General features: G+C 34.3%; 1 protein-coding gene and 2 long non-coding RNA genes across 3 annotated transcripts; all 3 read right to left on the bottom strand.

Moving 5' to 3' along the window:
- Positions 1-4,129: 4,129 nt before the first annotated feature.
- Positions 4,130-6,820, bottom strand: LOC136811917 (uncharacterized). Its single transcript, XR_010847300.1, has 3 exons — positions 6,666-6,820; positions 5,258-6,225; positions 4,130-4,926 (listed from the first exon to the last, which is right to left on the bottom strand). It is a non-coding gene; the product is annotated as an uncharacterized lncRNA (long non-coding RNA).
- A 1,778-nt stretch (positions 6,821-8,598) lies between these two features.
- Positions 8,599-11,290, bottom strand: LOC136811908 (uncharacterized). Its single transcript, XR_010847296.1, has 4 exons — positions 11,070-11,290; positions 9,868-9,966; positions 9,421-9,601; positions 8,599-8,622 (listed from the first exon to the last, which is right to left on the bottom strand). It is a non-coding gene; the product is annotated as an uncharacterized lncRNA (long non-coding RNA).
- A 19,990-nt stretch (positions 11,291-31,280) lies between these two features.
- LOC136811898 (uncharacterized) lies at positions 31,281-47,353 on the bottom strand. The gene is made up of 10 exons (XM_067068524.1): positions 46,918-47,353; positions 45,106-45,764; positions 39,135-39,260; positions 38,396-38,541; positions 36,506-36,601; positions 34,950-35,136; positions 33,858-34,206; positions 33,022-33,214; positions 31,961-32,113; positions 31,281-31,694 (listed from the first exon to the last, which is right to left on the bottom strand). Exons 1-10 carry the CDS (start codon positions 47,187-47,189, stop codon positions 31,437-31,439), a joined length of 2,439 nt encoding a protein of 812 aa, XP_066924625.1. The 5' UTR covers positions 47,190-47,353; the 3' UTR covers positions 31,281-31,436.
- Positions 47,354-72,089: the final 24,736 nt, after the last annotated feature.

Here is a 72,089-nt window from a genome sequence, read left to right as displayed (position 1 = left end):
ATTTATACACAGACTGGATGCAAATTATATTTTTCTGGCCTTGCCAAAATTTTGGCTTTGACTGAATAGCAGTCAGTTTTTACGTACCTCATTGGCCTTGCAGACAACTGACAAATGGTTTCTGTAATTTGACTAAGTCTACCAAAATACAGTTCCTGTTGAAATGTTATAAATATGAACTACGTTTTGCTAAGTTTTTGATGCAAATTGTGTTTTTCTGGAGTTTGCGCTTTGTGACTAAAAGTACAGTTTCTATGTATATTTGATGGATATCTTTATTCGAGTCTTTATTTTGGTTCTGACGTTTTGGTAATTTTCTTATTTATTATTTCTAGATAAGATATGGATATTGTCTACATCCAACAGAAAAAATGTATCATAACTGACTGGAATGAAATTAACAAAAAGTTTAATTACACTATGTTTCTCTTTTATTTTATAGTAATGAACTATAGCTTAATTGTTTGATGTCATAGAAACAGTGCTACAATGCTAAAGAGAAGTATACTTTGAGATGAGCTTCTCGTGAGGGGGGGGGGGGGGGGGGAGGGGGGGGGGTTGGGGAGCTCTCGGCTTGTTTAAAAAAATTTTAAATCAAGTTATCAAATGTTTCACATTTTGTACATTATTCAACATTTTTAGTCTACTCTGTTTCAGTACATCTCTTACATCTGTTAACCCACTTATTAAAGCTAACTAGCTAAGCTCTATTGGCTGACCTTCCAGCCTCGGCTGGTTTATTCACAGTCACTTGCCTTCGTACGGTTTATGTAAATATACAAGCAAAATTGAAGTTAGTTTGTTGTGAAAGTTGATAAAATGTCCTGTTTTTCCAAGACCATGAGATTGTATCTCTCATTCAGTTAGTCACACTAGCGTCCCGCCGAAATGCGCGTATCAAAGATTAATGATGCGAAAGCGCTATATCGTTTACCTGACTTTCAAGCAAAAAAATGCACTGCAAAACTTCTAAAGAGATTAATGAAAAATAACCCGGCGCTTTTCAATGAAATTAAAATTCTCAAAAACTATGAAAAATTGCCTAAAATTATCCGGTAAGTCTGATCACGATATCACGCAATTCTTTGTCTTTAATCCCAATCACAAAAGTCAGCAAAAAGTTTGGATAATCACGCATCCCTTTGAAAAAGTCCAAATCACGCATCACGGCTCCAAAATCTTTCAAATCACGATTACGTTTTGAGATCTGATAACGCAATCACGAAAAAAAATTTCGAAATCACGTAATCACGCTAAGAAAATCCCTATCACACCATCACACGAAAACCGCTCGGTTGGCCTCCTTAAGGGCTCTGACCATAGTCAGGAAATTGATTTTAGTATTTGAACATAAAAGTTATGTTTTAGGTTCTTTAACACTTTTAACATAGAATTGCCTTTAACCTTTTTGTTTCGAAGTTTTTTCAAACTATCTGCAAAGAATTGAACTGTTTTAGATTTTTCGGAAAAACTCTCTAAATTAATGCATCAAAAGTTATGGCTGCTTTTCTACGGAAAATTGGGATGGAAAATTGGTCAAAAAGCACTATTTTCAAGATTTTGAAGCAAATAAGCTTTTAGCAAAACATTCCGAAAAAGTAATTTTAGTTCGATAAAAGATACACCATTTACCGCAAAAAAAATTTTTTTTCTTGCCGAAACTGTAGAGAAACTGTTAGAGTTAAAGAGTCATTCAAGTTGTAAAAGTCCCATTTCTAGAGACTCCCTGTAATCATGAAACAATTCCTTATTATAATTTTCTCTCCCCTTTCATTTACAGGATTCAGAGGCAGGATTTACGGCGTTATTAGTATTTGGTGTGATTTTCTTCGTCATTGGTATCATCTTAACCGTCATCACTATCGTCATCAAACGCAAGAAAGACTCTTTATTTCCTGGACTCAAATGAAACCATTTAGTTATTTTTAGAACTTATCTTTTATGCTTTCCATAAATTTGTATTTTACATTCAGAAAAAGCTTAATATCCCTACATTAAAGTGTGAAAAATAAAGTTTTTCGAGAATTTGACCATTTTTTGCCTTCTTATCGACGATTTTTTAAAGAAAATGTACGGAAAGGTCGATTTCTAGCCAGAGCCTACAATAAAGGTGATAATATTTGAGAAAGAAGGTAAATTCCTCAGGAAGTTTTGAAACCACAATCGATTTGTAAGTACTCTAAAGTAGGTTCGAAAGGTTGAGTTTTAACTCTGAGTTTTGACGCTAGAGACCTTAGGATCTGAGGATACAAAAGTTCAAAAATAGTCCAATAAGGCTCATAGTATAGCCTAGAAGTTGGCCAACCCATCCCAAATTGAAATATTATATTAACTTAAAGAGACAGCCCAAAATCGACTTTCTTGTCGGAAAACGTTAAAATAACCGGAATTCTCAATATATTTTGACCATGATTGTACTCAAATTTGGCAAATTTACTCTGCAGTTCCAATTCCGGGCTTCACAAGACCAATTAATTGCATATAAGTCTGTCTGAATTCGCACGATAGTATTATCGATTCATTTTTCAAGATTTTATACCTATCCGTATTTAACATTGTATGGTAGTTATTTACATTCATAGATTTAAGTTTAGTAAATATAAAAAATTGACCGAAATTTTTTTCCTTGATAAGCTTTACCAGTTGTGAGTAGAAGACGAATTTGTTTTGAATAATATGACTGGTCGAAATATCTCAGCTTTAAGTAAGTAAAAAGGAACCTAACTTAAGGAAACAAAACAGAAAACAGACAACAAAAAATGTAAAAGGCAAACACCAATTCTTGAACTTAAACAAACTTAAAATGCTACAAAACCATAAAGAACCGAAATAAGACAACGCATACAGTAAATTAAACTTTAGTAAAACGCACCTCTCACACACAAGACACTCACTCACATCTCTCAGTGTTGAACTGATTTCTGTGTACAAAAATTTTCCCTAGATGAATTACAAATGACATGAAAAACGCAATTTTGGGAATACAAATCCAGCTGGCACACGATGTTGTTTTAACGTTCATCTAACTTCATATCGACGTTGTGAACATTAGATTAATCAGAGATTTGGGAAAAGAGGATAAGAAATGCGCTATTCATCTATTTGAAGTTAGGCTGTAGAATCTTTTGTTTCTATTGAGATGTCTGCGGCCGATCGATTGTTTTTATTCTGGACCAATCAGAGCGCTTGATTCGTTATGCGCACAAGACTAGAAGTACAAACAAAAAATGGCAGCCGTGATTGATATCGAAAGTGAAATAATTTTTTTTTTAAATCGCGGATTTTGATATTTTTTATAAGCACTTTTCACTTTGAACGCACTGTTTCTCAAGTCGTCGTTGTGCTTGAAGGGGAGAATTTACCAGCTTTGACCAAAATATTTTCTTTATAGAATGATCGAATCAATTTATACATACTGTGGCTAAAAGAATTGAAATTCACATTATAAAACCAAAAATGATAAGCTTGTAAAACTAGGATAATTTTTGGTTATTTCTTGGACTAGAGTTTCTAAGAAACAATATCATGGAGGCCTCTTCAGCCGGGTAGTGATGTTGGGTATTAGAACAAATTGAAAACAGGACAAAAATAGAGCTCAAAAGAAAGAAAGAAAAAAAGAAGCGATGATAATTCATGATATCAATGCTAGAAGATCACAAATATCATGAAATCTTTCTTTTAAGAGCTTTATATGAACTCGAAACAATAAAGCATAAAATAATCCAAAAACATTATTGAAAAAATACAATAGTTATACAAAACAGCTCCATCTAGGGATTTCCCTTGATATAATGAAATATCTATCTAGCAAATAAAACAGTATAATAAAAGTGCATAAGAATTAAAAATTAAAAATATCCTTCTCTTAGTAGAAAACATTTATGCAACTCTTTTAATTTTTAAATGCTGCTAAAAATGGTTTGAAATTTTTCTAAAATGTAAAAAAGATTAAACCCAAAAGGGTTTTTTATGATTCACCTTCATTTATAACACCTGGGAAAATAAAGATGTATTGCATGAAAAAAAATCAATATCACTCATGACTTTCCATTGAAATAAAATTGAGAAGACTACTGTATAAAAAAAAACTAAAACCTTCCAACTGATTTTTAATTAGTACATTGATTCGGATTGTATAACTTGAAAGCTGGACTAGAAAATTATATCATTGCTCCATAGAGGACTAAATTCAACAGATGTGTAACTCATTGCTAAAAAATAAAATACAATTACATTTGGAAAAAATAATTGGAAAAATAATATCAGCCTGTGCTCAGAAAAACTTGTTACATAACAACAAGTGAAAATATGTGTTCAAGTAGAATTGTAGAATTTAAATAGAAGCACTTTTGGGGTCTCCTAGTTTGTTTACATTTGGTAATTTTGGCCCACATGTTTCCTGGCTCTGATGACTTGTTTGGACCATCTTTCCAGGGACAACCTGGATACAAAACAAACATCCAAATAAATACAGATTCGATAAAAATTCTCCAGACTGATCAAATTTATATAATACGTATATATGGAAATCCACTTTTTCCAGAGAACATTTTCCAAGTATATGTCCAATTTCAAAGGATATGTAGGCGGTGCTCAACCAGGTTCAACTGTTCATAACCACGGTTGTCCAGAAAACATTTACAAAATATTAACATCCTCTGCATATATTTATATTATTCCATTCTGTTTTGGTCAAGCTAAATAATGCACGTAATATAGTTTCTGCAGGTTTAATTTCATTTTTTAGCAGACTTTGCCATGCCTTAACGTGACGGTCAAAATGCAAAAATGTTGAGCCATCCTGAGTCAATCTTTGCTTCGTTGCACCAGTGCTTGGATGGCCCATACTTAACTTTCTGTGGAATGGTTTTTCTGGGTAGTGTTGTTATAAACAGTATTTCATAGAGAAAATGACGATAACTAGCCCTGAAAATATATAAAATTAAAATCTACTGTAAAACTAGAGGGCTTTTTTGTTTTTGTATAAGCAATAATCTGTATGAATTACCCTAACACAGACTGTAAAGTCCACCGATGAAATTATGTTTTGGCTGCAAAGTTGTCCAAGCCTTGTGAGTCAATCCACTGACCGGTCAAAATCACGGCCCATTAAGTCAGACTTTATAAATATCACATGTCGAAGTTATTTGAACTTTACAATGTTTTTGTTAGCCGAAACTTTAAATTTCCAACCCAAAAGTCAATGTTTTCCCTAGATAAAGCTAAAAGTACCACAGAGGAAATCAAGTATACTTACTGAATCTCAAGTCCATTACCATGGAGGAAGTTTTTCTAAGATTACACTATTTTTTTTCATCTAAAAGTTGAAAAAAAACAACAAAATTATCAATCGATTTTGCCCATCTTAAATCAAAATGCCGAGACGTTTTAGAGAGTGCCCAGGAAAACTAAGGCATAGGTGGGCACAATCAACCTTCCTACTACCCATAAAAATTATGTCTGCAACACAAAAAATTCATTCAGAGCAATACAAGCCAGAAAGAAATTGGTCCCAATTTTTCAAAATTTCAAGCATGCCTCATGTCCGCCATCTTTACTCCCAGAATATAGAATGATTTTCCTCGATTTTCTCAGGGGAAACCCCCAGAAGATCAAAGATTCACACCCCAGTCTCTGTTTCACAAAGAACTCACTGGAAAGCTTTATTCAAGGACTTTTTTCTTGAACATTGGTTAACCTGTACGTAACGCCATTTTGTTTCGGCTTTCCTTCTTGCTCAACTATTCTACAGCCTTGCTTCTTCAAAGGGTGCCGAATTCAAAGGGAAAGAATAGGAAAACAGCGAGCGGCAGCGGCGTTTCTTATCCTCTTTTCCCAAATCTCTGGATTAATGTTGAAACAACGTCGTGTGCCAGCTGGGAAAGACACTCAAAACAAAGGGACCACTAAACAAAAGAGGACTCAAGAGACACATGTAAACTAAAAGACTATACAAGGAATGCTCATCAGAACACATAAAAACATAAACAACACAGCCAATTAAATGTTCATTGCAATGAGCAATTTTCTCCATGCAACACCGGTATTATGATTGTTTTCCAAGAGACCTGGTTGCTACACAACAATGATATCCATCGCATGCTCCAATGCTTCGTCCACATTTGTAATCATGCCAGCCCTGTCTACAGCATATTCCATCCTTTCCACAGAATCCTGTAAAACACTCGCCACCTTTCCCGTTGCACGGATCCCAACAATCTTTACCTATGAAAAAAAAACTCTTAAAATTAAATTTAACGCTTCAACATTAACGAAAACATATAATTAGTACTTGAGCAATAAAATGAACATCTCTCGTTGGTTTGGATGTTGGCTTGTTTTGAATTTCGAGGTTAATATCTTTTTCGCGCATTCTTTTCGATCATACAAAGTCCGTGTTAGAGTGGTCAATGATGAAATTAAATCATTGAAGTGGAAGAGAATTGTGATTACCCATCGATGTTGATCACGTGACCAAAATAAAATGAAAATTGTCCTTTTTGTCCGTCTTCCCTGTCCAGAATGACATTCAATTGACATTGCTTAAGTATTTTCAATAACCCATGACTACCGGTGTACTGTTACTTGGACCAAGTGGTAGTGGCTTTAATTTATAAAAATCTTAGAACGTAACATATTTCTTCCGATATAATGGTTAATCTTACCGTGATTTAAAACTTCTTGTCTTTGAGTAGTACAACAATGATACCCGTTACAAGCGGCAGCCATTCCTTGACACCCAGGGTCAAACCATCCTTTACGACAGCAACGACCATTGACACCACAAAATGCATGACATTGACCTCCTTTCCCACCGCAACTCTCCCAACAATCTCTTCCTAAAATAAAAATAAAAGTATTCTTAAAGTCTTAACTAAACACAAGCACGACGCACTGGGCACGGCAGCTACGACGGTTGACGTACCAAATTTTCACAAAAGATCCCGAAATTTTCATCTTCGTCGGTAAAATCGCTTAAATTTCCTCATTTGCCGTACCAGATTTAAAAAGCTTCCGTCGTACCTGGAACAATATGACTCCTTAAATTCATAATCCTTCTGGAGATTTTTTCAGTGTTTGAAAATTCATTAACATAAATTTAGGTCACATTTTATAAACAATTGTTTCTTATTTTTTTAACCCAAGTTGGTCTGTGATACAGTAGCGGCGGTTATTGGATTGTAAAGAAATTAGTTTCCAAGTTAAATACCTATATTCTTTACAAGGGCCGGTTCAGTACAGCAATGCTTGTTATAACATGGAAAAGCAGCATTTTGACTTCCGGGCCACCCCTCACGACTGCAGACACTATTTTTACCACAAAAAGCACTTGGCAATTGCCAACATTCTTGGCCTTCGTTTCGTAATTCTAAAGAAATTGAAGAAGAAATTAACCTCAATGAGCTGATAACTAAAGTCTGTAAAATCTGAGACAAAAACAGGCTGTAACTGTTGATAAAATTCGAATTAGATAGCGGTTTACAGTTTGTTGAAAAGATAAACAGGAGTGGAATATTATTAAAAAGAAAAGATCGAAAATGAAGAAGAAAAGAATCGACTTCTTCAACAACTGTGCTATAATTATCATTTAAACAGTCTTTGACAATCATCAACGTGAAAAAACGTTTCAAAAGAAATTATTTAATCGAAATGATTTAGCCCAAAGTTTATCAACGATTGACTTCCAAACCAGGGAAAAGTTTTAGGCTGTATTTTTGGACTGAATAAACATTTTTTGAATATTTTTTCGCATTTATGACCTCCTAATAAAAGAGTATATTATATGAACATGAAGAAAACCTCTATTTAATTCGAATTCTAGAAAGGTTCTAGAAACGGACTTTATCAAATTTCCTCTAACCCATTGAATCATTAATGGAGAATTATTACCCAAGGTCCCCTTCAAGGATTTAAGGTCCTAGAGAAAAAGTTAAGAGCAGTCGAGCCTTAAGTTGCATTTCTTACTCAAAGAATATTATTTGGCCCCTATTAATCAAAGTACTCTCGAGAATGTAACAAACCTTGTGGAAAGCCAATAACGAAACGTTCCCAAGTTCCAAGATGTTGTCGATTTGCATTCAGATCCCCATTAGATTCGGCAACAAGATAATATCCATGGTGTGATCTCAATGCTATTTGTTTATACGAAACTTTGATCAGTCTGAAAATCTCCCAAGTTCCTCGATGAGGGCGATTAGCATTGGCGCGTCCATCAGACTCGGCTACCAAATATTTATTATGTGGAACAGACTTCAAAGCGATTCGATGGCCATTATAAAGTTCGACTCGAAATTCCTCCCAAGGACCAGCAGGTACTTTGTTCGCATTTGCATGACCGTTTGCTTCGGCGTTTACATATCTACCATGGTGAGATTTCAGTGAAATGATTTTGCCATTCAATGCTTGCGCTAAAAGCTGACTGTCTGTAAAAAAGATAATGTAAGGTTTAGCCTACTAAATATCGGGTCTATAAATAAACGGAGTTCAGATCAGTACAATGATGAAATCTAGAAATTACAGCAATTCTTTTATTGGGATCCACTTGTAGTGTGTTAAAAAATATAATTTTGGAATTTTTTTAATGCGTAAATCACTTACCCTTTATGGTCGAAGCAGGAAAAACTAAAACAGAAAACATACCAGGATAAGTAGAAATGATTATAAAGAAAAACGTAAGGGTCTAATACTAAGCAAAGCTGCTTTTAAATCTAAATGGCAAGGGTTGAGCTACTGATAGCGGGTAAATTCTTTTCACAATTATTTGAAGTTTTGAAAGGCATCCTCGTGTTAAAAAATTGGAGGGAGCTCCTCATACCCACTTGAAAAATCAATCAAGAAAAATAGTCACTGAGAGATTGGTGTTAAAATTTCCGAATAAACATTTATTGGGCTTTCCCAGAAAAACTTGTATGAGATGAAGGTGCCAACATTCTTCTAAGTATGCAACATCATTGAATGTTGGGAAGCTAAAGACATCCTTAAGTATGGTTTGAATATGAAAATGTTTCCGTGAAATTTCATTTTCATTTTTCAAATTATTTGGCACACTACCATAGAACTCTTTAAAAAATGACCCCTTGACCATAGATTTCTAAAGCCCAAAGGTCTAGATATCGTGCATTTATTGAAAAGTGTTCTTAGGTTGGTAGGAAATCCTACCTAAGTCACGTGACATTACAATGGAATTTCAGCGCTTGACCAATCAGAAGCTTTGCGGGTTCCGAAAACAATAGCAGCAATATCTTTTGCGATATTCACTTTTTTTTGCTTGGAAGAGCTTAAAACACGCCATCTAGTCCTTTGGGCTTTATAAATCTATGCCCTTGACTTGCACAATTTCTTTTGACCGACTAACTACCCTGGGTATCCAGTCCTTTTGATAAGTCTATCAATTTCTTTACTTAAAAAACCCATTCTTACCACCATTGTCAGCTAAGTTGCCTTGAATCCAGCTTCTTAAAGAACATAATACATTTGCATAAACTCCTGGATATGTGTGATCTGCACAGCTTCTACCCCAACTGAGTACACCAGCCAAATAAAATTGGTTTCCACCATTCGAATCTTTCAAATTAGCGACAAGTGGACCACCGCTATCTCCCTACAAAACCATAATAATTTCGTAAGTAAAACTGGTATCTTACAATAGGATAAAGTCCCTTGTAGATTATGTTTAAGTCCCTTGTCACAATGCGTCAATTTCAATCATTTTTTCTCGTAGGGAAATACAGAAAGATAGCGCTAGCATTTTTTGTGCGACAATGGCAAAAATTTCAAAATTTTTTATATCAGCACTCAAATCAACCGTGACAGTCACGATAATAAGGCTCTGAGAGCGTAACAAAAGAAAACTTAACGAAATCTTACTTGACATGAGTCTTTCCCCGGAGCAGCAGCACATAACATTGAATTGTCAATACGATTATTATATTTCGTGTTGCATACACTATTACTAACAATGTCCACCTGAAAATAAAAAGACGATGTTTCAGAACTTGTATCAGAGTTAGCAAACTCTAAAAACAAGGGAGCCTTAAGGGCTTTTGATATTTGCAAGGAACATAATAAATGTTTCTCCCTGATGTTAGCTAACAAAATTTTGGCATGTTTTACATTTTTTGGGCCCATTTTAGACCATATATCCGTGAGTCTGAAATTTAAGAATCGCAATGGAACGATTTGATGACGACTTTTTAGTAAAAGGGAATTATGTTATGACCGGAAAAAAATACATATAAAGCTGAAATTTTGCACAGAGTTAAGGGAAGGTCTTGGGAACCTCCCATTAAAACCCCCCACCTTCAGCACCTTCGGCGAAGAAAACATTTTGAAAATAGTGCTTTTTAACCAAATTTTTCATCCCAATTTTTCTACAAAAACAGTCATAATTTTTAATGCATCAATTTAGAAAATTTCTCCAAAAAATTTAAGACTGTTAAATTCTTTGCGGACAGTTTGAAAAACTTTAAAAGAAAAAGGTTAATCACCCATTTTTAAGCAATTTTCGTTAAAGAACGTCTTTTTAAAGTTCGTAACGTCATTTTTGCAATTAAATTCTTATTGGAACACAACTTTCATGTTCAAATACCAATATCAATTTTTCGACTATGGTCAGAGTCCTTAAGGTTGACGAGTGATCTTTTTTTATATACAGTATTGGTCATATTACAAGTTGTTATGCCCGAGTTGCTCTAAATTGACATTGAAATCAATTTATAGGCACAGTAGAACCCCTACACAACACCATCACATAAACCCAGGGGGGGGGGTACTTAGGCAGATGGAGGGTACGGTATGTGCCGCCCTTAAGGGTACCTTTTTTGGACTTCCAAAGTCCCGCTAAGGGTCGAAAAATCAAAAAATTTCAACTTTTTACCCCCTGAAACATCGAAATTTGGTCAAAATTGGTCAAATTAGTCCCGCTAAGGGTCGTAAAATTCCCAAAATTTTCCTCTGTTTTCTCCTTTTTAGTCCCGGTAAGGGTCCAAAGTTCGAAAGTCGGGCGGCACCCCCCCCCGTCAGCTCGCAACCCTAGTACCCCCCCCCCCCCGGGCACATAAATAAGCTACCTCAGCTTTTTAGAGAATATTGGGTTGGCTTCCACCTGGTTGCGTTGTTCCCCAGCCAGAAATAACAACTTTAGTTCCTGCAGTTAGTTCTTTCTCCAGCAAGCACGCAGGACGAACATAGTCGTTGATTTGCACTTCTTGATCCAACTCAAACAAAGAAATATCGTTTGAGAGTGTACTGGAACTAAATCCACCGTGGTTAATCACTTTCTTCACTTTTCGAATCTAAATAAATATAGTGTAAACTCGAACTTTACACTATATTTCAAATGGATTTGGAAAGTCCAATTTTCAATTTGGGAAATATGTTGGAAATTTTATGTTTCAACATTTTTCGACGAACTTGAAATATGATATTTACTATATTTTCAAAATTTTTAAATTTGAACTTTACATTTAATGATAATGTATCGAAATAAGAGATTTCAACATATTTCGAAAGAGCTCGAAATATGGTGTTTACTATATTTTCTAAATTTGTAAATACGAACTTTACATTTAATGAAAATGTTTCGAAATATGATATTTCGACATTTTTCGAACAACTTGAAATACTATGTTTACTATATTTTCAAAGTCTGTAAAATATGAACTTTACAGCCTAATTTACATTGAATGAAAATGTCTCGAAATATGATATTTCGACACTTTTCGAACAGCTTGAAGTACGACGTTTAGAATGTTTTCTAAATTTGTAAATACGTTTTTGTATTTTGTTTAAAGTTCGTAATCAAGTGACTAATAAAAAGTAAGCTCATAAGAAAATATATGCATAACAGTCAAGAGCTATTGCAAACTAGGATAAATGCGAGTGTTTAGCCTAAATAGGATAAATTATCCTAACTAGGATAAAAGTTCTAGCCTATTTAGGATAAAAGCCTAACTAGGATAATTTATCCTAGTTTGCAATAGTCCTTGACTGCTTAAGAATTTAAAGGGGCAGTCCCTGACCACAGTGAATGTTTTTTTTTGCTTCGATAACACAAGATGAGATTTTCGCACTCGTTTAGCAAGGCACGGGATATCGAGTCAAAAATCTCAGAATCAAAATATTGCAAATGGCGGACAAAATTCTGCTAGAGCGTCTTCAAGAAAGAGTACATTTCTTTTGGAAATAACATATCATTACCTTTCGATATGGGATTGGATAATTATGTGAATCGAATCAGCAATATATATTGGACTTAGAGTATATTCCGATGGGATTGTCAAGATATTGCTGGATATACATTAGAGAGTCAAATTTGATGTAATGAGCTAGAATGATGCAAGGTTGGAAATCTCAATTTTTGTGTCTTATCTTTATTTCCTTTTATGAATCGATCTATCACTTATTATTTATAGTTAGCAATATTGAGAAAAAGCAAATCTAAAATGAAAGATAAATATATTTGGATAACTCAGACAACCTTTCGACAGTGGTTGTAGCTCAAAACCCAACATGGGTACGAGAGAAGGACAAATAATCACTTTGCCCTCTACCTGTTGAACGTATACGTATACCAAACCAACCAACGATTTTAGAGATATTTGCTTGACATGAAGAAAACGCTACATATCCCCGTAACTTTGGACATTAATAAATGATTGGCAAAATGGTATTAACATTACATTGTATTGAGATGTGAAACTGGTCCAAGTTGAAGAATTGATGAGAAGAATGGGCAGTACAAGAAATATTTGCTTTGGAATACAAACTCTTATATGGACAATACCTCTGGAACAAGTTAATGCTTGGTTCTTACATTCATGAGGTCAGAGCAGAGGTTTTGTGGATTTTATAAACTTTTGAAACTTGTGTGATTGTTTTGGTTGTTTTCCTGGCGAGATACTGTGAACTTGTATATGATAAACATTGCATTTTGGCTTGGATTATGTTTTTTGATGTTTTAACGGCGACATCATTTCTTGTTTGGATTGTTGTAATGTTATCTTTTAGTGTTCCAATGTAGATAGGTTATTTCAATTTTATTTTTTATCAATTAATTCGTGTTCATGTGGCTTTCAGCCTCGCACTCCATCACAGAGCCTATTTGAGATATTTTACTAACTAGCCCAGAGAAAAATTTTAAACCTTTATTATTTGAATGCATGCCTTTTTAAAACTCAAATATAAAAAAATTGAAAAATTTTAACTTGGTCATTAGTCAAAAAAGTCATTAAAATTAATTAGCCTCTGCGATGGAGTGCAAAGTTGAAAGCCACATGAATATGGTTCATCCTATAAGATGAAGTTCATTCTATGGTGGCCTATCTTGAAGTGAAGGTTGTTGAAAAAAATGTTTTTGGCATATTGATGTAACTGATAGACATTTTATACCGTGAGATCAGGTAACTTGCATCAGTGGAGGTAAACATGCATAGCCCTTAAATGAATGACCTGTCTGGTTATTAAAATACAACTACGCAGCTCCGCTCGCAGCTCTACTCTACCATTTTTGTTTTGAATTAACTTTGTATTTTAATGACCAACCAAGTCTTTCATTTGAGGGCTATGCATGTATGTTAGCCTCCACTGATGCAAGTTACCCGATCTCACGATAAGTATTTTCTTTTCTTAACTTTATATAATTTTAAAGAGAAGACAAGAGCCTTTATTGTTGGTGTTATTATTACAAAGCCCCTACTATATATTTTAACTCTGTCGAAGTCATAAAAATTTGAAACCCTAGTGAGAGCTTTTTAAAATAATTTTCATGATTTTCTTGATATTTTGAGAAACTACGTTTTATATTTTCAGTTTTGATTAGCTTTTATTTTTTTAATCACTCCTTTGATCATAAGAATTTTTTATTCTATAACAAAATCTTTCGTATTAAAAAGTGTTTCTTTTATGTATACATCTTTTTGTTCAGATTTTGTTATTTTTTTCACGTTTATTTACTTTAGTTTCATTTTCTTTGTATGTTATTTATTTACACAGCAGAAAACCGAAAATTCACATAATGTTCATATGGACTACATGAACAGTCCTTTACATTATCGGAACTAATTTTTGCGGTCCAAGTAACATTGCATTTACAAGCAATTAATATCAGCTGGGCTTAGCAGGTATGAAAATTTAGCAAGACTAAAACTTAATTTCTATGAGGTTATTACATTTTAGCTATTTGATTTATTTCAAGGTGCCATTTTGAAACGTTTTGGTGTGATTGGTCTAAGACAAGTTTATATTTTATATGTTTTCATTTTATTTTATCTTTTTAAAGAGAGTAGATATATATACTGTAATATATTTTAAAGTTGGTATTGCCTTGAAAAAGAAAAGTGTATTTTCATGAAATAGAATACTTTATTATTAGACCCTCCTTCTCTGTTTTCTAAACTCCATTGTATTTGTTTGTTATTTTTGGGGAGTCTTTTAAAATTGATTATAAATTAAAATTCCTTTCTGTGTATTTTTTGTAATATGGACTTTTTACAAGATTGTCATCTTACCAGATCTTAACACCTTTACAATTTCACGGGAAATATGATATTTCCATTCCCTGTAAATTTGGTAGATATGATATTTTAATTCTTTGTAAATTTGGTAGATATGATATTTCCATTCCATGTAAATATCCGGAATGTCATCTTACCACATTTACAATTTCATAGGAAATATGATATTTACATTCTCTGTAAATTTGGTAAATATGATATTTACATTCCCTGTAAATTTGGTAAATATGGACTTTTATCAAGATTGTAAATATGTGTAATGTCATCTTACCACATTTACAATTTCATTGGAAATATGATCTTTCAAATCGCTCGAAAACCCTTGAAATATAATATTTCCTATATATTTCCGACTTAGGAAATTTATAATTTGTCGCCCAGTGAATATGGAGACATTCAAAGACTATCATGATTTTAATCTATTAGCAGACGTCTTATTGTTGTGTGAGACACGTGTTTGAAATTTTATAAACTAGATCCGGCACACTTTATACAGCTCCAGGTCTGAGTTGGCAAGCAGCTCTCAAAATGTCAAACATATATTTAAAAATTATAACAGATATCGATCAATATCAAGAAATAGAGGGAGGTATTAGAGATGGCGTTTCTAACATTACAACACGACATGCATCCTCTAATAATCCGAACGAACCCGATTTTGATCCCACCAGACCAGATGAACATCTGGTGTACTGGGACGCGAATAATTTTTATGGTTATGCGATGTCCCAGTATCTTCCAACAGGTGGTTTTACATGGTTAACAGCTGGCGAAATCAAATCATTGATGTGATGGAGATAAAAGACGACGATGATGTCGGTTATATATTGGAAGTGGATTTAGGTAAGAATTTGTACGACTTTGTTTGAGTATGGTATGTCATAATTGTCAAATCTTCACTATTTTACCACCTTTTTTTACTTTTACTTTTCATAAAATTGGGTAGGTTTCTTTTGTTTTACCTGAAACTGGTTACTTATGCTTAATATTATATTTTCTCCCCACAGATTATCCAAAGGGTTTCCATAATGGCCATAACGATTACCCTCTAGCACCGGAATGGATTGCAGTTAAACCATCAATGCTGTCACCGATTCAAAAAATGTTACATCCGAACCATGAAAATATCAAAGATTCCCTACCGAAATTTGTTCCCAAATCTTAATGAGAAACGAAACTAGGCGATCCACTATCGTAATTTGAGGCAATATATCCAGCTAGGTATGCACTTAATAAAAATTCATAAAATTCTAAAATTTGATCAAGCTCCATGGCTTGCAAGTTACATAGAATTCAACACTAAACAACGTTCATTAGCTTCAAATGATTTTGAGAAGGATTTCTCTAATCTAATGAACAATAGTGTTTTGGTAAGACCATGGAGAACCTCAGGAACTGTAGAAAAGTCGATCTGGTGACCGATCCATCAAAATTTTAAAAACGTTCAGTGCAGCCAACATTCAATAATTTCAAAATATTCCACGAACATCTAGCTGCAGTTGAAAGAAGTGTAACGGAATTAACCTTAAACAGACCAATCTATGTTGGATTTTCGATCCTCGAAATTTCTAAAACCCTAATGTACGATTGGCATTATAATTATGTAAAGAAGATGTATCCTTGGGACCAATCCAAACTCCTGTTTACAGACACTGACCCGGGGGGGGGGGGGCAGCCAGGCAAATTGACCGACGAGTATGTGCGGCGGCTAAGGGTCTATTTTTCAAGATAGCAGAAATGCACTGTAAGGGTAGACTTTTTGTTAAATGCACTGTAAGGGTTGAAATTTTAGTAAATCAAGGAAAAATTAAGATTTTTTGCCCAAAAAGTCTGATTTTTTTGCTCTAAAAGGGTTGAAAATTTGAAGAGATGCACTGTATGGGTATGAATTTGACGGAATTTCGCCGATTGTTTGCTGCACTGTAAGGGTGCGATTTTAAAAGCCAATTCTTTCGCCGCACATACCGTAAGATGGCAAACCCAGTGCCCCCCCCCCCCTCCCCGGGACACTGACTCCCTGGTATATTCGATCAAAACGCACGACCTATACGCAGACATAAAGAAAGACCAAGACTTATTTGACTTAGTGGATACCCCAAAAGTTATCCCTGTTTCTCTATCAAAAATAAGAAAGTGATTGGTAAAATGAAAGACGAACTTAATGAAGGAATAATGAAAGAATTCATTGGGTTGCGTGCAAAAACATACAGCGTAAAATATGTGCAGCTTAAGAAGGTCAAAGAAGAAAAGGAGGACAACGACAAAGAAAGTGATGATAGCGATGAAGAAATGGAGATTGAAGAAAAACATGAGGAAGATTAAGAGAAGGAAGAAAATTGGGAAATTGTTAATCATGAAATGAAGAAAACAAAAGGTATATGAAAAAAGCAAAAGCTATATGAAAAAGCAGAAGCTATATGAAACAATGTGTCATTAAAAATCAGATCACCCATCAAAATTATTTTGAGGTTCTTCAAGAATCAAAAACATTGAATCTTTCGATCACAAACTTCACACAATAGAGCAGAACAAAATTTCACTCTCCTCGTTTGACGACAAAACGATACGTTTTAAAGGACAATATTGATACCTTGGCACATGGTCATTTCAAAATTAAAGAATTACAAGAAGAAACTTTTTAGATTTATAGGTTTACTTTTTTCTTTCATATTGATTATCAAATTTTAAATTTATACATTGATTTAATTGCTTTATAAAAATGCATATGATCATCATATTCAAGTTCTTTATAATCTTTTTCGAATCGATTCATCACGAGACCTTTTATCATCCTTACCCATAATTCATCGAATAATAATTCTTTTTTCGTACAATATGGCTTCTCATTGAACTCATCATTTTCTGCGATGTTCCAAGCAATATCATTTATAGCCTGGAGATCCATGCTCTGATTTCTTATTTTACATACTGATAGCGAAATATATAGCATGGTATGGGCTGAGAGTTTGAATTTCCCAGATCCTAATAAAGGTTGAAAACATAGCCAATCAAATTTTTTCATTTCTTGACATATACTCAAGTCACAGGGGGTACCAATCACAGCGGGTACCTACTAATGTCTGTTGTTTGGGGGAACCTAAAATTCAGGGGGTACCTATTTTCTTAGGGGGTACCTAAACCCCTGGTCCATGCCATGCAACATAAATTCAGAATTTAAATCATTGAGTCTTCAAAGTAAGAAGAGCAAGAAAAACTTAACTACTTGCTCGAAGAAATGATTAATTCCCTAACTATATATTTTCAGGGTGAGCATTTAGCTCACCTCATTTATCGGTCAATAGTAAACAATTGCTATGCGATATTGATGTTACATTTAAGGAATTTTAATTCCTACGAGGACAGATTCGCATCTAAACAAGACCACGATGAGAACATTATAGGAAGAAGATTGTGCTTCATCGAGCTCGGGAAAAAAGAACAACAACAAGGTGGCGTAAGACAATGGGCAGAGGACAAGCTGTAGTACCATACATGTCGCTGCAAAATATGCATCGGGTAAGATTTCTATTGAGGAACTATCAGAAATCTTCTTCCTATAAACTACAAGAAAAAAAAATATTGTTTGAGGTTGTTTTGTTTTTTTTAACTATCATTGTTATTCAAGGTTTTATTAAATGCAACTATTTTTTCCACTCGTTTAATTAATACTAGTCTGGGAAATGTAAAGTGTAATAGATCCAATCTGATGAAATTTTATTCTTTTCAAAAATAGATGATATTCAGCAAAAAAGAAATAACAATTTAAATTCTTCTTGCTATATTTTCAGATTGCAGGGTGAAGACGAAATCATCGACATCAACAGCGACGGGGCGTGTACAATCTGTTTTACCAGAAAGGCGAATACCATATTTGATGGGTGTGGGTGTCTCGGTTGTTGTATCAAATAAGCTGAATCGTTGGAGTTCAATGGATGTCCACACTGTCAGACATGGTTTAGCACTTACAAAAGGATTTATCACAAATAAGGTAAAGCACTGTAAGAGTTAATTTTTCAAACTACACTGACAGCATCATTCACCGATCTAATACTCGATATGATGTTCTCGATAGGGTAATGTTGAGATGGTATTATACTTATGGTATTACACAGTGATTTGACATTGAGAATGAAAACTAAGCTAAGAGAGGCAAAGCAATATTTAGATCGATTTACCACCAGTCCTTTAAGCGCTGATACGAAAATAGGTTTTAAATGAAGCCGGGTTCCTTCCATGAATGTAGGTTCTCATGATAACAGCGATGGAGTTTTTTTCTCTTTCAAAGAGAGTTTACTTCAGGGGGTGAACAAAAAAGTTATTGCTATTGTTGTTTCTTTATTAATACGTTTATACTAATAATATTAATACTTATCTCATTATATTTAAACATTATTAAAATGGAATTCTAGGAATCATACATAAGTGAGTAATGACATGAGAACATAATGAAAATGTTACAACCTTTGGCTCGTTCACAAAACGTGACATACTGTACATTTTTATAGCATAGAGGCCATAAAGGACATGGAGATATTGAGTGAGAAGAAGCTTAAATTTTTACCCTCTCGTGTTTTTAGAACAAAATTTTGCGTTTAAATTCTCTATCTCACTCGCGAAAGGTTATTTATTATGGCTGCTATTGTACACGTTTTTTTATATAAAAACAAACCATATAAGAACCTTTGGCTTTGATGGCCAAAATAGGGCCAAAATATTAAGAACAGGTTAAGAAAATTTCATGCCACCGTTATAATAGCATTCTATAAATTAATATGCTGATATTGCACCAAAAATTAAATGCCCGTCTCTCAAAAGAGTTATTGATTTGATTTTATAGAGTAGATGCTTAAAAGAAAAATAAATATGCTCGAATTGCTGTCCCTTGTTTACTTTGTAAGAACTAATTAACGGGAGGGATATGGCCGTCTATCAAGAGTTATTGTTTTCATTCTTATAAAGTAGATGCTTATAAGAAAAACAAATATACTCATCTTTTTCGCCATCCTTTGTTAACTTTGTAAGAGCTAATTCCCGGAAGAGATTTGGTCGTTTATCAAGATTTATTGATTTGATTCTTATAAAGTACAGTAGATGCTTATAAGAAAAATAAATGTGCTCATAGTATGTACCGCCCTTTGACTTTGAGATATTCCAATGATCAAAACCCCCCTCTTTGAAAAAGTCTTTGAGAAGGAGTGCTGTTGAAATGGTAGAGAACACACCTGTTTCTTTTGTTTACCAATTTTCACTCTTTCTGAGAAACCTATTTTTATAAGAATACCCCTATTAATAAAAAAACTTAGTGTCATCAAGAGATGGGAAAAACCAGGAGTTTGAGAATATAATTTGAATTTTCGAGAGCACTGTTACAATAGTTGTATATAGCGAATACGACAACATAATTTCTGTTAACAAGGCGAGAAAAAACTTTTGAATATAAATACACTAGTGTTGAGAATGTTCCTAAGCTTCGATCGGAAAATCAAAAGGATTTCAATTAAGATGTATACGCAATGGATGGGTTTAAAGGTAATAAAGAGGTTGTCAAGCAGAAGAAGGGAGTCTACATTATTAACGATCAACCCTCCGATTCGATTGGAAATCATTAGGTTGTGTTGTACTTTGTTCAGAAGAAAGTTCTTTTTTTTCGATTCCTTCGGACGAGGCCCTAGATATTATGGAATTCAAGCAAAAATAACTCGACTAATGGCGTAAGTGGTTTCGTGTTGTTTGTTGCATCAACCTTGTACGCGGTAAAAGTCTTTCAAAGACTCATTTCAAGTCCTTTGTGTTTTAATAAGCAATTAATACAACATTCGGCGAGAGGGCTATTTTTGCTGGCGAGTGCTTATGATGATTAATTTGCAAAGGTAATCTACCTGTTACGAAGTAGCATAGCTTTCGCTGTTCAAATTCAAGATGGCTGGCGAAGCGGGAAGTGGTTTTCGTCAAGCTCGAGTACTTGTTTTTGATTTGGGGTAGTTTTTTTTCAGGCGAAAGAAGTTTTGTTAATACAATTACAAGTTTTAGAGTATATATTATGTGTACCAAGAAAAAAATTACCGTCTAGAACATTTGTTGGAACATAATGTGGAATTTTGATTTGTTTTGGTGGACATTTTGTTCGTTTTGAACGAATGTAGAAAAGATACAGTAACAGGTCTTCACATGTATGTGGTTGTTTTAAAAGCTTATGATAGGGAAAGATTGTTGTTGTAAGTATCCAATAGTAATATCATTTTGTGGCTTTATCTCTTTCCAGAGAGCCTTCTTCCCTTTTACTTTGTGTCTACTTAAAGTTGTTTGAAAAAGTGCAGCAGCAGATTCTGTTATTCTTTGTTTTGTTAAACTTTAACAGGGACGGGAAGAATGTTGGAATCAGTTTTATTGATGAAACACAATATGTCTCATTTAATTAACCTGAAGAGGGTTCTTTAGAAACAAATAGTTATAGTGAAATTTTCTTTCAAAGTTTTTGAGAAATTCAAATTCGTTGATTCAAAGCTCTAATATCAAAACATTCGAAAATAAAAAAACATTCGAAAATAGAAAAAAATCATTCGAAAATAAAAGAAACATTCGAAAAGGCGTGCCTGTGGCAAAATGGAATCCGTCTGACACTGGAATGTCTTCGCTTTGATTTCTTTTGTTTATCTTTTAACTCACATTTGAGTTCCCATAAAACTTAGCAACTCGCCAAATAGCACGAGTCGGCCACCATAAGAGGCACCGTAGCGGGAAACCAATTCATACACTATTAAGCAGACCTATAAGAAATATAGGTCTGCGAATCAGACTAATCAGATTCGAGTAATTCTGCACAGCTGACGATTATCAGTGTAATAGAATTTAATTGTTCTCACTTTTTATTATTGTAAGTCGTAATCATATTGTAATTTAATTTATTAACAGAAGAATGAATGTACCAAGAAAAAAAGTTGTATCTCCTTGTAATTATCAACAATAGTTTCGAAAATAATTTTGTTATTGTTCTTGTTTTTCATTTAGAGAAAAATCTTCAGCCACCCGTCTAAGAAGGTATCCCAGTGGACCTAAAAATCCTTTAAATTCGCGATGTTTTGAATATGAAATCATTCAATCTACGCATCACTTGAAATTTTTCACTTCGACATAATGGACAACTTTCAAAATAGAATGTTTAGTTTTCATCGACTTATGATGATGGTTGCGGCAATGGCCCGCGAGAATCAGCTGGCGCATATGGTGTATTATTGTTTCAATAAAAATAAGTACCGTAGGTAGGGGTTCTACCTAGACCAATACGAAGCCTCGCACGAGCAGACAACCCATACACTAAGATTCAATTTCTGGCGATTAAAAGACTATGAGAATCATCCAGGGGATAGTAAAGAATGGGTGACCAAAACATTAATTGATGGAAATTGTACCTGTCGATTGTGTAAAAAGTAAGTTTATTTTTTTTATTACCTTGCATAAATGATATTTTTATAAATAATTAAGTTTCAGCGAATAAAAGTTAGTAAATTACCTAAATGTTTTATCATGATTAGCATAATTACGCATGGATTGACATATTTTATGCACGGATCGCGAATCGTGCATCGTAAATCGTTAGATCGTGCATTATAAATCGTGCATCTTAAATTACACCAACCCGAGAAAAATGGCTCTGGTAAGCGATAGCCTTATCCATTTAGATTTAGGTAAGAATTTTCGAATTACAAAGTTTTATAATCTTTTTTCTTTCTTGAAATTAGCAATTGATTTAGGGTGGTAGGTTCTTAAAGATTATATAAATAGATTGACGACAAGACTTATTATGATTGAAGAATATTTCCTTATTTTTATTTATTAGGAATTGTTCAATATGATCCACTCAGAGCAACATCATATCTCCTCTATCAAAGCATATCATGGATAGGAAAGCAACTCTAAACATTCAAAATTTGGATAATCGCTGTTTCATGTGGTGTATTTTGGCCGCGAAATACAATGTAGAAAAACATGCTGAAAGAGCATCAAAGTACAACAAATATATCAAAAAACTCAAAATGGATGGAATCAAGTACCCAGTCGGAATTAATGAAATCAAACGCTTCGAAAGATTAAACAACATTAGTGTTGATAACCAGGAAAGCTTTACATTAGCTAGTGATATGTATTCGTTTCTTTTTCCGGGACTTTGATCCATAACAATCTCCAAGTGGAAATTATTAAAATTTCTGAATTTAAATCTTAAGATAAGTTGTTAAAATGGTGTATCAATCGTTTATCAGAATCAAAATGTTCATGTTTGGTTTGCAAAATGTAAGTTTCATGTTTCTTTTCTCCTCCTTCTCAAAATTTGTTTTAAGAAAGCAAGTATCTGAGATGAAGATACAAGAGACATTTACTTAGGTCCGTTTCTAAAAGTACATTCATTCTTTCTTCAATGTAGGATAAACTTAGAAGTGGGAAATCGAGATTCAAGTACTGAAAACAGGGAAGTTGGTCTAAATTGTGTCGTATACCTTAACTGTTGACATTTTATTTCGTGCGAATTATGTGCTTTTCATCCGAATACAAAGTTATGCCCAATTTTTCGAGAAGAAATAATTTCAAAATCAAAAGTATTTTTTGTAGATTAGGTTTTTATTTAATATTTAAAAATACCTAGAAATAATAAATTTTATCTCAGGTGGTATACAATTCATTGAAAATCATTTCTTTCCATTCGTCATTTTTGAAAAGTTCCTTAAAATTCTCAAGAGTCAGCAACAAATATCATATCTTCATCATGGATCAACAAATTATCGAACAATAAAATGGCGGTGGAAACGATGACAGCGACATCCATAACAGGAGACTAGAATTTGATCATCGGCGGAGACAGGTTATTCAATTAATGGGGTTACACCTCGTGTTGCCCCACTTTATTATTATAACAATACGAGCATTTTCAAAGAACAACTGATATGAAAACAAAGATAAGTCAAAAAGCTCTGAACAACTTTAAATTCATTGATTAGCCGACAACAACCCAAAACCTTTTGACCGACGAAGGAGTTGAGATCTTTTTTTTTTTTTGCTGCTGTTACCAAAATCATATCAGATTTGGTACTTTTAACTACGATTAAAGAAGAAGCGTAAAAATTAGAGGAATTTCACACAAGGTGAAATCATTTTATAATTTCCTAACTAAAATTTTTAAGTCATAGCTTTCTAATAAATATATAATGTTCACGATTTTCAACACTAAAGTGATTAACATCGTATGAATCTGAATAAATTAGAGATTTAATGTTTTGCCTATTTGACAATTCTGCGTACTGAGAACTGTGATAGAGTTGAGGAAAAGATTCTCTTTTATACCCTTTCCTCGAATTTCAATAATTGCAATTATCACACTTTGAGCCCTCGAGGGGTATCGTCTGCAAATTTTTGAAATTATACTAATTACCCAGAGTGATAATCATCGTAATTGAGAAGACTTTCATAGCTTTTTTTTTCATCTTTTCCGCAATATGCTGTTGTTATAGAATTTTGTCATATGGTGATACTTTGATGAGGCGATAATAAAAGCTACGCGTGAACATAATTGTAAACCTTCAAACAATTTTAACATTCGTTCTTTTAAGGGTATGCCAACTATTTTCCCTAGTTTATTTAACTTACCCTTAATCTTTTTCTTTCATTGGAAAGACATCAAACACCCCTGCCTCACAGCCCCGGTGAAACTTTTTTTCTCAGTGGGGATAAAAATTCCTATTGAAATCCAAATGGGGATAGAAATTCTATTGATGGTTATGGAGTGCAATTTTTAAACATGTAATTTAAATTGTTCTTATAATTTGGTAAGATTTTGATCCTTTTTTTGCCCATTTTGAGAAAAAAAATTTAAGAGTATTTGATCCGCCCACCGTAGCCGGTTGATCTACCTTTACTTTTAGGTTCCAAATAAAAGGGGGGAGGGGGGTTCGAATAAACGGGGTGGTTAGAAATTTTTCGAGATTTTAATAAACGGGGGGATCTAATTCCTGGGGGGTGGAAATTGTACCTCTGAAAACCCCCAAAAAGGTAAATATAGGCTAAAATCAGGCTATTTGGAACAAAATAATGGGGCTTCACTTTAACAACTGACAATATTCTTAAAAATTAACAAGCGGCAGGGGGGGTTTATTTGGAAGTAAGAGTTCATTGTCGTTGTTAAAAAAAGGTTAAATATCTATCTAACAGAAATAAGCCTTTTTCATAAGACTAGTGTTTTTATTACATGATATTTTTCTGCACGTTTTTTTTATTAGAACCCAGTTTATAAGAACATTGAGGCCGAAATTTTTCGTAAGAACATGCCTAGCCTCAGTTTGGAAAGAAATCACAAGAAACTACAATTTGTTCCTATTTTCAAGCAGTCAAATATTGTCCAAATTTTACCAATTATAAGTGCTCTTTATTTTGCATGATATTGTCTATTTAGATCAGTCTGAAAAATTAAGAACGTATTTAAGAACATTTTAGGCTGAAAATTGCTAAAAATAAGCACATCCAGGCTCAGCCAAATTTTAGGAGTTCTAATAAATGTACTTCATTACAGTAATCAATTTTTTATTTGGCGCTCTTTTGCCAATTAAGATTATAGGTTTTACGTTCTCAAATTTTCAAGTCAATTGAATTATGACAGAAAATCAATTATTTAAACGTCTTTCTCGAATAAGGGGAAATCTTGACAGGTGTGTTCGTTTCTCCCCTTCAAAATCGCATGTAACAGATGCACAAATCTTATAAATCCTACGAATCCTATTTTGCTAATTTAGGGGTTAGCCTGTCGAAAAATCAATGCCCTAATAAAGTCCATTAGGCTTTTCTAGAAATAGTCCATGCCGCCCTGTTGAGGATATCGGATATCCAGGGGGTTAACGATTTTTGCTCAGAAGTGGATATCCAGGGGGTTAAATATCCACAAGGGAGCAGGTATCCAGGGGTAAGCATCTTTATAAGAGAGGATATACAGGGGGTTGAGCATATTTTCAATAAGTGGATATCCAGGGGGTTCGATATTTTGAAAAATCAATATCCTCGACAGTGAGGGTAAAATTGTTTTCTGGAAAAGCCCTTTCGCTTTAAGCGTGCACTGATTCTTGTTTCGCTTGTCATTTTAAACGCCCTTTTCACAGAGCCGGTATAAATTATTCAGTCATTGGGGGTGACGGACGATGACCTAGATATACATTTTTTTATAAAAACATCCAAAATTTTTGAAGCCTTCGGATGTTCTTAATTTTTTGAGTTTTGAGTTTAAATATGTTCTTAACACATATTCTTGATCTTGACCATTTTTTAAATATTTTTTACCATTTTCCTAAGAAATAGATTGTTTTTGAGTCCACAAAGCTTTAAAATGTTATTAACTTGTTCTTAACAAGTGCCTTTATGTTCTTATGAGAAGCAAACGTGTAGCGATTGACATCCCCATGTTTTTATAATAATATGGAATTTAAATTTCACTCCTTTTAAGTCAGAAATTCAGCGGGGATGAAAAAAAACACAAATTTTTGTGTAGTTAAAGTTTTTTTATTAGATTAATTTGCAACGAAGAAAAACATTCGAGTATAATTTGCCACAGGGACAAGACTTTGGTTTTTATTTTTTCATTTCAGTGGTGGAGCCTAACAGGGGGGGGGGGGCGTACGGGGTTTCCGATTTCCGAAATACCGAATAATTTTGCCAAAAATTCCGAAATTCCGTAAAAAAATACTTGTAATACCGATACCGATTTTTTGGGTATTTTTCCTCGTTTTAACTAATTTTTCATCAAATTTGATTTTTAATGTATGAATTCCGAAAAAAGGGGATAGAAATTTCGAAATTTCGAAATTTCGAAATTTCGAAGCAAAAATTCATGGATTTCCGATACCGAAACAATTTCAGAATTCCGAAATACCGAAGGAATTTTGCCTGATTTCCGAAATTCCGAAGAAAAAAGGGTCAGTTTTCGCAATTCCGAAAAACCGTACGCCCCCCACCTAACACGTTTTTTTACAAGAATATCCAATTTTTTTGAAGCCTTCGGATGTTCTTAACTTTTTGAATTTTAAGCCTAAAAATGTTCTTTACATGTTCATATTTTCACAAACTTAGGGCAATTTTTGCCTATTTTCCTAAGAAATTTGGTATCTTAGAGTCTACAAAGCCTTGAAATGTTCTCAACATGGTCTTTTGGCCATAGAAGCCTTAAGTTTTTATAAAAAAATGTGAGCTGTGTTTTGGAGAAGGGATTTTTATCAAACTATCAAAAGTAGTAATCTATTCTGTATTTGTGTAGGATTCATCGGATGATTAAAAATGTTTGATAACGGATTAGATAAAACTAATATTGATCGTCACCACCATTGACTTTCAAGCCCAAAGGGCTAGAGGTCAATTTCTTTGGTAGGATTTGAAGCCAACAAATCCTACCAAAGTTGCGCGGCCTTGAGCGACCCGCCTGGTTTTTACACAAATGACAGATTGAAACTAAAATTTACCGCTTAATTTCGAAAAATATATCACTAGAAAACAAAGGAATTGTTAGATTCAATCCGTCATCAAAAATACGGCGCATATTTTAAGGCTTCAATTTTTCTTGCCTGAGAAAGGTTAGAGATTGACCTCTAGCCCTTCGGGCTTGAAACTCAATGGTCACCACCCGGCTAACTTGAAAATCCCTATTTTGCTATTATAATTAATTTATAATTGCTTTGTAATTAATTATGTAATGAATAACCACAGAAGTTTCTGATTTTTTCATTCACACTTTTCATAGCTTTTGGTGTTTGCCGAAAAATTAAAACATCCACCCGTCTTCAACAACGATCTCAATGGAAATTTATTTTCCAAATTATCAGTAATTAAAGCGCAATTTCGTCTGACGCTTTCGAAAATTTACTGGCTTTATTCATGCCATATAATTTTTTAAAATTTAGGATCAAATACACGTTGTTTACACGCTTTTTTTTATAAGAATATTCATCATGAAATTGGCCAATAAATTAAGAATATGGTAAGAATATATCCAACAAGAAATTTAGCAACTGAACCTAAGCTTACCATTTTTAAAGCGCTTTTACATGTAGATTGCCGCCAAAAATTCGCAAGTAACGCTCAAAACTTTCACAAAGAACGCCATTCTATTCTATTCTATTCTTCAATTGAATTTCAATTTTTACCTAAGAATACCGTAAGAATATTTTAGGATGATTTTCTCCAGAAAATTATCCATGATGAAATGAAAAAAACACCATTGTTATAAAATAAGCGTGTATAAGAACATCCAAAAAGGCTTGCAAAGCCTTCAGTGTTCTTAAATTGTTCTTGATAGTTTCGCCCTTTCGCGGCTCGAATTTATCTTTAAACTATTCAGCAATTTAAAATTATCAAAATCTGAAACTAAGGTGTTAAAAGAGTTAAGCATTTTTATAGCTTTTGAGTTGGTCTAAAAAGCAGGCTAGCCAATTGCTACCCCTAGATTGTCGTACCCATGTATTGCCCAAATATTTGAAGGCTAGCGTTTTAATTTGCTAGAAAACAATGTTAGAATAGAAATAGTAGAATAGTATAATGAAATTAGCTCAAAAATTATACCATCTCTAACTCTAAACTGCCAATCAAAAATGAAATCATAAAAATATTTGTGGATGTTTTTCCCCAAAAAGTTAAAAATATCCATGATGAATTGAAAAACACCATAATTATACAAAAGTCGGGTTGGTCTAAAAAGCAAAAGGGTAGCCAATTGGGGTAGCCCATTTGGCAAGGTTGTGGGGTAGCTATGCATTTCACGGACCAGAGTAAAAAAATTAAAAACCTTTTTAGATGACAATCCTTATTGGAGCCATGGGATAAAACTATGATGAAAAAATATTCTAAAAGTAAATTTTTGATTCACAAGATATTCAAAGATTTAACTTAACACTTGGCCGGAGCTTGTTTTCTCTACTATTTATTTGAACTTAGACCTTCTGATTACATATAATTTTCAAATGTATAATGTTCTTACAAGGTGTGAATCCCTAAGTTATAAGATTGACCCATTGTTCTGATTTTCATTTTGAGTATCTGTAAGAATGTTGGAGATCCAAAAATATTCTGTACTTTTACCAGTAAAAATGGTCAAGACATGAACCTTTAATTTTTCAAAGTGTGAGAGGAAGGAAGACAAGATGGCTCGATAAACAGAAGTAGATTTTAGTCCTTTCTATAAAAATGACTACATTAACGAAAGTTACGGAGCCAATTTAAACCTGATTTCTTTAAATAACTGTTAAAAGGTTCTAATATTGTATTTTCACAAATTAAAACACTAAGCATCAATATTTTGGGCAAAAAAGTTGTACCCCACAATGCCAATCGGTTACCCCAATCAGCTACCCAGATTTTTTATCCAACCCATTTCAGAGGAAGTAATATTTTGTGCAAGTTTGTTTGTTTATGTCTATGCTCAGAAATGTTTTCTTTTTTGCACGCAATGAACATATAACATATAGAAAAATTGAAAATTCTGAACGCTTCAAAGACACGGAATGGTTGGCAAAATGAAATAAGAATATCTATTTGCAAGACTTTTTAAATATAATTCTTTATCAATTTATTCAAACACCCATGTATCAGTAACTCGGTGAAGTTTTGAAATCCACCGCCGGTTTGTCATTAAAGAGTAAAATTTCACTGGCTTTGGATTTGAGATCTTAAAAACTGACGGGGTGAGAATGTTTAAATCAATTTTCACCGTGGTAATAGATTCACTTTCAGTGATTCACTGATAGAGGGGTGTATTTACAATTTACTAAGTGACAAATTAATTTACCAATAGTGCAGTATAAAGACGTTTCGCTCCTTAACCTTTCAAAGCCGCTAACTTTTTGAAAAAGGCCAAAAAGTTCATCATTTATTTTTTTTCTGGAAATTTATTCTTTCAAAGGTAATTTCTCGACCAGGACAAACGATTCAGTTATCAACTTTGGTATCATTGGAAAGCTCTCTCTCTCAGCTACAGGGTTACAGGTTTTGATTTTAAATAAGAGTTTGCAAACTCATCATAATTAACAAGCTTTTTCACGTTGAATTGACACGTATGTGGAGCAAGATTGGTCAGAAAGAGAAAAAGAAAAACATTTTTCTGGTTATATCAGCACAATATAACAATAGCTAGACAATGTCCTGATATGAAATATGTGTCTGATATGAAACGGAAACACTTATGTAAAAATAAAACCTTTTAGCAAATTTAATTGGAGGCATATTTCAGGTGCAAACTTTCGGGGAGTAGTTCTTCAAAAAGGTAAAATTACCGGGAGAATATATAAGTATTTCCCACAATTTGTCAAAGTAGAGCCAGGCCACAGATATCTAAGCCCGAAGGGCTAGATAGGCAACTTTAAGCTTTCTCCAGCAAAAAAAAGTGAAGCAAAAATTTGACTTTTTAAATTTCGTGCCGATGGATAGGATCTAGCATTTTAATTGTTTTCGGAGCGCGAGATCAAAAAACGTAGGCAGCAAACGCTATTTCACATCTCTCAAACCGGTGAAGTTGCATATTTTAGTCACGTGACTTTGGTAGGAAATCCTTCCAAACCTAAGCTTCGCTTTTCGATAAAAGCCGCAAATCTAGCCCTTCGGGCTTTACAGATATCTGTGAGCCAGGCGTCTCTGTATTTTCTAAATCTCATATTTCATCGATGTGCATTTGTTAATTCATAACAAATAATTTTAGTTTAAGAATTAAAAACTACTTAAGAATTATATTGTTCGCCATTATACAATGGTAATTAGCCAGAAAATGCAAGCGAATAGTTTTTTTTATTTAGTCACGTGATCAAAACGAATTATCAATCTAAAGTCGTTTAGTTGGGTTACATGACATTGCTATTCCACTACAATATTGTTGACAAATCTCTGACGCGAATTTCGTCAATAGACGATATCGGCTTTCCGAATTCTCCACGAATGTCTATTCATCGAAGTGCGTGGATATAATGAATGTCAACCTCGAATTCCTGACTAAAAAACCTTACTTCCAGCAAGGACACTTGTATAGCGAAGCTGGACTGAGTACAACGGCTATTTCTCTTTTTCTTTTTAACACATGTCTGTCGTAGCGAATCCACGAACTCCGGTCAGCGGTTGAGAATATTTTTTTCAAATTAATTGAAATAATTAGTTGTTGCAAAGTTTATTAGTTTTCATAAGGGACTTTTTTGCAAGGTTTTATATTTGACTTTATCTTTAATGAATATTTTTTAAATAAAATATAAGTTTGATCAATTTATAAGCCAAAAACCTTGAAAAAAGGGTCTTTCGAAAAAGTTAAATTGTAAATTACGTAAGTTATTTCAAGGTGTAACAAATATTTTAAACAGCTCTTAGAAGGTTGAAGTTGAAAATGACGAAGAAAAAATGAGTAAAAAATAGCCTAAACTCGCCTAAACTTTCACCAAAGTACCCAAATCTTATAATGGCTATAGCAAGATGTCGAACAAGGAACGGAATACATCATACTACAGCTGCTAAAAGCAAAATCTAAACATCATTCACGAGAAAGAAAATTTTCTCTTTTTTAATGATTTGATCGTATAATGGTGTGATAAAACTCATTAAAAAGTAATTGTTCGAGTGTTGTTTTCTTATTATTGCAATCATTTCAAAGGAATTTCATAAAATATCTTTAGCAACAAACTTTCCGTGCAAAATCCATCTGTCTGACGATGGTTTTTCATTGTTAAGTACTTTTATTGAAAAGTATTTCTGATTGGTTGAAACAACACGAGGAACGACCTCTTATTGGTCAAAGAAAGACAATATCTATTATTACGACGACACACATGGTTCAAAGGAAATAAATTTGTGCTCAGTCCAGCTACGCTATACAAGTGTCCTTGCTTCCAGACTAGATTTGCTAATTAATGGTTAGATTATACAAAGTGTTCTTCAATGTTGAAATTTGCTATTGATCCTCTCTGTTCTTTTCTTATTGAATGCTTGACTTGTGTTTTGTTCAGGCTTGAATAACATGACAAACATTTTGTAAATATAAATCAACAAAAAATTCAACGCGTTCAACAAATGAATACTGATCCAAAGCACTCGATCTTTGACGTTGAAACTTTTTTGAGCAAAATAAATTCCAGTTGATGCAGCGATGAGCAAGACAGTCGTGAATGAAGAATAAATGACATGAGTTGTCTCCTAAGGAAGAAAGGATAGAAGATATAAAGAATTGGTTAAATGTTATTCACGCGAGACTCTTTAAAATTAGTGTATTTCAGGACCAACAGAATTTGAGAAAATAATTTCATTTGCTCAAAAGAATGGAGGCTTAAGTCTCCCCAGTCTCCCCGCTTCCGCCGGGCCTGTTTAAAATTAACCTTTCAAAATCAGGTTTCTTTCATAGAACTCGTAGAAGAATTATGGTAGCAACACAAGTATATATTCATTTCAAAGGATATATGTACCGTGAAGTGTGAAGGAAGTTTGCGAGCTCTAAATGCTTGTACTCCATTGGCTAATACCAATAATAGAACAAAGAAAAGTTGAATAACAACTGATGCATTGTTTTGACAGGTAATGTCTTTCAGTTTTGTTTCAACGTGATGGACTTCTATAACCTGTTAATCAAGAAAAAATGTTGAACTAAACACTAAGGTCGTGTTCAGACATGAAGGTTTAAGTTTAAGGCTAAAGTAGTACTAAGTTTATATGGGAATTAAGAAATGCAACGACTTAATTGCTATTCATCTTTTAGATATATTACATATTTAAGAGAGGAAAAAGGAATCCCCTTTTGAATGTTTGAGTGAGGCTTCGTTTTTGATAGAGGAGATCGCAAACAGTTGATAGTATATACACATGGTTTAACAAATCGATTTTTTTGTTGCGGAGTATGGGAATCTCCATACTTCGATCGATGATATTCTCATTAAAAGCCCATTATCTGCCTAAATTGCTAGAGACGCTCCGAGAGTCGCTAAGTCATAAATTTCACGTTCTCCTTTCATAATTTACAAAAAGAGTATGCTTTTCACTTGCCAATTCTCATTTTGTCTATTCAGAAAACTGTAAAAACTTTTTTTTTAAACCAGAGGGTGATTCCTTTTTAAACTTTAGTTTAACTTATGAGGAGCGTGCAGCTAAATACAAAAGGAATATAAAAGAAACATGTAGACTTAATTACTTTAAACCTTGGTCTGAACACGACCTAAATAAATAGCTTCAAGGGCATCTGAAAAGGAATCTGAGGATGCAATTGCTTTCTTTTGATTCCCTAAAGAAAGGCTTCAAGGATGAAATATTTATTTACTCATTTAATGGAAAAACGACTTTTAAGACATCCCCATCCAAAATTCAATAAAAAGTCTATCCCCATTGGCATTTTCATAGAAGTTTTTATCCTCACTGTAAAAAGATGTTCCACCGGGGCTGTGAACCAGTTGTGTATTTTATACTGACAAAGAAAAAAACTAATTTCGTTTGAAATTAGAGTCCTACATCCTAAGCTTTAGAAATAAAGTGATACCTCTGCTGGGTTGAACGAGTAATTCCAAATCAAAATCAAAATATCAACAAAAATTAAGAAAGCAATGATCAACCATTCCAAAAGGCCGATAGCTTTCTTCTTTTTACCACTGAGCCTTGTCTTCAATCTAAAAATCACATTCAACTTTTGTGTCTTGGCCAGGTTCACTGATACCACTGCAGTTAAGCACAAACTGAAAGGAAGTTAAAACAATAAGTTATTAGACTGGGAGAGTAAATTTCAATATAGCAGATTCAACTTTTGAACTTGAAATTTAGTAACATTTCAGGAAATAGGATGCCAATGTTAATCTTTTCAAAGTTTTCAATACAACATTTTAAGTCTTTAGTGTAAAAAATAGCTCCAGACATTCCAATGTTGCACGGTCCGACCGACGGGGATGTCCCATTGTGATCCGCAAGGACTCATATTTTAAAGATTTTGCTAATTCTATAAAAAGTAATTGTGAGAAGGACTGATATTCAAAATTTTATATACTCTTTTCTAGAAAAAGTAGCCTGCGAGAAGAGACTTGGTTTTCTACCCTGAAATGTGACACGTCCCCGTACCGCTTTTCCTTAAATAAAATTTCAGGAAAGCCAAAATTAATATCTGAGGGAATGCAAATGTTGCTTCTTTTGTGTAAAAGTAGTATTTTAGGAATGGGAATGCACTGACCGTGTGGTCATATATTTTAGATCATGTTCACACGTTACGGTTCCATTTCGCTCCGAAACGAAATGAAGCCATTCTATTGGTTACATTCAAGTTTTACGTCACTTCTAACCTCTGAAACGGAACCGTCACGTGGGAATCTGGTCTTAGTGCAAACTTACCCAACAATGATCGGTCGAAAACAACATTTCAATGCAGAAGGCTTTTCAGTGAAAACTATTTGTGGGACTGCTGCAAGAATCAAATGAGCAGAGAGTTGGAAGTAGGTTGCCATTCGATTTGCATTTTTTACAATCGGAGTTTCACGAAGCTTCACAAAGATGATCATTGTAAATATAATAAGTAAAATAAGTATGTAAACGAGGGAGGAAATCAAAACAACATCCAATTGATCCATTTTGATGTATTGATCTTGATATGGATCGAAACAGGTTGTTCTTTCAAAATTTGTTTCGTAAAAACCAAAACATTCACCACACTTATCATTTCCCTCAACTTCTTTGTAAAATCCTGAAAAAATGTTTTTAAATTCCATTATGAATAAACCCAACCTCGTTCCCTGCGTATTATCTATCAGCTTTTTGATGCCTTATAGCGCTAGATAATACCCTGGCATTGCCTGTTTTTCGAACGCGTAAGATTACGTAATTCAAAAACAAAACGTCAGATTTCATTTGTTCCTGGATTTGAAACCATTGCATTGCAGTGTAACTTTGTAATGTCAGATTTTTTATGACGTATTGTTTTGAGAAGTCCCCCCTCTGAGATGGGGAACTCGCATCAACCAACACCAGTGTATTCTCTGGCATCAATCAGTAACATAAATAAAGCCTGGGATACACAGGAACGAGGTTGGAATAAACCAATTGATTCTCATATAAAGCTGCTCTTCAAAATTCATGTTTTCTTTTCATGAAGCTCTGGGTTAAATTTTTCTCATTTGAAATGATTACATAACCCTGTCTCAGTGAGCCGGTGCTAATAACCTTCAAGACATTTGAGATAAAATTAATTACATATACGTTTTTTATAAGAACAAACTATATAAGAACATAAGGCTTCGATGGCCAAAATGTTATGAACAAGTTTAAGAACATTTTAAGGCTTTGCGGACTTGGAAAATTGACAAAAATACTCAAAAAATGGCGAAAATAAGAATATCTTAAGAACATTTTTAGGGTTGAAACTCAAAAAGTTTAGAACATCCCAAGGCTTCAAAATTTTTGGGTGTTCCTATAACTAAAGAAGTGTACCTTTTTGACATTTTTGACAAAACCAGCCAAGACTGTTCAACCATTTCTGTTCCTCGTAAAATCCATGAATCAACTCTTCTCCTTTTCCACATTGTGGTTTGGTTAAATTGCAGAACGGTTCTGATTTGTTCATTTGTCTGACTGGGTTGAAATAATATGTTGTTTCCCAATCTTTTACTTCTCTTTCCTTGATTTAATAAAACATATATGTTACAAGAATATCTATCTATTTGTTCTTCCCAAAGATTTATTATACACTGGATAAACGACTCATTAAAACGATGGAGAGCGATCATTGTATTTTCATTGTTTCAGAAAACAATTGATGTTCTAGCTTTTTCTGCAAAGGACACCTGTCATGGCGGCTCGAAAGGACTCTGATTTAAAAAAATTTTTTTTTCAGTCTTATTTTTAAAAAGCTCTCTAGCTCTTTCTTTTTGTACATTTGCAGAAAAAAACTTTGAAAGTAAGGCTAGCATTCCGAGCTGGATACATTTGTATGTAATGTAATGTGAGAAAAACATCATTAGACAAGAAATTCACGCAAAATGCTTATAGTGACACGAAATTTTCAATTGGAAATATCTTTCCAAGACTGTCCCCAGAAGAGACTAAATTAACATACATAAGACTTGAATGTCTTGGCTTCACTATGGTATGAAAATCCTCTGGAGGCACGTGGTGGCAAAGTCGTTTTTTTGAGGTTGAAATTTGAAAATTTCCGGTGTCAACATTAAATTTCTTATACACAACACGTCTTTTGCATCTTTCTCACAGCTTGAAACGTCATAACGACTTATAATTAGCAATTAAGTGGAAGAATCTGACTCTCACAGGAAAGTTTTAAGTCTCTTTTGGGAATTGGATGAGTGATTTTCGATAAGAAATGCAATAAAAATGCTTCGAAAAATCATTTAATGAGGGAAGGAGAGTGAACAATAATATCATTACTGCGGACAGCTAGTACACGAGAAATCGGCAACAATCTGTTACTTGTATATCCAGTGTATAATAAATCCTTGTTCTTCCCAAAATCGAGCAAGTGAGCTTAGACTGTCGTTGTCAACAGAGTGCTCAAAAACACTAAATATTTAGTTTAGCAACAACAAAATCTATTAGAGTGCTCAACTCAAAGAAGCAAAGTTCTGAGCATAATATCTTTTGGGAAAATAAAGATGAAAATCAGTCAAATATTGAAAAAATTAACGGATTACAAATGGTCACTACTACTTAATATCAGAGGGGGGTTATCTAAAGAATCCTGCATCTACTAAAAATAGACAGAAAGAACGACAAATTTCATAAAGAACGCTTTCCCCGACCCCAACCGAAAGTGACTGTACTACCCCTACGTAGTTATCCCTCTTTGTTTAATAAAGAGCGCAAATTACGCAATGCAGGATTCTTTAGAGGAACAGACTGTCATTAAATAGAAATCAGACCGACAAAAATTACTTAGCTCTTTCTTACGTCCATTTGCTGCTATGTCGAAGACCTTATAAGAACGACTAAGAACGTTGAAAAAAAGTTACCTTTTATTTGGTAGAAACAGATACCTTAAAGTATGAATCAGCTTTCAAGATTTTTAGCAACACTTTCATTGTTTCCCGGTTACTTGCGATTCTTCTCATCAATATCTCTCTCACTCCAATCTAATTATAAATGTTGAAAATTTGTAATTCGATTTCAAAAAAGATTTTGTGTTTCTGTTTTTCAGAATTCTTGTAAGTTTCGCGTAACATAGTAAACTCGCTCTCTAATTCGAATCTTTCTAACAACAATAGGCTTTTCCAGGAAAAAACCGTATACCCCCTGTTCAGGAGGTTCATTTCCGTCTCAAGGGGGGTAAGGTTTGATATGTGGCGGAGATCCATAGGGAGACATAAAAGTCTGTCAAAAATAACTAGAATGCCATATGGGTAGCTTTTTAAATCCTACTAAAATTCAGAATTCCAGAGGGGTTTAAACCTGAAATTGGCTGTAATCCCAAAGGTTACAGCATTTCCAGCTACAGAGATATGGAGGGGGTTTAAGGTTTTTTTCTGGAAAAGCCCAATAAACAAAACACCGAATCTTAAATTAAATACGTTCTAGTTATCACATGACTTCGAGTGCAATACGAGAAATATTTTACGAGTTCCGAGATTTTTCTGAAAAATCGGTAAAATCTTGGAACGAGTAAAATATAGAGTATTGCACGAGAATGTTTTTATTCGAGAATTTTCGAATGTTTTTATTTGAAAATCTAATTCGAACGTTAGATTCGAACAAAAATATTCGATATATTCCCGCCAAAAATATTCACACAAAAACAAAACAGATAAGAGAAGCATTTTTTGATCCAGAAGTTTTGTTTTGAAGAGTTGCAGATTTTTCAGAGATGTAATTGAAAGTTTCTAGATTGATAATTCAAAATGCAGATGATGTACAGTATTGTTTCGATAGAGAAACCCTTCATTATTGGATTAATCAGATTTGATAACATTCAGTCTTTTTCTATGTTTTTGTTTTGATGCTTGGAAAAGAATAGCAGAAAAAAGGAGTCCCATGATGGAAATGTATGCTTGTAGTAATGGTTAAAGAACAACATTTTTCAACAGCAAAACAAGTTGGATAATTTCTTGATTATTGTCAAGCTTTAAATGTTTCGAACTTTAGAAAGAAGAAGCAAGGATTGTTGAGATGCTTAAAAAGTCAAGGACCGACCGTACCTTTCCTCGAGAACAAGAATAAGGAGAGAACTTTTATAAAAATCGCTCGTCATTTGGTTTACAAGAAATACAACAAATTACATTTCCCTTGTTATCTTATGAGAAATTTTATTGGCAAACATTCAAGAATCTCAAGTTTTTTTGTATGCATTGATAAAAAACTGTTTGCTTTATCACACAGACGAATTTACCAAAAGCTGAAAATATTTGGGTGGTGTCAAGTAGTTTTATGATAATTTCTTAGTTCATCAGATTTGATCTTAGTGTCTTTATGGAAGAATTCCAAAGAAAAGATAATCTATCTGCCTCTCTGCTTGATTTTCAGCAGTTAAGAGAAGGATCAAGGGTAAGTAAAGCAATCCAGGGAGAAAGAGTGGCGTCTTCCCCTACTTTCGGGTAGATAGCTATCGAAATCCGGTCGCAGACTTACTCACTATTACCAAGCTACAATTCCATCGTAACATTTGTCACTAAAGGCGAATCCCCTCCTAATTTTAAAACCGCAAGTGATCTCAAGGTGCTTTAATAATAAGGATTGAATTAATTTAATATTCATTAAAGATTAAAAATCGTAGTAACTGTCTCTCATTTAAACTACTATAATTAGAATTTCTTTGCGATTGAATCGAATTAGAAAGTCAACTGTAACTTTGAGTCTCAAAAGTTGGTGAGGTTTCCGATGAATCTGGCTGAAGATAAATTAGGTGAGCTGTAGAAGTTACAAGCAAAACTTACATCAATATTCAGCCATTCGTCAGTAGTAATGCCTTTAAACATTGGCATGATATGCCCTAAGCCCTGTAAAACCTCTGGATCACCTTGAATAAATATATATTGGAATTGTGTGGCAAACCATAGTAGTTCCCAAAGCAATCTTCCTCCTTAAAACAAGATAGTATTCAAAATCGGATTAATTGATTAATTAATTTGATCTTCCACTTTAAATTATTTTCTCTAAAATTGAGTTAAAACAAAATTTGAGTAAATCTGGTGCTTTCTTGAATTTTCTTTCCACTTTAAGGCATAAAAAACGGTCAAATATTCCAAAATTTTACCCAAAAAACATCTTTTTGCTCATTTTTTTACACCTTTGCAGTGCACTTTCTCTCATCGCTCATTTCAGTGGGTCGCATATTGAGTAACCCCTCCCTGGCACTGATTTTCTTTAATACACCCCCTTCTCACAGACCCGGTGGGATTTTGTCAACCACTAGCGGTAAAAATAACAGACCGAAAAACTCGTCGATTAATATTCCCAAGTTTTTATGACTGGGAAATTGAATTCGATTGTTTCCTAGCCAGATGAGGATAGAAATAATAGCACAATATTTAGCAGTGAGGATTAATTATCTGAATATTTTCAGTGGGGCCAAAAATAGAGTATAACTTTCCACTGGGGACGATATTTTGGCTAATTTTTCCAGTAAGAAGGTTTCCCAATGGGTCTGTGAGAAAGGGGTGTTTTAATCTGTACCTGGTACATTTTGGAATGATTTATAATGTTTGTTTCGTTCTATGCTGCTTTCGAGAGATTGGTATGTGGCTGTTTCGTTGTTGAAAGGTCTCGTGAATGGTGTTAAGAAGAAATCGTTTTTGGCTTCTAAGATAGATAAAAAATTAAACTATGTTGAAATAAAACATATTTTTTTCTTAGACTTCTTCATAGAAGAAATACATTAGCTGAATCGTCACCCAAATCTCCTGAAAGATATTTTTATTGTTTAGTAAATTTAACAGAAACTTTGTTTTATGGTTAATCCGTTCTTGGCAGAATTTCTTTTGACCGTTTTGTAGAATTTATAAATTTGGCAAGAATATTATTTAGAAAAATATGCTGGTTATGAAAGAAAACTTGAGTATCATTAAATAGATTGTTAAATTTATTTGAGGTATTATTTTTGGCAACGGATATTCGCTTCCGTGATTTCATATCTCATTTCATCAATCATATTTTGATTGGTTAACAAAATATCGTACGAAATTTTTAAGCCAATCAAAATAAGAGTGTCAGTCGAATGTTTTTTTTATTGTTTTGAAAGTTCTTCAATTATTTTTTTGACCATATAGGTAACGCGGAATAACATGGTATTCTCGGGTGATTTGGGATTAATAGCCCCGAGGTTCACTACGTTCGGGCTATTTTTAAATGTTTTCAATGAACCTCGGGTTATTAATCCCAAATCACCCTCTAAACCATGTTATTACTAGTACATAGCACCCTCGTGAAAATGAATGCATATGACAGTTAAATAAATAGTTTTTGAATCTCTTCAGACTAGAAATACAAAATTTTAACCGAAATTTGAAGGTACTTTAGGCGTACAAACTTTCGCGAGCAGAAACTTTCGCGAGGACGAAAAATCGCGAAATTCACGACATTTACTTTCGCGAATTTAACGGAAAAATATTTTTCGCGAGCATAAACTTTCGCGAATCAAGATGTAAAATTGAGAATTTTTACACGAAAAAATAGCTTAGAGGGACAAATACTACTTGGATTGGCTTTCAAATATTTGTCCTTTGACTTATTGGTCTTTTAGCAAGCTAAAATGTGCCATGAAGTTACATTGTATTCAAAGTTTGAAGTTTTACAGATTTTCTATTTTGTCAAGGATTTTTCGCGAGCATTAACTTTCGCGAATGGCCCTTCCTAGAATTTTTAAATACATTTACTTTCGCGAAAAGGGCCAAAATTCGCGAAAATCGCGAAAGTTTCTGTTCGCGAAAGTTTGTACGCCTAAAGTAATCGATTTCTAATTTTAAGTAAGCTTTAAGGGCTCTGACCATAGTGATTTTTTCATAATTGCCGTGTTTAAAATGTGTTTTCTGACTGATGTAACCAACAAAACTATGGCATGTTATACATTTTCTGTTAGACAAACTATTCCTGAATCTGAAAATTCAAAAATTGCATTGAAAGAATTTGATGAGGAAGAAAATGAAGACTTTTGCGAGGAAGAGTATTTCAACTTTGAAGGGCTTAAATTCGGCGAAGAAAAAAGATTTGAAAATTTTTTCGCAGTAGATGATGTATCTTTTACCGAGCAATAAAAATTTTTGCGGAAAGTTTTTGTAAATGCTTCTTTGTCTCGAAATCTTCAAAATAGTGGTTTTTCATCAATTTTTTATCTGGATTTTGCTTAAAAAAACAGTCATAACTTTTGACACATCTTTTTAGAAAAATTTTCCGCAAAATTTAAAATAGTTCAATTCTTTGCGGACAGTGTAAAGAAATTTTGAAAAAAGAAGTTAATTGCCCATTAAAACTAAGCACTTTTTGTAAAAGAGGGTGATGAGGGTGATGCACCATATTATTAACATCTTCATAAGTTCATAATGTCATTTTTGCAATTAAATTCTTAATTACTCTTAAGGGATTCGATTAAAAAGCAATTTATAAAGGCAATTCTTTGTTAAAAGTATTAATGTAATGTAATAATGTTTTACAGATTTCCAGGCCACCGTGCATGCACATGGGCCTCTATAAATCGCTCATACATTGGTTTGGTTTATTACAAAGGTTACTAAACCGATCTTGTTTTACAAAATATCTTTTTTAAATATAATCCTCCTTGAGGACTTCCTCGCACTCTCCATTTGTAATCGCTCTGCGGCATTGCTCGATTTCTCTCGTTTGCTTTACTTCTCCATTCTTTTACTTGGTCTCTTTCCATTATTGTTAAATCGTCTGTAATGCTCATGTTGGAGTACTTGTCGTACTGCTTCAATTCCCTTAAGTTTCTCATAAATTTGTATTTTACATGCCCGCCATTAAATACAACTTTGATTGGTCGTGTACGATTTGATTCTTTACCAATACCGGAGACGTAAGTTGGCTCTGTGTTTATTTTAACGTCGTTTAGGAGTTCGTTTACGAAATCATTTTCATCTCTATTGCCATTCTCTTCCACTCCATGGATGATGATGTTAGCTTCCCTTGATTGCTTTCTATGTTCTTCCATTTGTTCTTCGACCTTTTCGCTGCGAAGTATTTGTTTCATGCTGGATACATAGTATAAGAAAGCCGCGGCTGGAATGATGACGCTATTGTTTTTGTCGTAAATGGATGTTCTATCTGTGTCTCCGTGGTTTATAAGAACTAAGTCGAAGGTAACAAAATCCTTAACCTTAAAAGTGTTTATAATATTCAATTGAAGAACAACTACTTTTCAAGTCTCAAATTTTTCCCACTATCCTCTCTTATTACCTTATTTGAAGTATATTTTTATAAATTCCAAATAAATTTTTATAAATTTAGGACCAAATAACACACATTTTATTAAAAGAACTATTTTCCAAATGTTAAACTTTGAATGCTTGCTGTCACCTCAATACTGTTGTTTTTCGAATGAAATTTTCACAGAATTCAGCTTGAATATTTATTTACTAATACCAGTGATAACTTTTCAGAATAATCAAGAAGGCATTTCAAGGCACTCAATTTTCTTCAAGTTCTTAAAGCACTGACATTCTGACGTTCTAGTACTTTTAAACCAAGAGTCTTTTCTTTTACTTTGATGTTATGAATGCTTGAATTATCAAGAGATTTGCGTTTATGAGCAAAATTACGTCTAACGAGGTAGTTTGTTAAAAGTCAAATTAAATTGACAATAGAAATTGTCACCGAACCATAAAAAAATTCGTTCTTACGACATAGATAGAACAACAGAAATTCAGCTGTACTCATTCCAGCCGCGGCTTTCTTATACTATGCTGGATATATTTAACTCGTCATTGGTTTTCGTGATTTCGGCAAAACTTTTCTTATCTGTAGGTTTCGCATTCATTGTATCTTCGATTTTAGTGGTAAGTTTAGTTTCCAGCGCTAAAAATTGAGCTTGAATTGTATCGGCAACATGGTTCCTTTCTTTAACGTATCCCTGACATCTAGCTTGTAATTCTTTAACCGCAACATTCAACTTCCTTTCATTCTCGTTTTTCACCTTGATAATATTTTCGCACGCTTCGATTTCTTTACGGCTATGTGTGCAGCTTTTGATTTTCTCTGATTGGTCCAAGATTTTTCGGTGTAGCTCTTGATCGATAGAGCAGCAATTTATGCATTGGTATTTTCGATAGCCTTTATTCAGGAACATTTGTATTTGGTAAGATGGTAGTCCTGTGCATGCATAATGCAGTTTTCGTTGACATTTATGACATTCTAATCTCATTTTGTCGTCATCTTTTATGCAATTTTGTTCTGTACATCGATTTGCAACATTTTCGATTTCATCTCTTGTTGAAATTCTGCTAGGCGATACCGTTTTTTGTTGAAATTTGGTCGTTTTTTTCATGTTTTTGTATTTTATATTAAGGAACCTGAAGTATAACTTTTATGTTCAAACACCAAAATCAATTTTTGGACTTTGGTCAGAGCCCTTAAAACGAAAAAACTATTGAAGTTTTAAAACGATCCTGTGTCTAAAACCTAACATAAATTTATATGAGCCATTTCATAATGAAAAAATACCCTAAATTTCTCACTTGTCAAGAAAATCTGATTTCATACAGAATAACCACTGGATTTTCGATAGAATTTGAAATCTCAGCCCATAAAAATCAATTGAGTTAAAACCACGTGCGTAACGCATAAGGCATGTCTATAATTAATATCTGATGTAGAAGAAGACTGCATAATCTCGTCGTTTATGTAAAATTAAAATTATTGTGATTATAGATTGAACTTTTGTAGGAGTATATGGTAGTTCTCAATTCTGAGGTTTGGTTTAGAGATTGTAGTTGTTTTTGGAAAGTAAAAGTAGTACGAATCGATGTTTTTGTTTGAAAATAACTGAATTGCAAGTCTATTGGTTTCCAGTTCTTAATTGGCCCAGCGCTAGCGAGTGGGCCTTATTTAAAGAGAGTCTCACTATTTTTTTGTCCGTGTTTCCTTCAGTCTGTCCGTTTTGGTAGAAACAGCGCTTAATACCAGTACCACACTTTTCGCCGTCTGGACAGGGAAAAGCTTGCTAAAGTCGGATACTGGCTAAAAAAGATATATTTTCTGATTCCGCGCTCCTTAAACCACAAACGTTTTCAAAACCAAACATTATAGGCGGTCGAAGCGAGGAGATTGATTTCATGTGTTGATTCATACTTTCTTGAACATTTTCTTTGATTTAGTGGTCAAGAGACTTTCAAACCAAAGAAACTTTGTAGTGATTTTTCTTTGTAAACTTTTTCAACATTCTGTCATATCTTATAGTTTTTGCTCAAGTTCTCATAAAGCTTTCTGAGTCAAAATCTACCTTAAATCACTTTCATTTTTAGTTTCTTGTTTTCAAAAAGACTTTATTTTCAGGAAATAGTGGCTTCTAATATAGAAATAAATAAACAGAAATGCAGCTCATGTGTAAATTTGAATAAGATTAGAACATATTTCTTGATGCTAAACAAGGTTACTTCTGGATCTGTCGCTGTTTACAACGTCATCAGTGACAATGGGACGTGGCATGATTTTTAAACTCGACACAGAATCATTTCAAGTAAAACTGATTGTGGAATTTGTTGATGGACACTAAAATGGAGTTCATGTGTAAATTAGAACAAGATTGGAACTTTTTCCATGATGCTACGTGTGAAAATGGTTATTTCTAGATCTGTCTCGTTTTACGGATTGGTGGCTTGATTTTTCAAACTCAACACAGAATTATTACAAATATCAATTTTAAATGGAATATGGACATGGTAAATGGAGAAGAAAATGCAGCTCATGTGTAAAATTGAACAAGATTGGAACTTTTTTCATGATGCTACACATTAAATGAAATGGTCATTTCTGGAATTATTCAAACTCGAATCACATAATTGTTTTCAAGTCGAATTGACCTTGGTGGAGGAAAGAGGGAGAAGATGAACAAAGACAATACAACAAAGAAGCTCAATAAATCGATGTGTCACCATTATTACATTTTTTGATTTTTTGATTGTTTACCTTCGGGTAGAAAGTTTCGAGCTTTTAACATTCAATTCATTTTTGATTGACTACATTATGTTTCGTTTATTTTTTCACTTCCCTGTTCTAAGAAATGAAGAAAGGGAGAATTATCCTTGTCGACTTATTTTTCATTTTGTTTTGCTCAACGCAGTGAAATTTTAAATCCTTTGGCCGCCCATTTCCTGGGGTAAATTTGAAATCTTGTTAAACATTTTCAGGAATTTCTAGAAATTCGGAAATTCGGAAATTCACGAAAATCCCAAAAATTTCGCTTTTGCTGGACCTTCACGCCCAACGGGCTTCTTGTTATAGTTTTCAACTTCGATTAGTATTTTTATTGTTTGGAATTTCTGTGTATTTCCTTCGATATGACGACCTTGCCGACGCTCCTAGTCTACCCCCCATGACGCAGCGTCATAAAAAATTATCCAAATTCAGTCAGAAGTAGGCTCAGTCCACGTAAGATATTCACACTCACGGAGCAGGTTTAAGAAGAAAACCGACATACCTGGGGTTGAAAAATCCTTGAATACTGGATGAGTTTTCTCAAGTTCAAAATATGAAGTGCTCAAACCATAAATGTAAATATTTCGCAAATTCTTGTACGATTTTACAAGAGCAACGGTTGCATTCATTTTGGTTTCGTTTTTGTAATCAACGAAAATCTCTTTAATACATTGTTTCCCTTCCTCGCCTTCTTTGAAACTTGACAGATAACAAAATGCAGAATTTTTTCGCTCCGTACAATTCCTCTTCGAAATTTCATCATCTTGTTTGTATTCCCGCATATAAAAGATAGCACTGTAAGTAACGTTAATACTTTTTAACACTCTATAAGTTGACTCAAACTGTGTATCGACAAGGAAACTTGATTCATGAGAGAAAACATAAAAAGGATGTTCCAATAAGTGGTTAGGATACATTTGTTTCCAAGTTGCAGCCAACAAAGGAATTTCTTCATTGAGAAGGAGATAACCCAAGGATCTCGTTATTTCATGTGACATGTAGGTAAAAATGAGTGTAGTTTTCCGATGATAGATCGTACTGGCATTTCCATGGGAACACATCCCACTCGTGTTCGTGACAGGGTGTTCGATGAAAGGCAGAGCGAAATTGTTGACAGCTTCCATTGAATCTTTCATATCAATGATACAAAAGTACTTAGACCTAGAGGACAAATATCAAAACCAACATTACACATTTGCTTGAGGTTTGAATCACTTAAAAAGAAATAAAATCGATGAGTCCAGTGAAGTAGACTAGAGGATATCGCGATCTTAAATTTTTTCACTTTTGTTTTCAAAGATCATATGAAACCAACAAAGCAGTGATTTTTATTCTAAAACCCCATAAAAGTTTATGAAACTATATTAAAAACATGAAAAGTTGGTCTATTGGTCATGGTTTTCTATTTGTTTTTCTCCAAAAAGGGACTGAATCTGGTGGCATGGATTTTCTACCACCTCAAGCAAAGACAAAACATGAAGTCTGCCAAATTATGCCACTTATCAGCGCCATTCAGTCTATCAAAGAGCTATAGGTGCCCCCGGGCTATCTAATTCAGTAGCGTAGCCGTAAGGGGCGCAAAATTTATGTAGGAGAGGAGAGTTTTATGACACTGTAATAGACGATATCGGCTTTCCGAATTCTCCCCGAATGATTACCCATGGAGCATTGCATTGAAAGTCAATATCGTCCGTGAATTATTTTGCGCAATGCATCATGGGTTCGGGGAGAATTCGGAAAGCCGATATCGTCTATTATTTATTCATGTTATTAAAAGATAATTGCAATGACAAAAAAAAATTTGCGCCCTACTTGGCTAAGCTACTGGAGGTTCCACTGTATTGAAAAGTTAAGTGTCCAGACATTAAAACGAATCACCAAAACAAAAAAATAATACAACATTACGCCAAATAAATATTCGACTTGACGGAAGAATGTTCTTTCTAAAAATGTTGGAGACTTTACCAGAAGACTAATCTTTGCTATTTTGGTAAACTTTAACCAGGTCTTACCAAAGCTACTGGGTACGCCAAAGAAAAGTGAATTTTCTTGAGATGAATGAATTTATAGCAGTTTCATAAGTAACTTTTCGAGCATGACTTCAAACCCATTTTAATAAATTCCCTTATTAAAATTTAGGATTAGCTCTTTGTCTTCCTATTATTAGGATTCATCTTTTGAAAATTGTTTAATGTCGAGAAAATTCAATTCAAAGAAAAAACAATTTTCTATGGCGTATCAGGTAGCTCCCTCTAACTTTCTAAGTTATCTTTCCAACAACCCCTAAATCGCCTAAAATGCAAACTTGTCTCACCTGAAACGTTTTTTAACAGTTTCTTCGTCATAACCTTCTTTATTTTCACGTTCCACCAGGAAGCTTTCTGCAGTCCATTGAGCATCTAAACAATGATGTTCGAAACCTGGTTGACAATTGGTCATTGTAAACAATCCAAGAATTTCCCAATCAATAGGCTCGTTTGCCATAGTTGATGGTAATATGTTAAGTAGTAAAAAATACAATAACATACTTGCCAATGATACTGCTGAACTGAGTAGAGACGACAATGGAAATTCTATCCAATTCATACTTTTTTGTTCATTTCTATCTAAAAAACGAAACTCATTTTTGAAAATTTTTGACAATGTCTCCAAATTAAGTTACTCGAGACTTTTTTCCTTCTTTTAACAAAGATTTCAACCACTATGAAGTTTAGACCTCCAACTTCGAGTCTTTGAAATTTTCCAATACTCTTTTACAAAAGTAGCTACAAAATAGTTTTTTCTTTTTGACACAGTCCACAATTGCTGTATTTGTGTCCATTATAGCGAAAGGAGATAACATTTTCGTCCATATTTTTAGTCAAAAATAATGAATTTTCTATTGATAAATATTTTCGCTATTCTAAAGCAGATTTAAAAAAGAAATTTTTAAAGCCGATTTGTCATTATATTAGTCAAATACACAAATTAAAAATTTATAAATCTATCTTTAACACGGAGACAATTCTCATATAAATACATTGGTCCATTTATATTATCGGCTTTGAAAGTTGAAAATGAAATAGTCTAGACCAAAAGTGTACGTGCTCTCATTGATTAAAACTGAACTTTGCGTACACGTTTTTTATAAGAACAAACTATATACGAAAATCAGGCTTCTATGGCCAAATTAATAAGAATAAGTTAAGTATAAATTGTACAAAACACTCGGGTGAAAAGGGTGAAAATAAGAACATTTTTAGGCTTGAAACTCAAAAAGTTAACATCCGAAGGCTTCAAAAATCTTTGGTGTTCCTATAAAAAAAACGTATATACTACTTTGAAAATTTTTAATGACGCGAAGTAGGGAGTCTCGAAACATCGACCACGACCAGCGACTACGACCACGACCGGCAGCCAGATAAGTTTTAGTTTATTTGCTCTCTCCACCGTAGAGAAAGTCCAAATCAAGTCCACAGAGTACTAAAAAGTGGCCTTTGAAGTAACAAGTCATTTTCTTGACCAAGGGACACTATTTGACAAAAATATTGACAGGGTAATTCAGCATAATTTTAGTGAGACACAATGATAGAGATGCATGCTGAATGAGATGCCCTTTATAAATAAATAGAACTTACTACATAGGTACATAACTTCATCCTACTCAGAGAGTAGGTTAAGCTATAACGAATCTTTTTTCCAGGCATCACGATCTTGCCAGATGGTAAGCAGCTCATTTTTCGTCAATCCTGTATCCTCCATGATGATTGATTTCAGCGTCGCGAATGGTCTTCCGACTTTCCTCTTAGAATCTGGCAACCACAACAACAGCTGAGAGGCAGGCTCATTGCGACGTGAAACATGGCCAGCGAGAGCTAGTCAACGTTTGCGTACGATGCTTGAAATCTGCTGGAGTTTGTCTAGAGACGTTTGTTTGAAATGCGAGTGTATGCCGGAATGTCTAGTACAGCTCTAAGCATTCTTGTATACTTCCCGTCGAACGATTTAGCACGAGACTTTGAAAGTGCCCATGATTCTCCATAAATGAGGATTGATTCATCTGTCTGTTTGAAGACTTTGACTTTCCACATATTATTTAATGTGTTGAGTGCAATCCAGGCTTTGCCAAGGCGGCGGATGTTCAGATCCTTTTCCGTTTTTGTAAAACCACCAAAGTATTTGAAATCATCTACCTTTTCAATGTTGTCGCTTCTGTCCAACGATCTTAGTGGAGTATCGCTTAAGTTGACCATCGTGAATTTAGTTTTCTTGGCGTTGACGAATAAGCCAACTGATTGTTTCCACTCTCAGTGGAAGATCATGGGCTTTAGCGATTGTTGATTTGATTAAGGTGAAATCATCAGCGAAATCTAGATCACTGAAAACTTGCAGAGGGTGTCTTTGACTCCTACACCGTTTGAGAACAATTCCATCGGAACAAACGATTGAGGAACGCACTGCATAGTCAAGGCATATAATAAATAGAAACGGTGCGAAAGGATCTTCTTAGAAGACTTCGGTTACTATTTCGAAGGGGTCAGTATTACCATGAACATATAAACGACTGGACATCTATCTTTTATTGTCTCTTTGAAGCGAGCTTCGTTGCCGCCTGTATTTCAAAATTGTTATGAAAAATCCGACAATATTCCGTCATAATTTTATTTCTTTGAATTACTTAGGTAAAAAGATTGATAGAGCTTGAACATTACTCCGAATGTAATGTACAAAAAAATTATTTTTAAATTTTAAGTTTTAAGTTTAAAGTTTGCAATATATTTTATCATATATCAACATTTTCAACTCTGAAATGCAGAATTTCAACTGCGTGTATACTTTTGAATCCCTTTTGTCACTCCAAAAATTTTTTTTATGACTTGAAAAAAATAGTTTGCCAAAGTTGAGAGACTGTGTAATAAGAATATCGAAATTAGAATGTGACACTCTCTAAAATTATTGGACACTTTTAAGTCAAAATTTAGAAATATTAGTCGGAGTTTTGACAAGCTGACGATGATTTTGCCTCTGTTACCTTTGTTATGACATAAATAAAAGATTTGAGAAGAGTAGAAGAACGGAGACTTTTGTCGAAGTTTTGACGTTGTTAGCAAGGTATTCCCAAGTGGTATATCATCCAAATCTATTGTTTCATTTTATGCTTTTAACGAGGCGGCAACGAAGCTAGCAGCCCTTTCTACAAAAAGACAAAGGAGATGGATGTCCAGTCGTTTATATGTTCATGGTATTACCGTCGGGTGTGGAAACTATACACGATTTGTCTCTGTACACTATCCGAGTTGCATTTACTGTTTCCATTGGAATCCCGCAGGCTTCCAAAATTAGAAACAACTTGCCACGGTTGATCGAATCAAACGTCTTCTTGAAGTTGATGAAGACGAGAATTACCTCCTAATTATGGTTGTCGAGCTCCTCGATCAATCTTCGGAGAGCTAGGAGATGAGACCACATTGAATGGTTTTTACGAAATTCATTTTGATATAATCTTTATTCTTTGTCAATGACAGGGCGAATGCGATTTAGGATAAGACGATTGAAGATTTTTGACGCAGTTTTGCCTCTATAGTTTTCAGGTTTAGTCAAATCTCCTTTTTTCGGAACCGGTACCAATTTCAAAATGCCTGTTATCATGGTAAATTGCATTAAAGAAGTCAAGAAGCGGTTGTTGGAGGTCTTCAATTTTCCAAAACTCTAATGGCAGAGAATCGGTTTCAGGAGCCTTTCCGTTCTTCATTTGGTTAAAAGCTTTTGACAATTTTTCAATGTCGAAATCATAATTTTGTCAGGGATGTTATGAAGTAGCTTTTCGGAGTGCTTTTTCCAAATTTTAAACTTATTTTTACCAGCTATGAAGCTTTGAGCTGATGGTTTCTTCCTTGAAAGTTCTTTAAGTTGCAAGCGTCACGACTGTCACAAGATTTACTTTCAAAAAGTTTCAGTGTTTCATTTATTTTCTTTTTGTTGCAATCTGTTAAAGCTGTATGGAGGTCGTTTTGTTTTACAAACTTTCGACTATGGTATCGCTGTCAAAAGCTAAAGAATTTTTTGTTCTTCTTGAAAGAACATTTAAACCTTCTTTGTTTGCCACTTTGAGAAATTCAGAATAGTTTTGAGAATCGACAGGAAGGGCATTGAATTTGCTGAGAATGCTAGATCCAATAAGTGAGTCGAATCCTTTAGAAAAAACGCAAGTACTATTAAAGGATTTGATAAGTACTACCATAGTATAAGAAAGCCGCGGCTGGAATGATAACATCTGAATTTCTCTTGTTCTATCTCTGTCGTATTTATTTGATGACTATTTGTTGATCAAGAAATCAGTCATGTAGCATCTTTAATAGTAGATTTTATTGGTTTGTCGTTAATACTTACTTCTTAGCGCGTTTTAGACATTAATGATATGCCCTTGATAATACACTTGCATTATAAAATCATTGTAAAGGAAAGATCAACAATAAGAAATTTAAACAAGCACAAAATGGCTGGGCTGAAAGAACTCAAAAATTAATTAAGTGCCTCGGGTGCCTTCGCAATATTTCAGTAAAATCTTTTTAGAAATCAATGAAAAAGTACATCAAGATACTACTGTGAAAATTTCAAGCCAGCACCTTCAAAATTCATCATTCAAACTGACAGGAAAGTTGTCATCTTGAATATAGTTCTTATAATTTCAATTTTGGCGAAAAACTATTGCTTCCACAAAATACCCCTAAAATATGTCCAAAATTAGTTCAAGTGTTCTATTGGGTGTTCTATATATAGCAATAAAAAAAGGGAAATAAGGGAAAAATTTCAAAAACTATCTACCAATAATAAACTGAGCATCTTGATGTTCTTATAAAGCTTGGAGACAGAGATGGAACAGCAATTAACTGAAAAGACATATTCCGGTACATATTCCAGCCGCGGCTTTCTTATACTATGGTACTACCAAAGACTTTGAAAGCAAAAACTAAGGAAATGAAGAAAAGTGAACACCAGATAATTTGTTGAGACAGGCTTGTACCATTTTATTTAGTTTAGTAATTTACCGTTTCAAGGCTCTCGTGGGAAATAGGCCCGTGGCAACCTGGAACACAATAAAACAAATATAAATGTAAGAAAAATTATAGACCTAATTCTATGAAGTTATACACCTTAACAAAAACACTACAGGGTGGCCGGAAAAAAAGTAGTTCAAACATGATTCTGACTAGAAGGTTGTTGCGTGTGTTTAACAAAATGTAGGAACATATACAGGGTGTCCCTAATAAAAGTATCGAGTTTGAACATGCGATTGAGTAGAAAAGTTTGTGTGTGTTATCGCTAAAATATAATAACGTTCTCCATCACATAGGCTCATTACAAAAGGTAGTTACAACGTATAACTGACAAAGAAAAAAGAGGGAGAGCTTAAAATACAATTTTGTGAATACACACTTAAAACTTTCTACTCAATCGCATGTTCAAACTCGATACTTTTATTAGGGACACCCTGTATACCAACACAATAATTGTTTTTACAACAGTCTCATTATTATTAACCCTTAGCCCACGCGGGACGCACATGTGCGTCCGCGCCTATATACGAGGGACGCGTATACGCGTCTTTTATATGTATGGTCATTTAAGCAATGATATTTAGTTTTCTGTTGTTGTGAGAATCAAATGGTTATGATATTTGAAAAGAGCGATAAATTTCCATTCCGGAAAGTATAGGTTTCAAAGGGTTAGGATGAAGTGCGCAATCAAAACAAACATTTGAAAAACGTTCAAATTCAAGATGGAGGCGGTGAAATGACTGTTATGAAAGTTAGAGGTAAGGATTTGAGATTTCTTCAAGTATTTTGGCAGTTTTAGTGCAGAATTTTTTTATCCTTCAACACATCAATGTCTTCTACTGCTGTTCTGTAAGTTTTTTATTTGTTTTTCACTAAAATAGCTTTTGAAAAAATAGATTTTCATTGGCCCATATTTTGCACTTTTTTTCGGTGTCGTAAAATGCAGTGTTGAACCTTTTGAAACTTTGACTGAGATAAAATGCAGTATAGGAGTTATGTTATGGCTCAGAAGAAAGCAGATAAATTTTCCTTTTCAAAGATATATAACTTTTTAGCTGAAGTTGTTTTGTTTAAAAGTTATACCGGTTTGCGTAGAAGGTGACTTTTTATGAAAAACCACTGCGCGCTGTAGGGTCAAACACAGCGGTCGACAGCGGAGTCAAAGGGTTAAGAATAATAAATTTTCTTTACAATTTTCATGACGTTAAAGGTATTTAGAATTGTTTTTTGTAGAAGTTATTCGTAAAAGATGTCTCATGATAATTAATATGACGCAGAGAAAAAATTTGATTAAAACAAGGATTTATTATACACTGGATATAGAAGTACCTGATTTTTGCTGATTTCTCATGTTCTAGCTATGTCCGCAGTAATGATATTATTGTTCACTCTCCTTCCCTCATTAAATGATTTTTCGATACATTTTAATTGCGTTTTATATCAAAAATCACTCATCCAATTCCCAAAAGAGACTGAAAACTTTCCCGTGAGAGTCAGATTCTTCTATTTAATTTTCAATTATATGTTGTTATGACGTTTCAAGTTGCGAGAAAGGTAAAAAAGATGTGTCGTGTATAAGAAATTGAATGTTGACACCGGAGATTTTCAAACTTTAACCACAAAAAAACCACCTTGCCACCACGTGCCTCCAAAAGATTTTCATACCACAGTGACACCAAGAAGCTCAAGTCTAATGTTTGTTACTTTTAGCTCTTGTGGTAACAGTTTTGGAAAGATATTCGAAATTGAATATCTCGTGTTACTATAAGCATTTTGTTTGATTTTTCTTGTCTAATGATGTTTTTCTCGCATTAAATTTCACAAATGTATCCGGCTTGGTATTCTAGCCTTACTTTCATAGTTTTTTCTCTGCAAAAGGTACGAAAAGAAAACGCTAGAGAACTTTTTTAAATGAGATTAATAAACATTTTTCAAAATCAGATTCATTTGAGCCGCCATGACAGTTGTCCTTTGCGGACATAGCTAGAACATCAATTGTTTTCTGAAACAAAGAAAATACAATGGTCGCTCTCCACCGTTTTATGACTCATTTATCCAGTGTCTCTTATAATTCCTTGATTAAAATTGTAAAATTAGTGAAACACAAACAAGAACTTTCTTTCTATAGAAGTGGTACGACTTGATACTTTTTTCCGGACACCCGCTGTACTTTCCTTTGATAATTCCTCTGGAATATAGCGAAATAAAATGTTACTTTGCCTACAGTCAACATTGATATCCGTCAACACCATATTCTTTACAACAATTAGCGATATTACTATACTCGAGGTCTTAAATAGACCTAATTCTACGAAATTACACACCTTAATAAAAAACACACCCTACTTTCCTTTTGATAAAACCCACACCCCACTTTCCTTTAGATAAAAACACTACTTTCCTTTGGAGGTAAATATCATAGACTCTTGTTGATCTGATCCGTAAAACTATCACTAGTATTTTAGGCTTTGAAAGCAAAAACTAAGGAAATGAAGAAAAGTGAGCACCAGATAATTTTTTGGGACAGGCTTGTACCCTTTTATTTAGTTTAATAATTTAGGCTGTAGACTAAAAGCTCGAGGAAATGATAAGGCTAAGGAAGCTTACTACAAACCTAGATCTCTAGATATAAATAGTAAACTCTTTAAAGGCTCTGACCATAGTGAATTCTTCATCATTGTCGTGTATAAAATGTGTTTTTCTGACTGATGTAACCAACAAAACTTTTGGCATGTTATACTTTTTCTGTTAGGCCAACTATTCCTAAATCTGAAAATTCAAAAATGGCGTTGAAAAATTTGATGAAGAAGAAAACGAAGACATTTGGGAAGACAAGTATTTTAACTTCGAGGACCCTATTTCGGCGAAGAAAAAACTTTTTTTTGCACTAGATGGTGTATCTTTAACCAAACTAAAAATAGATTTTCGGAAAATCTTTTGAAACGCTTCTTTGTCTCAAAATCTTGAAAATAGTGGCTTTTGACCGATTCTTCATTCGAATTTTTCGTTCAAAAAAGAGTCACGACTCTTGATACACCAATATTTTGGAAATTATTTCTTTTGTAGATAATGAAAAAAAAATTGAAACAAAAAGGTTAATTAACCATTAAAACTAAGCACTAAACTTTTTGTAAAATACGGTAATATAACATTTTATCATGTTTTTATTTACGTTTTTTTTCAGGTTGATAACATCATTTTTGTAATTAAATTGCTAATTACTCTTGATAGAATGAATTCACAAACAAGGTATGAAGACGGTTCTTTGTTAAAAGTGTAAAAGGAACTCAAAACATAAGTTTTATCTTCAAATCTCATAACCGATCTTTTGACTATGTTCTTGAATCTCCGCATATTATAAATATTTTTGACTCCCACCGATATCCGATGCCGGTGTTTCAGAACTATTTTTTGATTCGCATTCTCATGAAGCCCACGGCTAAGCCCAAGGCAAAATCGAAAGGCAATTTCGTGCGATTGTTTACACGAAGGCTTGTCGAAGCGAAGAGAAAGAAAGATGGCGGGCATAGAATGCAAGAAAGAACGGTCCACCTAGAAATTAGAATGCCTACTAGGGGGGACTAAACATACATTCAGGGAAAGTATTTCATCGGAAGAAATTTGTTTGAATTCTTAATCCATGCTACTTTTTGTTTGAAACGTTGAAGCCTGTTGAAGAGGAGATGTTGACTTTTGAAGTACCGATATCAAACCATATCATATATAAACAAACATGCATTACATTTTGTATTTTGAGATTTGATATATAAACACAATTTGATTCTAATGAGATTGAAAGATTCTAGGTAATATTTGATTCGTTTTTGATTAATTATTATCTGACACGTTAATGTCGTTCAGCATTTGCCACTTCTTCTTCAAAATATATAATGATTTTGTGATAGAATCAAACAAAAAAGCCCCCTTCCTTTATGAAAAGGTTACTCAACCTTTTTTCAACAGCCACTTGCTTTTTTTCTGCAAGGAACATGGTTACTTCAAGAATTTTTGAACCCTTTCGAACTGTTCGATTATTGAACTAATCGAACTTAATCGAACTCTATCGAAACGATAGCTGTTCGATTACCGAATCCAATCGAACACCTATCAAAGATGACTGTTCGATTTGGATTATATATACGATTATAGTTCAATATCGCAGTTCTATGAATACGAGGTTCGATCAGTTCGATTAAGATCGATGAAGTTCGATTGGTTCGATTAAATCGATTTATACCACCTTGCCGCCCAATTTTTTATTCATATTCCGAGGGCGTATTGGCGGCCGCCCACGGGCCATTCTCGCAGGCCATCCTATATCTATCCCATCGGATGGGACAAGCTGGAGCTTTTAGCTATACAAGCTCTTTGGTCATTTAATTTGTAAAAAAAAAGATTTTAATTTTATTACTTTCTTTAAAGAAAGAAGCATTTGGTGCCTGTGTTTTGATTAAACAACCTCGTAATTTTCTGAAAGGTAAAGAAAAGTAGAATCAATCCGACACAACCATTGAACCACATCGAACTTAAATCGAACTCATCAAACATCAATCGAACTATATACATCGAACAAAGAAAACTCATCGAACTAAATCGAACTTATCAAGAAATTTTCGTAAAGTTCGATAGCTGTTCGATCGGGCTCGGTAATTGAGCAGCTATCATTCAATAAAGTTTGATGGTTCGATAACGAAAATCAGTTCAATAGGGTTCGGTTGACAGCGCCTGGATAGATGTTTATTAAAAGGATTTTTCAAGAATACTCCAGTCCATTTTAGAGAAATAGATTTTGTGTAAACACTTGCTAGAATTCTCTGGAAAATTTTGACACAAGACCACAAAATTTTGTTTTCTTGGGGCCATATTTCTCAAAAGTACAAACCACGCTGTTTTATGATTAGTTTTTTTGTGGAGAACGCAGCAGAATTTTGAGTAACTATCGCGAAGTCAGGTGACTTGCATCAGTGGAGGGAAACTTGCATAGTCATCAAATGCCTGACCAATCAAAGCAGCACCAATCAAAGCAGCAAAATTCTAAACAAATAAACTACGTTAGCTCTGCTCTCGCAGCTCTACTCTACCATTGTAGAATCTCATATATGCTGTGGGCAGATTTGTTTTGATTTAACTTATTGTATTTTAATGACCAGCCAGGTATTTCATTGGAGGGTTATGCATGTTTTACTTCCACAGTATTCCATCATAAAATTTGTTACATAATGAAAATATCATTTAATTGATTTGTCTTTTACAACACAGCTGTTACCTAGGGACAAGATCATTTATCCTGTTTGTATTAGCTGTGTTATCATTAGGCCGTCAGGTTCTCCTAAATAACAATGGAAATTACGAAAATTCTGAAAGATCATGAGAAATTCTGAAAAACCTTCAAAAATTCTGAAAATTAATAATTCTACTACTAATATACATTCTCAAAATTTATTATATTTTGGTCTGGATACCACCTTTTTGGTATTTTAGTACGCCATGGTACTAAAAGGATTTTTGACTTTTTTTGGGTATATATACTACCACATCACTAAACAAAAATGTTTGAGTTTTCAGTACCTAAACAAGTTGCTTTAAGTTAGCTTGTAATTGAGGGTTTCTGTACCGGATTTGTAAAGCTATTTTAGAGTGAAAGGTGGAAATTACATAAATATGGCAGACGCTTAAAGACTCTGTGGTGGAGTCATCTAGGTGAAAATGACTGAACAAATTTCTTACACATTTTAATGGATATGTCTACACACTGTGCTAAAAACTACGGTGGCCGTGAGAGGACAGCGCTTTTTTTTCAACAGCGCGTTTTTTTTTCGACAGCGCGTTTTTTTTTTCAATAGCGCGTTTTTTTTTCAACAGCGCGTTTTTTTTATGTCAGCGCGTTTTTCTTTCCCATGTTTTTTTGCTCTCATTATTTAGGTTTTGAGTGCAGCATAAAGTAGGAAGGCTTTAAACATACAAAATGGTTTATTGTACTGAATGTGGACGGGTGTTACATGACGATGGGGCAGTATTTTGTTCTCATTGTGGAAGCAAAACCTATTGTCGTCAGAGGAGATTAAGGCAAGATGTAACTGATGAACGTGAAATAATCGAGCATTATTTTAAAGAGGGCTTGTTGAAATATAAGCAAATCGTCCTCATGTTGAGGATTTACCATGGTATTGATATGAGTGAAAGGACGCATTGAAACGTCGTTTAAAGACTTATAATCTATCACGAAGTTTTACAGATATCACAATACCTGCTTTATCTGCTTTAATTTTACGTGAAATGGAAGGACCTGGACTCAGTATGGGATATCGAGCTATGTGTAATCATCTTAGACATTCTTTTGGTATTCGCGTAAAGCGGGATTTGGTGATGCAGTTGATGAGGGAGCTTGATCCTCAGGGTGTTTTGATCAGACGAAATCGACGATTAGATAGACGAGCTTATTCCTCCCCTGGTGCAAACCATTGCTGGCATATGGCATGTGGATGGGTATGATAAGCTAAAACCTTATGGTTTAGCAATTCATGGTTGCATAGATGGATTTTCGCGGAAGATCCTCTGGCTTAAGGTAGTTGAATCAAATAACAATCCTATCATTATTGCATCTAAGTACTTAGAGATTGTGAGGGAGTTTAAATTTTGCCCAACTATAATGAGAACAGATCTTGGAACTGAAAATGGAATCATGGCTGATGTTCATTGTTTTTTTGTCCAAAATGAGGATGCACATTTTTATGGCACTTCAGTTGCGAATCAAAGGATCGAGAACTGGTGGTCTTTTTTAAAGAGATCCTTTACTGGATGGATAATTGATTTCTTTAAAGAACTTGTTAGTGACGGAAGTCTCATCCCAGGACATCACGTTCATTTAAAATGTGTGTGGTTCGTCTTTTCGAGATTTTTACAAAATCAACTTGATGATGTAAAACATGAATGGAACTCTCATTATATAAGAAAGTCACGACATGATACCATAGGAGGCATTCCGGATGTACTATTTTACGCTCCAGAGTCAGTCGATTTCGAAGACCGAAAAGTAAACCTAGACGATAATTTGATAGCTAACCTTTTAAACGAAAGAAACATTCCCCAAGAAGCGACCTTAGCGGTTGAGGCTAACACAGATGAAGAGTTAAATGACTTTTTTCAATATGTTATAGAATCAGAAAATCTTATATTTGCACCAAACAACTGGGCAGCGGCAAGAGAGTTATTTTTGCAAATTATCAACAGATGTGTCTGATGACCTTTAAAATAAGTTTTATCTATGATACACAAGATTTATTATTTCTTTATTAAGTTTAAATATATCATAAATTTTCGAACTGAGTTACATGAACAGCTAGTGAAATTCGAAACCCCCGAAACTCCCGTCTTCGCGTTTGCTCCCCATCCAGTTTGAAACTCATCTTAGATTATTGCTATGACTTTAAGAACAGATACTTTCACGAGGTTGCAAAATCGCGAAATTTCGCGAATCTTACTTTTGCTTTGGAACGAATTCATCGGATATAACTTTCGCGAATTTTAGAATGTATTTCATTTCGCAGGCAAAAAAGCGATAAAAATGCACTAAAACTGAAAACTGAGTATAAAATAGCAAAAAAGTTTACTTTTCCCGAAAAAAACTTGGGCAGACTTTTCGTGTACTTTGCAGAAAATTTTGCGAAAAGGGCAAGAATCGTGAAAGAATTCGTGAAAGTTCTGCCATAAAATTAATCACATAATACACCTATCAATCCTCTTAGCGACACTTTATGCATGTGAGGGGACTGGTAAAGAGATTACTAGGACATTTCCTTTCAGTCACGGTATCGAACACACAAAAGTAGAGGTTAGACTCCACCCTTTGCGCGCGCTGTATGCGATCGCCTCTTTTCAAGAAACGCATTTGGTTCATTCTACCGAAATGGTTGAAAACGCAATTACAAATTTTCATCCTAGGTGACGTCGAAAATGCACACTGCGCATTCGCATTGGCTAAAAGTTTTATCCCTAGCGGAAAATAAGGATCTTGCTTTAGTAAGGGACGGAAAAACTCTATCTAAATCTAGTGTATTATATAAGATATCCTGTGGTACCAATTCAAAAAAACTTCGATCAAAGATGGCGGATATAGCTTGGTCACATTCAAGCCAGTTCAACCGAAGAGAGCTTTAAAGGTATTCTTAGTTCAACAAAAGCCTTTTTTCCAATGATTTATGCGCCATCTTTGAAGAAAAAGACCACATAAGACCATTGAGTTTAAAGCCCCGAAGGGGCTAGAGGAGAAACTTCTGGATGGGAAATGAAGCTACTTATTTCCCATCCAGAACGCCCGCGCGTGGTTTTTACACAAACGCCGGATTAAAAGTAAAATCTACCGCTAGATTTCAAAAATTGTAGTCCTTAAAAACAAAAGAAACGCTAGATACAATCCGTCGTCATGATTACGGCGCGTTCCAGGCGCGTTCTTGATGGGAAATAAGTGGCTTCACCTTTTCTTGCCTGGGAGAGGTTAGAGATTCTTCTCTAGCCCTTCGGGCTTTAAACTCAATGCATAAGACCACTTTTCGGTACCGGCAATTTGTTCAATCAATCCATCTTCTCGCCTCAGGGGCGGTGCGACACCCCTGCAAAACATGCACTCGCAGGGTATGCTCCGGAGTCATTTTTGTCGCAGCTTGTTTTTAGCCTACCCGGAGTTGTTTTTCCGGATCATTCGTTAGTGTCATTAGATTTATTTTACTGACTTAAAGTCCGCGGTAAATATAAGAAAACTGTTTATCAAGTTGCGTTACAGGAAGCCTGAATTCGAGTCTGTATTTTAGATTTTGTGTACAAAAGCGTTTTGCAGGCCTGCACCCTGCAAAATTTTGCAGAAAGACTGGATGAGGTCAAAATGCAGGGTTTGCCCGGGATTTGATGGCTGTTAGTGTCAAAACGTTAAAAGTCAAGACTCGTCAAATGGCTTTAGATGCTTGGAGAAGGAAAAACAGAATAGACAGTCCTGATTTTATCTATTTTGTCGCAAATTCTGAAAAAATAAACGCGCTGTTGAAAAAAAAACGCGCTATTGAAAAAAAAACGCGCTGTTGAAAAAAAAACGCGCTGTTGAAAAAAAAAACGCGCTGTTGAAAAAAAAAACGCGCTGTTGAAAAAAAAGCGCTGTCCTCTCTCGGCCACCGTAAAAAACATTATGAAGGAATCGATAAAAATCAAAACTTTTTATTAAAAAAATGTTTGTCTTTTCATTTCTGAAACTGAAACATCATTTGTCTTGTCATATGAAATAGAGAATCCCATTAAGTTATTGTTTTAAAATATTTGTTGGGTGTTTTGACTATGGTTTTCATATTGCGAGGAGAGGTTGGAGAAAAATAAAAACAGTTGAGATTTTATTTCATCAAAAAATTGTCAAACCAACGGTCAATGACTCTTTTTTTTAAATGTTCATATAATTATAATCTTCTTAAGTTGTTAAGTAAAAATGAGTTACAGAAAGAAAAAGAAGAAAACAGGTAGCTTGTCAGACCTATTTCGTGGCTGTGATTGGATGCTCGAGTCACTTAGTAAGGAAGATCCAAGGGCTCTGAGTGAAAAGACCTTAAAGGACATTGATGATTGGAAAAAGAGAAATGAAAAATTAAGGTAACTTTGTTTGTTGTTTGTTGTAATTTTGTTTGATTAAATATAATATATATATGCTTTGCTTTTGAACACCACCATATTTTGATGAAATTCATTTTTACTTCTTTATCATCAGCCCCAAAAGTTCTGCCAGCAGTAAAATTGTTGAATCAAACAAGAAAAAATTTGCCAAATATGTTCTCTTTTACATCCTGTTTTTGAATATTGTATTCGGGAATTTTTTAAGGTAGCCAACCTTCCATCATAACAAACTATTTTCCTTGTACTATCTTTTTTGATGAATAAGGATTATACATATTTTCTAGTATGGAAACACCAGCAAGTAACAACATCAACAATAATGTATCTGGTGACAATTAATTGTGGGAATCAATCCATATCCAATTAATTTATTTCAATTAATTGCAATAGATAAAAAATTGCCATTCCATTCGGTCCATTCTATTCGATTCGCTTGTATTTCCACTCGCTAGAATTCCACTCGCTACACTTCTACCATTTTTACTGCGTGCCAAGATTACGGCAGCGGAGAAGGCGAGCCCAGCAAGCAATGTTTCCCTTGGGCTTAGCCGTGGGCTTCATGGGAATTCGAAGCAAAGTTTTCCTGTGTTTCATAATGAGCCTATACGACACTCCAGGAATTTCCACATCACTAGCACTGCCTGACCTCACAATGTGAACACCGTAATATTAGGGAGGTTAAGTATCAAAGATAAATCAACGAGACGAACGGACGGGTTTTGACCCGCAACCTGCAGTAAACATGTGGAACTGCATTTTCTAGAACCCTGGCTAAAACAGCTCAAGAACGAAAAACCGTGAAAATCTTCTTTGTTCAACAAAGAATATATAACATCTACTTTGCTACCCTTACCATCTTGCAGAGTAAAAGTCCGTTCGTCGCGTAGATTTATCGTTGATACTTAACCTCCCTATTTTCTCGTTTTATCGAACACTTCCAACTACTCTCTTAAAGTTGTCTCTAACGGAGCTGTATGATTTCGATCTCTTTACGTCTTATAACATCTGATTACGCTTTGATTTTGTAGTCCATCTAAAAAATAGTTTTTGAAAACAATTTTTCTGCTCTGCTCCTACACAAATTTTGCGCCCCTTATGGCTACGCTACTGATCCTTACAGCATATACCCAATGGTCCTCTCTGCAGACATCCGTCTACACTTTAGATGAAAATGGAAATAATCATGAAAAATACTTTACACCAGATCTTTTGGCATTTTGGCTTAACTTTAGTAAATCTGTAAAAGATAATAAACCAATTGTAAGAGTTCTAAAGTTTTTTAGAGAAGATACACAGATAATTTCTTCAAAATATTCTCTTCAAATCTCCACCTCTAAACCCTCCTTCCTTTTGTAAAAGACGGGGAGCATTTAAAAACCCTCCGACTGCAATTGAAAATGACCCGTTCGCATAGCCTGAAATAGGATAATAATAGTTCGATAAGCTTCATACATCAGAAAAGGGCTTCCCGATTCAAATTGAAACATTAGAAATAAAATTAATTGCTGTTAACTTGAGAAGGTATTGAGTTTACTTAAATATATACTTTTGTCCACTTTGCCCTTTTTAGAAATACAAGTGATACTTAACGACGGTGTTTGGGCTTCTGCAGCACAAAAGTACTCGTAAGTTTTTTATTTGTTTTTCACTAAAATAGCTTTTGAAAAAATAGATTTTCATTGGCCCATATTTTGCACTTTTTTTCGGTGTCGTAAAATGTAGTGTTGAACCTTTTGAAACTTTGACTGAGATAAAATGCAGTATAGGAGTTATGTTATGGCTCAGAAGAAAGCAGATAAATTTTCCTTTTCAAAGATATATAACTTTTTAGCTGAAGTTGTTTTGTTTAAAAGTTATACCGGTTTGCGTAAAAGGTGACTTTTTATGAAAAACCACTGCGCGCTGTAGGGTCAAACAAAGGGTCAATGTCTTGTTCTTAACGTCTAATGAAATTATTACAACAAACCTTATACATTTTACCGTTTGAATTTTGTTCGTTTGAAAAAGGGCAACGGCAAAATTGTTCAAGAGATTTAGATAAGCAGGATTCAACCGTGCGATCCGACCCATCTAGATTCTAGTTTTAATCAAATGTTGAACCAATGTAAAAGATATATGCAGCAGAAATTTAACTTTTTTCGATAGATGGTAGTCTCTGTTGTTCTTCTGCATTCTTCTGCATTCTGCATTTCTTTGTTGAAGAATGTTGATCAAATATGTTGCAAACTTATGAAAAAAATTAGAATAATACTTTTGTGAATTACGATTATTGTTCAAGCTCTATCAATTATTCCACCTAAGTATAATTCCAAGAATTGAAATTGTGACGGAACTGTGTCGGATTTGTATAGCAATTTTGAAATACAGGCGGCAATAAAGCTCCTTTCAAAGACCCAATGGAAGATAGACGTCCAGTCGTTTATATGTTCATGATGAGACAGTGGTGTTGCATAGTTTTTAAAGCTCGCCCAAATGACACTATCGGGAGAATAATCAATCTGGCTGCGTGGGCAAAAAATAACAACAACGACCTCAAACTGAAAACGCTATCGTTATATTAAAATTCAAATGGAGATGAGTCAATATCCTAGTTGGACTGAAATTGCTGGGGTATTGTGACGAAATTTCGGCACAATTTTTCAATGGGGAGTATATCATTATCCAGTATTATTATAGGTAGCTGTAAGTAAGTATAATATGAAGGAAAACTTAGACATACGAATATTAAATTGTATCCTTTTAATATACAGAATGATTTTGACCCGTTTCTACAACGCAAAGAAATCCTTGCGTTTTTAAAGGGTGGCCGCCTGTTATAAAGAGTGGGCGCCAGTTATAAAGGGTGGCCTCCATTTTCGAAGGAAAAGGGTGGCCGCTAATTATAAAAGACAGCCGCCAGTATTATAGGCGGCCGCTCTTTGTAAAAATTAAAAAGGCGGCCGCCAAAAGCAAAATAACTAAAAACTTCGAAATACCAGATCAGCCACAGTACAATAGCGTACCGCGGTGAATCCAAAAAAAGTAACAAATTTGCAAATATTTATTCGTTTGCGCGACACCCTCATTTGCGTCGAAGAGCAGTTAACGCGAAGAGTGATGACATTCGACTACATTCGAACAAACTTATGCCAATTTAGTACCTTAAGGGAACTTATTTTGGCGGGAACTAATTTTGGCGAATTTGGCGAATCTAGACAAAATTCACCAAAATTAGTTCCCGCCAAAATTAAATATTTTGGTATTTTGCCTAGATAACTTCTTGAGTTCACAAAAAGCTTCAAATAAGTTAAATAAAACAGATTTACGGTGTCATTTGTTCCTGCTAAAATTAAAAAAGATGCAACTACAGGGTGTCCAGAAAAAAGGTCGAGTCGTACCACTTCTATAGAAAGGAAGTTCTTGTGTGTGTTTCACTAAATTTGCAATGTTAATCAAAGTTTCTCTCTGTGTCATATTAATTGTCATGAGACATCTTTTATGAATAACTTCTACAAAAAAAAATTCTCAATACCGTTTTATAGTCATGAAAATTGTAAAGAAAATTAACTATTTTTAATAATAATGACTGTTATTATTGTTAAAACAATTATTTTGTTTGTATATATTTTCTTACATTTTGTTAAACACACGCAACAACCTTCTACTATCAGAATCATGTTCGAACTCGATACTTTTTTCCGGACACCCTGTACAGAATATTGTTTGTATGCCATGTGAGTAGAACAAAAGTTTCGACATTAGATTTTCAATTTCAATAGTCCATCCAACATCCAATCTTTTTTTTTTCATTTACTGATTACCTCATTTCCTTAAAATTTCAAGACGCAAAAAGCTAATCACAAAGTTGATGATGATATTTATCCAGCGATAACATACAAATGCTAAAACTTTCTGCAAAGGAGAACAAAAAGACAACGGCATAAAAAAATTTCAGAAGAGCAATGTTAAAATATTCTACTTTCGAAAAACTAAGAGGGGTCCAAATTACTGAGGAATTGATATTTCCCCTCTAAATATCCCTGAAATAATGAACCTAGCCAAAGATATTTTCAGAAATCGAGGAAAAGCGTGGGAGGGGGTCCTGATAACATTCAGGGTATGAACCAACCCAATGGGCTTAAACGTCTTTTGGACGTCCAATGTACGTTTCTAGGACGTCCAAAAAGGTCTTAAAGCTGTCAATTGAATGTCCATAAGACGTTGCGTGTCCAAAGGGAAGCTGGTACACAACGTTGTTTCGACGTTCATCTAGCGTTATAGGGACGTTAGGAACAATAGAAGAACGTTGAAACAACGTCGTGTGCAAACTGGGAATAAAAAAAGGGAAAGTAACAAACGGGGCTCTTTATTACGAAGGTGAGAGAGTACAAAGATTTGATAAAAAAATAGTGGACCACCATATATATAACAATCAATAGAATGAATTATCTTACAGTATTACTTCATTACTTTGAATGGGCGTCCCACGCGTATTTTTTAGATTTCAGTAGGGACGCTTATTAGAGGTGGGTATTCAAAAGAGGCTCAAATATGCTAATTTTAGATAGATCTAAAGATGGTTCACAATCTATATATTAATACGCTAAAGCGTGTGTGTTTACAACGTTTTGTAAAAAATCTTTGTTTTCATTTTAAAGAATTCTTATTCAGATGCCCATTAAAATTTTTTTGTTCGTGTCTCTTTAACACTTTCAAAACTTTTCAAAACATCTTTATATTCTACCTTGTCCCGGTTTGAACTCTGACCTGTTTGAAGAGTGCGCAATCTTTTGTACCAGTAAGCCAACTGTAACATGTGTACGATAAATTTTTCATTCGAGTGTATGGCGAAAGGCTCTTTTAAACTTTCACTTTGAAGTTCTCTCCGTGTGTGTTTACAACGTTTTGTAAAAAGTTTTCGAAAATCTAACAAAGCTCTACAAAGCCTTCTCTTCATGGCTGACCTGTCTGCAGAGTGCGCGACCTTTTGAACCAGTAGACCAACTGTAACATGCGTAAGATAAACAGTGTGATACGAAAGAAACGGAAATAAAGGAACATAAAAGTAGTGACGAAATTTGTATACAAACCGTATGCAGCGGGATACAAAATCAAAACAAATGTCAACTATCAAAATAAAATAAAAAAAACCGTATGCGCAGCATCCCCCGGGGGGGGGGGGTACTAGGGTTGCAAGCTGACGGGGGGTGCCGCCCGACTTTCGAACTTTGGACCCTTATCGGGACTAAAAAGGAGAAAACAAAGGAAAATTTTCGAAGTTTTACGACCCTTAGTGGGACAAATTTGACCAATTTTGACCAAATTTCGATCTTTCACGGGGTAAACAGTTGAAATTTTCCTATTTTTCCGACCCTTAGTGGGACTTTGGGAATCCGAAAAAGTTACCCTTAAGGGCGGCACATACCTTACCCTCCATTTGCCTAGGTACCCCCCCCCCCACCAGGGCAGCGTCGCACACTGCATGTCCCAATCCAGTGAATCGCTAATACATCTAAAAACTCTAACAGAAGAGAGAGAGCTGTCAAATGATGACAAGAATCTCATTTTATGAAAGAATGCCTGGAAATTAAAGGCACATAAAAGTAGTAAAATGTAAACATTGCCCGAACCACGTGTCATTAAAGAGAACAATTAAAATCACGTGTCCAAAACAAACTTGTAAAACAATTGAACAATCAAAATTAGCCATATTTGGTTCGATTTTTTATTTGACATGTGACATTTGTTTTGATTTTGTCTCCGCTGTATACAGTTTGTTTACAAATTTCGTAAGTACCATTATGTCCTTTTAAGTCTTCTTAGTTCATTTTTGAAGACATTTTGGTATCAAATATGTTTGTCCTAGATAACATTGCGTTGCAATTTAGAACCACAATTAAGTGAATGGCTTAGAAGAATTATGTTTTAAAGTCTGTCCAGATATAATTGGCAGTGGAAACAAGAATGCCAGTAACTTTTGATAGTCAAATATAATTATGGAAATTTTTTTTGCTTGATTTAGAGAATCAAAAGCGCTATATTTAAATGTATTTTTGGTTGAAAAATTCGCGATTTTTAGCGGTTAAATTTGCGATTGCAAAAATTGAGCTTTTTTTCTACTTATGCTATAACGTTCATTTTTACACCAGTGGTAGTTCAACCTTAGGTTAAGAAGTTTGTCAAATTTCAAGGGAAACAGAAAAGTCCTTCGGAAGATATGGGACCCGAAATACCCCTTGGTAGCACTTTCCTGTGAAATATCAAATCTCCCAATTATTACTAAAAACGGGGGTTATGTTATCTGTTTTGAACAGTGCAATTAAAAGTTGGAAAATGTTAAGTGTTGGTGCATTGGTATTATTGGTATCATTGATTATTTCGAAACGAAGTGAAATCACAGTATAATTGTTTTTATTGAAAAGATAAGCATGAACTTATATTGCCTTTGTTTTTTAAGTCCTTAAAGAACTTTGCTAATTCCCAAAACACTAAACACAGTTTGGCTATGAGGTCATTAAAGAGATCGTAAAATGTTATGATCGAAAAACCGTTTTATCAATCATATCACTACCCCCGTTTTTAGTAATAAGTTGGAGATTTGATATTTCACAGGAAAGTGCTACCAAGGGGTATTTCGGGTCCCATATCTTCCGAAGGACTTTTCTGTTTTCCTTGAAACTTGACAAACTTCTTAACCTAAGGTTGAACTACCACTGGTGTAAAAATGAAAATTATAGCATAAGTAGAAAAAAAGCTCAATTTTTACAATCGCAAATTAAACCGATAAAAATCGCGAATTTTTCAACCAAAAATACATTCAAAAATAGCGCTTTTGATTCTCTGAAAGAAGCAAAAAAAATTTCCATAATTATATTTGACTATCAAAAGTTACAGGCATTCTTGTTTCCACTGCCAATTATATTTGGACAGACTTTAGATCCTTTTAGCCATCGTGGCTAGCCATTGTGGCTGAGCATTCGAGGGTGACTTGATAGACTTCGAAAAGTTTTAAAAATGTTAAAGAGCCACGAAAGTAAGAAAAAGTTTTAATGGGCATCTGAATAAGAGTTTTTCAAAATGAAAAAAAAAACCCAAAGTTAAAATGTATAAAAATAAGGTATAGGAGGAATAGGAGGCTTGTAAAGATTTGTTAGATTTTCGAAGACTTTTTACAAAACGTTGTAAACACACACGTTTTAGAATAATTCTATGGTTTTAGCGTATTAATATATAGATTAGAGAGAGAATTTCATAGTGAAAGTTTAAAAGAGCCTCTCGCCATACCATCGAATGAAAAAAATTATCTTACGCATGTTACAGTTGGCTTACTGGTTCAAAAGATTGCGCACTCTTCAAACAGGTCAGAGTTCAAACCGGGACAAGGTAGATGTTTGAAAGTGTTGAAGAAACACACACGTTTTAGTGTATTAATATATAGATGATTGTTTCAATTGTTTTACCAGTTTGTTTTGGACACGTTTAATTGTACTTTTTAATGGTTCGCGCAATGTTTACATTTTTTTACTTTTATGTCCCTTTAAAAAGGTGTGCATATTTATGGTAGAAGAGACAAAGGGTGCGTTCACACTGGAAAGTTTGCCTAATTAAATCTATCAAAGGTAAACAAAGAGATTTATGATGGATGAATACACTGGTTTATTACAGTTCTTTGTAGGTTCACGAGATCTATTATAACACGGTAATTGATTTTGCTTAAGGCTTTTCATTGGTTGATTTTTTATTGAGAGTTTCGATTTCACCTGTGATTGGTTGATTTTTATTGGTATCCATACCATCCGCAAACATATCTGTTCTAATGGTTTTACTCATTAACTGCATTCATCCTACACATCAACAACACCGTTTGCACTATTTCTAATTTTTTCCTCAGTTCATTCGTTTTTGAAATCGTGAAGCTGTTTGTTCACTGCACGCATTCTTTGTTTATGCTTCCTTAATAAAATCTTTTGCTTTAAGGGAAGCCTCTACCCTACCTTTAAGACAATAGAGCTTACGACTCTTAATTAAGGAAGATCGACTAAAAATTACAATACTACGCGTTCGACTCTTTGTTAAATGCACGTTCTGTATTGTAGTCAACAAAAGATTCTCCTAACAATATTTTTATTAAGGAAGGTCTGTAGTGTGAACACGACCAAATATTTATTCCCCCAATATATATATATATTCTATATATATATAGTCAAGAAGTATAAAACCTTCAACTACTTAAAATGGATATATATAAAATTTTACTATTCCCTATTGCTAGGTTGAATAGGGTGTGGGCCTGTACCAACGTCGTTTGACGTCGGTTCCAAACCCACACCGAATTCTTCAAATAATAAATTGAACCTGGATAGGCCAGCTTCACCACTACAAAAAGAAAAACTATCATATCATCGTATCATTTCTTTCTTTGCAATGCAAGGTTGCAAAAACCATCAACACTCACATTTTCATTAACCATAAGGCATTCCAAAAGCGACTTGACTGGTCGACCTTTTCGAGTATATTTATCATCATTGAACGTGAGACGTTTAACATTTCTATCAATACACATACGAATAACATGAGCAATATATTTCGATTGTTGACTTTTGATAAACAAACTCACATCTTTCGTACCACAAATTTCCAACAAACGAGCATTACTAATAACCATGCGAAAATCATTTTCCTTTTCATTGACATGTTTCATACAATTCCTTACCATTCGTCTGAGGAATGTACGGTAAGCGGTATCGATTCGATCAAATTGCTTCTGGTTGATGTTCCAGTTCTGGCACGAGTAGGTTAATCTGCTACGTATAAAGCTATTCAGAAACTTTACGCGAGTTTTTAGATTGATGTGAAAATTTTGGAGTAGATTTGACATTTGAGAGAACTTGACACTTGCCATTTGGATTCTGTGATTGATTTCCGCGTGTCCAGTGTTGAGGTCATACCCTGAGTATCAGAGGTTAAGTTTTCAAAGAAAATAGTAACCTCTGAAGACAAATAATAGAAATTTTATCGCGCATGTGTCAATCTAATCACTGTAGAAAAAATCAAAGATGAAGAGCAAATATTACCATATTAATGTCTAGCAGACTGTATCAGTATGCAGTTTACTATATTACGAATTACCCAGAAACCTCCAAGTGTAGTTGAAATGAGTTTATTTCGAAAGAAATCTTTTACATGATCCCCAAATGTATAAGAGTAATTACTAAACTTTTAATTATGGAAATGTCACTTTAATTGAATCGAAATAATAGACAGACTTTATGTTATGATTCTCTATCACTGACTCTTTTTACAAAGCATTGATGACTTTTTGTAAGTTGTGTTTTCAACGACGGGAATAAAAATATCGACTATGACGCTCATCCAAGATCTTGGATGGTCGTCTTGGTTACTTTTGTCTTTGCTGATTGCGCGATGAATAGAATCTCGATTCGTCGGCACAGCGTAAATATATGATTTTGAGCTGTGCTTTTCACGGTATTGAGGTCATGGTAATCGATATAGCAGCCGAGATATTTGAATTTCGGAACATTGTTAAGGGGTGTATCGTTTATAGACACGATTGACTTTGGATATTCATCAACTCCCAAGATGTCGTGATTTAAAATCATTGTTTCAGTTTTACTTTTGTTGATAGTGAGGCCAAAATTTTGGAACACCTCATCTAACAGGTTGGCGGTATCTTGAAGACTGACCAGGTTGACGAGAAATAAAACTAGATCGTCTGCATACCCACACCAGGCAAAATCAGAGGAGCCATTCAAATCAGTGTGATGTCTCCTTAATATGTATCTTTCTTCCCCTGTAAAACTAAACGGGTTAATTCGATACTTATGATCAAAGAAATTGATTCCCTCAGATTTTTCAATAAAAACACGCATAACAAAGTCTATAAACAAATTAAACAAGAAAGGACTTTCGGGACCGCCCTGTCGAACTCCAGACGTTGTTTGGAAGGTTTCGCCTTCGAATGTTAAACTTGTGTTCTCGTATAATTTCTCGAGGATATTTAGAAGTTGAGGTGGGTTGTTTTCCGTTAAACGTAGTTTGATTGAATCAAAGAGCCAATTTCTGGGAATGTGGTCAAAGGCGGCGGTTAGATCAATAAAAAGAAGGTAGATAGGCTGCTTCTTACGATGAGCAATCTGCTGGACTCTCTTAATCGAATAAATGCCATCAGTGGTGCCTCGATCCTTTCGAAAACCGTTTTGCTCTTCAGATAGCTGAACTTCATACCATGGGCGCAAACGGTCTAGAATAATGTTGACAACAAGTTTGCACACAGTGGAACCGATACTAAGACCACGATATTTGGCAGGGTTGTTTTTCGATCCTTTACCTTTCCACAAGGTGCGGAGCTTTGAGTTTCCCCATGCATGGGGAATGTCTATATTTTCCCATAGGTTAGACGCTAAGCGATGAATTAATTCTAACATAACTGGACTGTTAAATGATTTAAGGAATTTGGCCTCTACATCGTTAGAAGCTTTGTTTGATTTCAATTTATTTATGTACAGTTCAATTTCATTTAGGGTTGGGGGTTCATCATTAATCATAACAGTACGTGATATCTGTTGAAGTTGTTCTACAAACACTGGTATGTTGGTGGTGAACTCCTCAGGGGTTCTCGAGATGGATGGGTCTGGAGGATTGAAGTGCGTTTTGAAGTGGTTTTTCAATTTTTCTTTAGGGCACGAATTGGGAATCGATTTAAGCGTTGTATCCTGTTGCTTGGCACGTTGAAATAATTTTTGAAGTTCTCTCTCTACGGCAAGTTGATTTATTCTTTCAGCTTCTGCTCTAAAGTGTTCAT

Source organism: Clytia hemisphaerica, unplaced genomic scaffold (genome assembly GCF_902728285.1).
Source record: "Clytia hemisphaerica strain Z4C2 unplaced genomic scaffold, Clytia hemisphaerica genome assembly, whole genome shotgun sequence".
Lineage (NCBI taxonomy): Eukaryota > Metazoa > Cnidaria > Hydrozoa > Leptothecata > Clytiidae > Clytia > Clytia hemisphaerica.
The sequence above is the reverse complement of the archived record's forward strand: the minus strand, read 5'-3'. Positions and strand labels throughout refer to the sequence as shown.

Excerpts from the sequence above, each read along its gene's own strand:
- LOC136811898 (XM_067068524.1), bottom strand. The coding sequence starts at position 47,189 with ATGAATTGGATAGAATTTCCATTGTCGTCTCTACTCAGTTCAGCAGTA. Across the intron at positions 33,215-33,857 it reads TTTCGACCGATCATTGTTGG|TTTGTGCTTAACTGCAGTGG; the intron begins GTAAGTTTGCAC and ends ACTTCCTTTCAG. Across the intron at positions 32,114-33,021 it reads ACTCGTTCAACCCAGCAGAG|GTTATAGAAGTCCATCACGT; the intron begins GTATCACTTTAT and ends CTTGATTAACAG.